Raw genomic sequence first — 72,089 nt, forward strand, 5'->3', positions numbered from 1 at the left:
CGCTCATTTCCAGAGTAGATGGCTGACCATCGCTGTTTCAGTCTTGACTCCAGGCCAGACAACCTCGCCATGCAGCTCCACGATTCTGCTTATTCTTGTTGCAACACAGTTTTCCCTTCCTGTTTCATGTGTTCTGGCTTCATGATACCGTTGTCCAGCTTCTATATAATTGCAGCTTCACCTGCATCCTATTCACTACGTATAGCCAGCTTCTATGATGACTTAGTTTTCTTTGCGTTTCATCATCTGTACAATTATTGAATGGTTGCTTTTTTTCAGCACTTTGTGCACGTATAATCTTCTTCGTATTTAAAAGTTAACTTGATTCTTTACTACGTCATTAGTTTCTTTAGGATCTATACATCCTCTTCAGCCAGTATCTCAGGACGTCGTACATACTTTTTGTGACATCACTAGCTTATTTTCTTTGCTCTTTCTCATATTCCTTCAGGGAGTTCTTCCCTTAGGTTGGCATCACTTCGGGGATACATTTGGTAGGGTTGTCTCAACCAACGGGTATCTGCTTTCGAACACACACTGCGGCATTGGCACAACGGCTGGTGTCAAACACGGCACGGTCTTATGTTTGTTTGTTTGTTTATTTATTGGTTGTGCGCGCTGGACCCACGAGTAGCAGGGCGCGTGAGACAAGGAAGTTTACAACTTGGATGCAGAAAGGTTACAGTTACAACATATGACAGAAAACAGGAAATTCTTGGCTCCACAGGGTGAGGCATGTGCAATACAGGAAAAACACAGCCACACATTCAATATATAGCTAACATTGCCTAGTAACAGGTCAGTCTATGACAGGTGAAATGAATGGAGTGGTGGGTGGGAGAGTACCCGTTATATGGCATTTTCGGTAAGCCATTTTATAGTGTTTCTTCTGAATTTGTTGAATGTTAGGTCAGATCTGAGTGCCTGGGGTAGGGAGTTTCACAATAGAGCTGCCTTGACAGGGAAGCTGGAACCTCTGATAGTGGTTAGCTTAAATCTGGGCACTAAAAGGGAGTTGGGGCTGACTGTTCTAGTGAGTCTAGTAGGGTTTTTTCTAGTAAATCGTTCTATGAGGTAATGGGGGGCTTTGTTGTTAAGGCACTTATGGATGAGGGATCCAGCTTTAAGGTTGATTTTTTCTTTGGTAGAGAGCCATTTGTGTTTGCGTCTTATTTCAGAAATATGTGCTCTTCTCGGGATGCTTAGGGCCGCTCTAAGTGCATTGTTTTGGAGCACTTGTATTCTGTTGATTATTTGTTTGGAAGTCCCTATAAGAGGGAGTTGCAATAGTCTAATTTTGATAAGATGAGGGCTCTAGCTAGGATAACACAGCTGTCTTCTGATAGGAATTGTTTGCCGGCTCGTATTAATTTGCATGTATAGGGCGTGTATGAGGCCAGTGAATTCACCTGTTTGGTAAAGGAGAGAGTCGAGTCAAGGTAAAAACCTACCGTTTTTACTTCTTTAGTGACCTTAATAGTGTTCCCATCGATGATGAATTCAGAATAGTTTCGGTTGAGTTTAGAGATGCGGGCTGCAGAGCCCAGGATGATAAGCTCTGTTTTGTCATCGTTCAAGCAGAGGCCGTGGTTGGCCATCCATGCTTGAACGATGCTATAGACTCTATTCACCAAGGCCAGATCTTCCCCATAATCCCCGGTAAGTGGTAGGAGAATCTGGGTATCAGCCGCATAGTTAGTGTAGGTGATACCCAGATTGTCAAGATCGTCAAAGAGTGGCTTGGTGAAGATGTTGTAAAGTGTTTTGGCGAGATGCAGGATCCCTGGGGCACTCAGCAGGTGATGGGTATCGGGTCTGCTGCCGCTGAAGGGGAGAACACCCTCATGGTCCTGCCACTGAGGAATGATTGTATCCAGACTATGGTCTCCCCTGAGAAGTGGGCCGCCGAGTCCAGGTGATTTCACAGGACTTTGTGGTCCACCAGGTCGAAAGCGGCTGAGAGGTCTAGTAAGAGGAGGAGAGCTACTTTTCCCTCGTCTCTGAGTGAGTCTATTTGGGCCTTCAAATCAATAAGGGCAGTCTCTGTGCCATGTAAAGGTCGGACGCCAGATTGACAGACGCCAAGGAGCTGGTTCACCTCAAGGAAATTCTGAATTTGGGTGTAAGCTACCTTGCCTAGTATTTTTAGTAAGAAGGGCACCGTGGTGATGGGCCTGTAGTTTGTGGGAATGTTGGGGTCCAGTGTTTGTTTTTTCAATAGAGGGAGTACCCAGGATTCCTTTAGGTTACGTGGAATGATGCCTGAGGTAAAGGAGGCATTGATGAGTTTTGTGATAAAGGGAGCTAGATCTCTAGCAGCGTCCTTGATCAATTGTGCTGGGCATTGGTCTCCTTTGCAATTGGATGGTTTGAGAGCCAGAATAGTTTTCTCTACTTCAGTTACTGAGACCTTAGAGAAGCTGAATTGGGTACATTCATTGGGTTTGGGTGTAAGGATTTTGTCCCTGGGGGGTTGGGTTTTGGCTGGTAATGAGGCTTTCTTTACGGGAATTTTGGATTGGAGGTTGGATACTTTAGTGGTGAGAGCCAGCTGTATGTCTGTGCACCAGGTTTTGTCTTTGATAGAGTCATCCTGTACAGCGATAGGCGTTTCCAGTTCTTTTGGGATGGAGAAGAGCTCCTTCATGCTGGAATTGGCTTGGGGTAATCCTGTTGTTATATGTTTCTTGTTTGGCCAAGATGATGTCCTTTTTGTATTACTTAGAGATGTTTGTTAGATTGGATTTGTTTTCAGCGGTAGGATGCAAGTTCCATATTGTTTGGCATTTTCTTTTTTGTAGTCTTAGGTTTTTTAGGTGAGGAGTAAACCAGACGTTTAGGTGCTTTCTAGGTTTACTATTCCTAAGTTTAAGCGGAGCAATGCTGTCAAGAGCGATGGTCATGGCATTATTGAATTCCTCCACTAGAAGGTTTGGATCAGTGTATTCTGGTAAAGAGTTGAGTTTAGGTAGGATATGGGGCAAGATATTCTCTGCAGTGATATTTTTCTTATTTCTCATTAGAATGGGTATGGCTGGGGGGGGGTGTAGGAGCTATGGGTCTTTTAGTGTTGATAGTGAAAGAGATTAGATGGTGGTCCGTCCATATTTGGGGGGTAATGGCTATTATGGAGGAGTTACAATTGTGACTGGCGATCCAATCAAGAGTTCTCCCTTTGGCATGGGTGGGAGTATTCACCTTCTGTGTGAAACCTAGTTCAGCTAAGGTGTTGGCTACGGCGGTGGCCTGGTGATCATTGATATTGTAACCTAGATTGATGTCTCCTAGCACTAACGTTTGTGAGGAGTTTTTTAGCTTCTCAGAGATAACAGTTGTGATATCTTCGTTAAAAGAGCTGATAGGGCCTCGGGGTCTGTAGAGGAGATGGATGTTTAATGTTTGCGAATTGGCAATGCGTAATTTGATGGAAAGAAACTCACAAGATTTAAGGTTGGGTGTGGAGGTGATTCTCATGGATAGATTAGTTTTGGCGATAATCGCTATTCCTCCACCACGTGCATCTGGTCTGTCAGCTCTGAGGATCGTATAATTGTCTGGGACTGCTAGAGTAAGTGCAGGACCTGCTGCATCGTGGAGCCACGATTCCGTAATGGCGATGAAGTCAAGGTCATTTTCCTGGATAACGTCTGCTATATCTGTAGCATGAGCGACTAATGATCTCGCATTAATTAGAGCAGCTTTTAGGTCGGGTACTGGTGGAACTATAGGCAGCAGTTTGGCATTAGGCTTATTTCTTTTAGGATGAGGTTTATGGCTGGGGGGGCCAGTAGTTTCTAGAGGTAGTGGTAGTTTCGGACGAAGGTGGTCCAGGTTGATGTTGTATTTCTTAAAAGGTTCAAATATTTTAGGAAGTCGAGCCCGGAGTCTATGGTTCCTCTGTGCTAAGATGCAAGGGGTTGTGAGTATTGACTGTATGTGGACTCCTGGATCCTCGAAAGGCTGGAAGGTTAGCATGGTGATGTAGGCAGTGGTAATGAGTATAATTATCAGATTTGAGAGTGATACTCGGAGGGCTAGGTTAGGCATGTAAGAGTACATAGTGTTACTCCTGGTTAGGCTGGGGCCTGTTGTTCCCTGCATTGATTGAGTATTAGCAATGGCAGGGTAGACTATGTGTAGGGAGGATGGACTGGATGCAGCAATTAGATGCTAGGCAAAGTAGGCTAGGAACAACCATCAAGTAGTAAGCTCAGATAATAGGGTAGGCGCACCCGTGGAAGCCCCGGCAAGTCCCGCTTAACCGTGGTATCCTGCTCCTGCTCCTCTGGATTTGTGGAATTACTTAACGTACGAGGATTGAACTACCTATCCCACAAGGTGAACCATTTTGAAAACAAGACAGAGTCTACAAAGAACTGATAGACATTACGCTTATTAGAAGCTAATAATTTGTTATTTCCTTTGCCTAGTCTTTGTGGTGCCCCGGCAAGTCCCGCTTAACCGCTTTGCCGCGCTTGTCGCGGTTTCGCGGCTGCATTCTGTCCACACTTGCTTGTCACCTTACATTATTCACAGTTTTGTACACCAGTGAATCTAAAACTGAACCTCAGTACATTTAAAATGAAACGAGGTATCAGCACCCTGAGAACTGGCATGCCAATGGTTACGTCTGCTCATCGTACCAACATTGATGGCTCCTTATTTAGCTCACCGCAATGCCTTGTAAAGAGATCCCGATTCAGTTCTAATCCCTCCTCGTGCAAAGCCAACTTGAAATCTAAAACAGAGATTCCCCTGAATATCGACATTCGATCCTTTTGTCGGGAAGTCCGGCACCCAGATTATCAGCCTGCGGAACACACAAACCCCCCATTTGAGGGAAGCAAGCTGCAATCTGGAGTTATTGGTATGGATAGTCACCCACAAAAGGGTTCTGCGCAAGGGCAGCATGATGCTTATGATGTTGTGTGTGACACGATTCTACCTGTATACCCTATTGTGAGCCCTAAGACATTTAAAGCACAAACAGAGTCTGTGACCGCTGGTGCTCCGACTGTCACCTTTGCTGATGAAAATGTTTCTTTAACAGATAGCATCCTATTGAATAATGCATTAACCAGTACTGCTGCTAAATCTGTTATTGATCTAGACATGCTTGATACATCTCATGACTCAACTTACAATTGCAAGTCTGACAAATCAGCGATATCTAGTGACATGGCTGTAATTGACTTAGACACGAATGCATCTTGCTTTCCCACACAGACGTTGTCTGATAATTTATCAAAATCACCTATTTTGTTCACGAACATTAGCGCAGACTCAGTTGAGAAGTTATTGTTCATTGCGCCTACTCCACGCAAAATGGCAGTTAATCACCTCCCTTTATTGGGAGTCCCTGATAAACAAACTGGTTTGACTGAGACTGCTTTAACTTCCATGAATATGGCTATTCAGTCTCTTGCTAAACTGTTTGAAGCTTTAGTTAACAAGGCCGATGTGCACTCACAGCAATTGAATCAGTTATTGGCCGCTCATCTTGACATTATGAACAAATTGGAAATTTTAAATGACAAAAACATTTCGGTCACCAAGCTAAAAAAGACGGTGAGCTCTCAAACTGACGCTCTGCCTTCAGTTCCTCCTAAATCATTCCATGCAATACCATTTATTTCGAATCCCATTATTGATTTGCCTCCAAATTCAAACAATTGTGCAGCACAGTGTGAGCAAGGAAAAAAAGGTAGAAAATCTAACTATCCATTATTTGATGCTACTCATACAAATGTATCTGATATGTTTACGAAGCCAATTCAATTAAAGCAAGGTGTATCTAAGAAGTCGAAAAATATCAAGTCTGTAGCTAAGCACAGCTCCAACATTAAAACTTTTGTTAACAAACTTTCAATACCTTCTAATGCCACCAAAATTGCATCTAGTGCTATTACTAAAAAATATCTGAAGCAATTACAGATTAGGAAGACCACAAACTCTTTAGAGAAGAGTAAACTTGTGGAATCGTATAGTCCTCTGAATTCCTTGGTAAATGTAGCCATAGCTGATGAAAATGCTTGCTCATCCAACCAACCTAATACATTGTCATGCCTGCAATCTAAGGCAGCACTAGAAGATCCACTCCTGTCTGACCGTCGCAGAGAATTAAGGCAGGCAGTGGATAACTATATGGCCTCACAATTGCCGCCACAGAAGTTGCTTCTTCCAGACTCTCTATCCACGACTCATACACCTGAGTCATCCGATATTGACGTGAATACTGGCACAAAACACTCTGTCTCGGTGGCCGTGCCGAAAATACAATCCGCTGATTACTTAATGAAAACTGGCTCCTCATCTTCTTCTAATAATACCAAGGTTGCACAGCAAGTGATGGTTCCTTGCGCAAACATTGAAGAATTGATTAAAATCACGCTATCCAAAATCTTGGCTTCCCAAACTGAACCGAATGGAAATGAAGTTAAATCTGCCTCTAAGCTAAATGCTAAAATACCAGCCCCTTGTAAAGTCGATACCCAGAAAAATGTTGCCCGTTCCTCCAAACGCCCGGCTGTGCACTCGCTATCTTTTAGATGTCGACTAGCACCGGCTCGGCAATATCACTTGAATCGAGCAGCTGTTCTATCTATATTTAGTGAGTTGCCGGAACTTGATGATATTGGATCTATTGACATCGTACAGGTGGAATTCACGGATCGAATAAATTGGGCAGTTGTGAATTTATGGATAAATTCTAGAGTGGTGGTTAATGCCATTTGGGCCGCAAAGACCCAGCTTTTCGATCTGGGATTTATAGTTTCAACAGGTTTGGAACCTATAGACTGCAACGCGTTGGAAATCACTAAACCAAATATATATCAGCAATCGAATAGAAAGCAAAATGCTCTTATAGCTGAATGTCATTGCAACCACAAAGATTTGCAACGTTAGCGTTTAAATGGACATGACACCACTTTCTCCTTGATTAGCTGGAATTCTAGAGGATTCAAGCACTTAATGAACAACCAAGATATCTCATTACTAAATCACGATATTATTTTAATACAAGAATCCTGGTTGCTACGTGCTCCAACATGGGATAATCATAATATCGTACACTCTCCAGCTGTTAAGGGGAAATTAGGTCGTCCTACCTCTGGCTTACTAACAGCTGTTAGGCTGAGTTCTGCCTTAAAAATCCAATCATGGTTTTCTCCAAATTCCCATTTACAAATGACCAGATTGACTGGACACCGTATGCATTGCGCACTTATAAACGTATACTGGAATCCTCTGAGTATCTCAGGCAATGACTTTTTGGATTCTATGCATAAGGCGCTTGATCTTATTATACTTGATTGCCAAGTGGACACCATCATCATAGCTGGAGATTTTAATCTCCATTGTCTGGGTCCTAAGTATAAATCTGACATGGGTCGTCTTGACAAATGGTTGAATCTTGCGAATTCCAGAAATGTATTCATGTTAAATGGCTCAACTACAATGGATATTCCACCCAGACCAACATGGCACTGTGCAACTATTGAGGCGATAATTGATTACATCTATGTCAATCCCATCATGTTAAGTAAAGTAAAAACATTTAAAGTTATCGACATGGACGCTAGCGACCATAACATGCTTAAAAAGACCTGGGTCTGCCATCAAAATGAGACTCAAGAAACTTTGCAATATCTAAGAGGTTCTATTTTTGTAAACACAGCCAGGAATAGGTTAACCTGGTCGCAAGAATCCTTAGAAGCATTTAGATCTTGTTATGAGGCTCAATTAAAGTGCCAGAATTATAGCGAAAGATGCTCACCTGTACTTTATCATGATCTAATGCAGTTGTTCCAGCACAACTCCACCTTACATAATCGAAAACAAACTCCACATCTACATATATTCGATCACGAATTGAAAGCGATGAAATCGAGATTTCGTGTTGAAAAAAGAGAGGCCTATAAACTCCCTCGTGACGAGAGAGCAACGACACTCACTCAAATCAAAACAAGATATATGAATTGGGTGAGAGGCAGGCAGGCTAAATTGTACCAAAATGGCGGGAGCACCATGTTAAGGACTCTAGCCACTAAGAATTCGGCAGAATCATGGAGACTAATTAATCAAGCCACAGCGGGATTCAGACAAACGATGTGAATGAAGACACATGGGTTCAGTTTTATTCTAACCTTTATGCGCCATCTCCTGACACTGCAAAGACTGTTAAACCTTTGCATCATCTGATGTTTGATCTTAAATTTGATAAGGAGGACATATTATTTTTCATTAACCAAGCTCCAGGTCCAGACGGGTTGTCAAATATGCATCTTAAACAACATTCGACAATCTGGGCTGATATATTACATGCAATGTTTATTAATATTATTGACACGCAGCAAATACCTCACACTTGGAAGCAAGCCATTGTTGTACCCATTTATAAGAAAGGTGATCGGTCTAATCCGGCCAGCTATAGACCGATCTCACTATTAGATGCGCCTGGGAAAATCTTCTGCCGCCTAATATTGAGAGATTTGAATATTTGGTCTAAGATCAACTTCAAAAGGGATCCCTTTCAATCAGGATTCATTAGTGGGTTGGGCACACTTCCCAATATTATAACCATTAACATGTTAAAGGATCAGTATGCAGAGCGGAAGCAATCATTATACTGCGCTTTTATTGACTTCCGTTCTGCTTTTGACTCAGTAAATCGTGACTTTTTGTTTCAAAAACTAGATCTGCTGGGTTGCCCTACATCATTATTAGCCTTGATAATTCATCGCCACACCGACACTACTATGCGCATTAGATTAACTATGGAAGGTCTTTTGTCCTCACTGTTTAATACATATATGGGTCTTAAGAAGGCTGTATATTGGCATCCTTCTTGTTTAATTTATTTATTTTAGACATGGGTAAATCTTTTAGGCAAGTCATATCTGATGCTCCTGAGCTGGGGGGACAGCGCATAGCGTGGCTTTTGTACGCGGACGACCTGGTTTTAATTTCCCAGACCCCTAGTGGTCTCCAAAATTTACTGGGTGCCTTTACGACCTATGTGAAGAATAATCATTTAATTGTGAACTTTGACAAATCACAAATTATGATTTGTAAACCACATCGCAAAAACAAAACATTTAATTACCCATGGTCGATTTGTAATGTGCTATTGAAAACTGTAACGGAGTATAAATATTTGGGGCTTATGGTGCCGAACACAAGAATTGATTATCTGTATCAGACTAACTTGAGGGTCAAACTCTCAAAGTTGATCTCGCAAGCTAAAATTTTGCATTATAAATATGGTAAATTTACGCTGAAGCACATCCTACTTTTTTATGAACAAAAGGTAGTACCAATGTTGATCTATGCGGCGGAATCGAAGTTGCACCCAAGTGATGAAATGTGGAACAAACTAGAAGCCTGTTACTGGAGAAAAGTATTACATCTTCCAAATTGTACAACCATGCCTATATTACGGGTTGAGTTAGGATTGAACTCGCTAGCATCTAGAGTCAAGTGGCGAATGTGTGCTTTTTTTCGCAAATGTTTATTGGGGTTGGAAAGTAATAACATTTTGAGTACAGTGGCTCACCACCTAACTAAATCGAAACATCCCTTCCCACTCAGATGGCGAAACCAGGTATTGACTATTTTGTCTGATGCGGACATAACTATGACGCTTTTGCTTGAAAGTCCAGCACAGGCCAAAATCAAGTTTAATCGTTATGCCTGGATACTAAATTCTGAAATCTGCCTGAAATTTAAAGACTTCACTAGAGATAACTTTGGTCATAAAAAGCTCGGCCAAGTGGCGAACTATTTGTTGAAATGTCCTGCACCGGCTATAAGAAATAACTTTCTACGCTTTAGATTAAATTTGTATTTAACTAGAGAAGTGCTTACTAGGCGGCATATGATTCCTCAGAATTTGAATTATTGTCGCTTCTGCGAGCTATCTACAGAAAAGGAGACCTTGCAACATCTAATTATCTCCTGTATCAATCTGCAAGAGTTACGAACCAAACATTTTGCCCATGTACTAAATCTGTATAAACAATATGATGAAAATCAGATTTGGAACTTACTTTTAGCTGGAACTAAGTTCTCTATTATCAAAGCAATAGTTCAATTCCTTGATGCAATTTTACCCTCTGAAATCAACATGTAATCATTTATTGTTACCAATTTTAAAGCGAACAGAACTAATTGTACATCTGAGAAATGAGATTGTATAGTTAACTTTCTTAATTTATTTGTATTGTTGGTTCCCTTTTATTACTCATTTTAATGATTTTCTTTTGTATTTTTATTTCATTTGTTACTATTACTTGTTTTTGAAAAGTTGATTAAACTCAGCTGTATCAAAAAAAAAAAGATAATAGGGTAGATGCAGCAATCAAATATTAGGCTAAATGCAGCAATCAAATATTAGGCTAAGTACAATCATCAAAATACTGGGCTAAATGCAGCAATCAAATATTAGGCTAAATGCAGCAATCAAATATTAGGCTAAATGCAGCAAACAAATACTGGGCTAAATGAGGCAATCAAATACTGGGCTAAATGTAGCAATCAAATATTGGGCTAAATGCAGCAACCAAATACTGGGCTAAGTGCAGCAATCAAATACTGGGCTAAGTGCAGCAATCAAATACTGGGCTAAATGCAGCAATCAAATATTGGGCTGACTACAGTAATCAGGAGTATGGCTGTGTTAGTGGGGTGCTAGTGTGGGAGACTAGGGCCCTTCAGAGGGCGAGATTTATCATCGTGGGAAGTTAGAAGAAGGTCAGCAAATATACTGGGCTAGCAACCAGTGTAGACTGGGCAAGTGGGGAGTGGGCGTCCTGAGTAAGGCTCAGTACAGGAGGGTTGGAAGCCGCAGGATGCATGTAACATAGCACGTGTGGTCATGCCATGGCTAAGTGATACGCAGACATTAAGCGCAATTGTGCAGTGATGGCAGGGCTGAGAACAAGAGCCGGAGGAGGTCAGACAGAATCTGGGCACAGTTGGAGATAAAATGTAGTACGGGAGTAAAAGGAGCAAGCATAGATCGGGAAAAAGGAGGGGCCGTGCAAGGCCAGTAAGGACCTTTAGTGCAGAAAATGCAAATCTACTTGTGACACGGGATAAGTAGTTAGTGTTATTATAGTCCCTACATTGCCAGTGCAGTGGTAGGGTAATAGTTAATTGTTCAAATTAAATTTCAACAACTGAGAGGATATCTGTGAGGGTACTTTCATATCCAGGAGTGCCTTGACTGACAGACGGCAGCCTCGGCGGAAACAGGCTGTAAACAGACTTGTGCGTCGTGATGGCGAACACTCACCACCGGCGTCAGGGCCTCAGAGAGGAATGGCCTTTCTCACAGCGGGCGACTCCTTGTTGTTTTGTGGTGCTGCTAGCATCGGTGCGGCAGCTGTGCAGGTCGGATCACACGGCGGATCCGATGTGAGCAGCGATCAGAGCTGCTGGATGGTGGGGGCTCCTGCCCTCCACACGCGGCGTCGGGGACAAAAGTGCGCTGGGAGAGGCGCTGGCCTATTGTCTCCAACATATAAGAGAGAGGGGGGCTGGGTCTCCTGCTGAGGTATAAAGTTGCTCCTCTATACGGGCCATACAAACTGTAAAAGGCGCTCTATAAATGACTACTACTACTACCACAATGCATAAGATCTAAGACGACATTGACTCTATACTTCGGTTCGCAATGAAGCTCCACCAGGGAAGGAGGGTATGACCTCAAATTTCAAACAAGCCCATCACAATTGATAACCAATAAGGCCAAATATCTGAAGATGGTCAGTATGGGGAGGGATGAAAACACTGAGACAGACCCCTAAAAGGGAAAGAATTTAGCAGAAGTGCAAGGTCAGGAAGACCAAAGTGAGCAGAAGCATGGTGAGCTTTTTTGAGGTGTAATAGGCTAAGATAAGTCAGGTGTGAGAGTAGAAGGAGGATAGTAGTGGGCTGGATTGTAAGGGAGGAGATGACTTGGAAGAGAGGGAAGTAGGTAACTTGAAGGCAGAGGAGTTGACGTGAGAAACAGCAGGTAAAGTAGGAGGTGGAGACAAAGGAGGAAGAGGTGAAGAAAAATAAGGAGGAGTTTGTAAGACATCAGGAGGAGGTAGTGAGAGCGGAGGAGGAGGTGGAAGAGACATCACAGGGATGTGAAGATATATCAGGAGAAGGTACTGAGTCAAGAGGAGGTGGGGTTTAGATCACAGGAGGTGGTGACATGAGATAAGGAATAGGAGGCATAAATAAACAACAACAACATGAAGAGGTGCTCGCAGACCAGAATGAGGGCCTCCAGGGCGGGAGACACTGGAGGTACAAAGAGAGAGGAGAAATAGCTTGTGAAGGTGAAAAAAAGATGGAAGGAACCTGCTGAAGGGGTGGGCGGGAGGAGGTAAAAGCAGGTGGCATGATGGCGAGTAAGTGATAGAAGTTAGCCATGTGTCCAAGTATAGCAGACAGGAGTAGGGGAATAGAGGTGGATGCCCAAGACACAACATCAAGGTGGAGGCACATGGAGGGTAGACAGAAGGGGAAATTAATTAAGAGTTGGTAAGAGACTCCTAGATCAGAGATAGTAAACCTCTCTCCAGCCCAGAATACAAGATAAAACGCAGTAAGAAGCCTTTGGGCAAAAACTGGGTGAACCAGAGGGCTCTTCCCATTGCTCACACAGATTTAGGCAGTAGTGGCATGCAACCAGTGGAGCCATACTCTAAGAGAAATGTGATAAAAGAGGATAAATGGTTATCAGACACCACGAAAGAAGTGTCAGACCCATTAAAATCCTAAAGCTCTGTGTGTCCCACCCTACCCAAGGATTACAAAAGGGTGTCTGGATTTTTAAGATGGTTGAAAAACTCTGGAACTTTCTTTTTGTTTTCTTGTTTTTAGTTCCAAAGAGAAGATGCTCTGTGATTTTGAGCCCCTTGGTTGGTTGGTTTTGGGGACAAGGAAACAAGAAGGAACCATTCAACAGCATTTCCTCTCTCACTGACAAAAGCTCTCAAAAATGTTCACTGAGTGGAAATGGGAGAAGAGGCGAGGAAAGAAAAAACAGGAGGCATGACAAAAGAGAGTTTTGAAACTAGTAATTTGATGCATACATATACTGGCCTTTGGAGAACAAAAACTTTGATCAGAACCTTAAAAACATCTTTGTGTGATGATTCTGCTCACCTTCCTGACAGCACCTAACTGAATGGAGATGGGAAGCAGACCACTGTTGACAGCACAGCATTTACTGCATGTGAGTGTCGGCAGCGCTAGCATGTAGCTGGTCTTGCTCTCTCTTTGGGGAGTGCTAACTCCCTAAGGTTCAGGTTCTTTTGTTCAAACTCTGTGCCTGGCTGATTGGTGACACTTGTCTGGAGCCATAAAAGTGGTGTGGTGGAACTGGGCAATAATGGGGCAGTTTGGCACACAGATGATGATGATGTGATGGGGACTTAGTTCTTGAAGTCCATGCCATTGTCATTCAGGAGGGTTTGTTGCACCAGCAAGCAGACAGGATGGGATTCTCACTCTGGTGCCTCCATCACCAGGTATCTTGGCCGGTAACCTTCACTGAAACAAGCTCTGCTGGGGGGGACCATCACGGTTTTGTACAGGGATGATAATCTGCCCAAACTGGGTGGTGCATAGACAATGGGCTGGTATACCATGGTCCGAGGGTGTTGAACATGGAGGAGCTTGTGCTGATGACCACAGTTGTTGTGGATCAGGATCAGGGTTTGGATAGGTGCACTGAACCCTGTTACCATGTGGAAGCTGTAGAATGATGCAGATGCACCCAAGATATTTGAAGCTGGTATTTCCCACATCAAGGAGGTCCAACCCACTTAAGGTAATGGCAGTTTCTGTGCCAGGTCCTTCTGGTAAAATGACTCATAGATGATTGTGACCTGGGAGCTGCTATAAAGAAGTGCTTGCGTTTGCTTTCCAGAGTTGGTATCACTACCAGTAGCTGGTGGTCCAATGAGCTTGTCTGGTATCTCCCATGATCTCTGGCAACTGCCCTTGGTTCTATTGAGAATACAGGTTGCCATTGTGGGTGAATCAGAGGTGATCATCCCAAAAGCCCTGACTTAGACCCCTTCTCGGGAGGCCAGGGAAAGGCAGCCGCTACCTGATCCTGACCCTGGATGGTATTATGCAGGAGGATCACTTGGGAGGAAGCCCGGGTCAGAAGGACCGGGAGAACCCTTTGAAAAATTTCCCTAATGACCATACAGTCTTAATGGTCTATTGTAAAATTGATCATTCTTATCTTAAAACAAACAAGAGCATTATGGACTGAGACGAGGAAGAGGGATCCAAAAGTTCCAAACTGTGATGAGCGGTCGAGCTGTTGTAATGACCCACACCTGAGCGAGACCTTTAAACATTTAAAGGCCTTTCAGGTGAGGGCCATGAGAGAGCAGCAGGAAGAAGCCGAAGTTGGAGTCGCCGCAGTGCTGACAACAGGAGGCTGTGCAGAGAACGTGGTGGAGGACAGGATTCCTGTTACATGCAGAGGACGCGCAGTGGGAAGTGGTATTGAGGCCAGCGACCCTGAGGGAGAGAGAAACTCTCTACATCCAGTGATCCGCCCCAGTGTAGGCTTTTCACTGGTGAGTATATGGGGCTGTACAAGCTCCACTGACGGTCAGCACAAGCAGTGGCAGGCTGACAGGATCTGTCAAATGCTGCAGGAGTCCCGACGAATGAAGAAGAAGAAGCGGCAAGTCAGAACCAGACGCCAGGACATACCCTTGAACTGGATGATGCAGATGACGCCGGGGCGCTCTGAAGGAGACCTCTGTTTAATTTTGAATACCAAACATTTGAATGTAAGCAAACTGGGTGCAACTCTCCTATTAAGAGGTGTCGAATAGAGGAATATTGTAACACGCATTGCCAAAGTCAAAAAGGGGAATATCCAATAAGGGAATTTTTTAACCCGAATTGTCAAAGCCAAAGAGGGGCAATAGTAAAGCCAAGGGAACACAACTTTCCTGAAGGGGAATATCCAATAAGCGGACATTATAACCTGCAATGCCAAAGCCAAAGATGGCTGAGGGTGACACCAAGGCAATTTGAATATAATAGTCCCAGAACAAGATACCTCGAGGGAGGAAGTTGGAAACTACATTACCAACAGCCCAAAGGTTGTGTAAATAGAAATCAGAGACTGCAGGAGAAATGTCCTCCTTGTAAAGAGGATGAAGGGGGAGATAACTTTAACCTGCATTGCCTATGGCAAACAGATCAATGTGAGAATGATTGTCCTTTTGTGCAGTATACTTGTGGAAGAAGCTCTATGTCAATTGTGTTGAAAGTCAAAAGATTAAACCAAGAAGCCGTTGTTGATTCAAATTTCCCAATTGAGGATTTAAGTGTGGCAATTTTGGAACAAGCCTTACCACAGAGTACAAGTTATAGTAGTAGTAGTTTCATCCTTTCAGGGGAGTAAACCAGGAAAGGGACAAATAGTGGTAAATCCTAGAAGGCGACTGGACCATGAAGATGATAACGTGAAGTTCTGTGAATGTGGTAAACAGTTGTGGTGGAAAAAAAATGGCAATTGCACTACCATGTTTTGATGAACTGTATAACCATCCTGACTTTATGAAGGAGAAATACAATGTGATAAAAAGTGATTGATCCTCAGAGAAAATGACATGCACCTTGACTTCTGACTTCGGGTGTGAAGAGAAAGTCTTTTTGGTTTTCAAAGCACGAGGTTGTGGAAACCTTAACAATTGTCTTTGAGTGTGAAAAACCTTTTGGAACTACGATAGTCACTTTGCCAAGTGAAGGACATATTGAATGAAAATACCTTTATATTCTAACTGGAGTGGAACTTGGATAGTGAAAACAACTTTTCTGAAATTGAACTGTGATTTGAAACATCCTGAATGTATCCAAGGGGAGGAGATCCAACCCTAGTCACAAGGATTCCTGTTTATAACATTTTTGTTTGAATTTATATGTTATTTTGTCAAGTGTAAACAGTCAAATAATTTCTGTATGATTTTGTTGTATGTATTCGTGTGAGGGACAGTTACTTTTGAAAACTAGGTCATTTTCCTTTAGCCTTAGTTTGTCAGGTAGGGAAATCGTTGTTAGGCTAGGGAAGGATAGGCATTTGTCTCACCTCTTTTCATCTAATAAAATGGCGATTTATGAGAAAACTATACCTATGTGTCCGTCTCACATTTCTGGCCCCTCACACCATCCTCTGGTGTTGGTTAGCCAATCCAATTGGTGTTGGTCTTGTAATCTGGGGCTCATTGCAGGGTGGTGGCTTGGGGTGGCTTTGGGTGGTCTGTCTTCTCATAGGTGTACCTCAGTAGTACAGAGGGTCCTGGTGATTTGCTTCCTGGGTATTGGTAACATTACCTCCATAGCTTTTTTGGGGTCAGCGAGCATTAAACCAGTCTGCCACCTTGGTGTAAACCGTGGGTTGGTACGCACACGGAATGTATGCCCTTCCAGTCCACACTGATGACAACATTGTCTGGAATGGAGTGGTACTGGCCACTGGGTGTATTCACTGGCCTCTGGTGTGCTCAAGAGCTTAGGGTTCATAAGCACAGCTGAAGATTTGGTTTTCATGCTCTCAGCGCAGAGCCTCTTTTGCGGTCTAGTTGACTTTGTGTGGCAAATGGAGCCTTATGGAGCTGCATGGCCTGAATACTTGGTATAAATCTTCAACTTGAGGTCTTGTGTCACACTTTGTAATTGGGGTCACCAGCTGACTGGGATGACTGTAGGCTGTGTCCTCCAACAGTCTCTCCAGGGTGTGTGCCTTTTTCATGAGATCCCAAAAAGATGGTGCGATCAGGGTCCTCTCTCTGGTGAGCAGGTCTAGAAATATCTATGGCATTGATCTCACACCCCACAGGACTTTCTGCAGCTTTTCCAGGTTCATACTGCGAGGCTAAAAACCCTTCCTCTGGTAGGCCAGCTGCAAAATTAACTCGATCCTGCTGAGATACTCTGATATTTGCTCACAAGGTTCTCAATGGGTGGCATAGAACTTGACCATTAACTCTGCGCGCAATTTGATCCTACCAAATATTTCATCCAAAGTTTACATGACCTCTGCAGATGTTGGCTCTAAATACATGGCACAGAGCGACTGGAACAACCTCAAAGCAGGATCGCTCATTCTCTTTAGCACTGTATGTCATTTCTCCCAGTCTGAGGATAGGCAAATGTGAAGCATCTGATTGGTCTGGCCCACCCAGTTCTGGTATTCATCTTCACCTTTCGAGGTGGTTCTCTCCACAGAGAAAGGCCTCAGGGGGACTTAAGGATTATGCTCTGATTGTGTTGAGACGCCCTCCTGCATCTTGACATTGAAGGTGTCGGCTTTAGCAGATACAATCAGTTAAACTTTTCTCTCAGGTGTGATGGTGGCCACACTGGGTGCTGCAGTGGATGTGGTTGCAGTACTGGATACAGCAGTGATCGTAGTGGCAGCACTGGCCATTTCAGGGCACAGTCGCAGGCTGGGTGATGTTGGATTAGCAGGCCACCCTGGCTTGTGATTAAAGGCCCAAATTGGAGAGTCCTCTATCAGTATTACCATCTCTAGGACCATAACAACACAGGATGCAGTTGCATGCATGGCCTTGGTTTAGGTTTGACCCTTGGCCGGTCAGAGGTTCTAGGGGTTGGGTCAAGACCAACACCTGGTTAGTTACTGTCTTCCAGGGTACCTCTCCAGTAATGAGGCAGGTCTCAGAATTCACACCCTCGTCCACAGTCCAATATATGACCTGCCATCTATCCATAGCAATGGTATATGTTACAATCAGTGTTAGTGTCAAATCTTGTAATGGGGACAAGTTGGGTATAAATGTCAAATCCAGTGAGTGAATACATGTTAATGACCAAATAACGCTGTAACTATATAGTTCTCTCAGAAAACGTGCACAAAGTAATGCATCACAATAAACCAAAAGAAACGTATCCCACTAGTAAGCCGTGTTATTATAAGTGATTGGAATGGTTAACTTGAGGAAAGGGGTAAGGCTAAACTGGGGCATAAGGAAGGCGTGCAACCCACTGAGCTATCTCAGCAGTGACTTCAAGAAATGTAGCGGTTTATGGGACTGCCAAGCAAGGGCACGCGTGACTGGGTGGAGACAGACATAGGCGGCAAGCCTGTGCTGTGCTGGCACCACTCAGAACTGACTCACTGTGCAATAAAGAAAATTACCTATGGAACACCTTGTGGTGCCTCTTACTCGTCTCACCCAGATACCGCCACTCCCTTGGTTCAGGAATAGCTGCGGGGGGGGGGGGGGGTTGATGTTTAATAGGAGAGAACATAAGGAAGTCTGGATGATCAGTGAAAAGAGGGTGAGCCTCAAATCCCCCTAAACATAGAAAAAGAGCAGTCTGAACACAGCCTGCCAATTCAAAAGAAAAAATATAAAATGCATACTAAATAAATAAAGAAACAAAAAACTGCCTTACTTTTTAACTTTTGTGACGATTCGTGGGGTCCAGTCACTTCTCCCCAGAGGGCAGCCTTTGCTTTTGAGGCTAGGGAGGTGAGCCCGCTACGCAACATTTCCCTTAGGGGTGCCGGCAAGCAGGACCTCATAGGGAGAGACTCCCCTCTGGGGACAATGACTCCTGTCCTGTAGAGGGACTGCCTAAAACCCTCTCCTTCAAACCAAGCCATCATGTATTATTATTATTATTATTATTATTATTATTATTATTATTATTATTATTATTCTATTTATTGAGTGCAGGCCTAGCTTCAAGAAGCAATGGAGTGCTTTGCAAAGGTATACACCAAAACAAATACATAACGGAGCGCTTTACAGAGATGTACAACAATAGAGATGCATAACAGAGTGCTTTTCAGTGGAAACAACAGAACAGATATACAACAGGGGGTAGGATACAGAGGGCGACAGAGGAGGGGTACAGCTGTATTGGGTCAAGGGGAGGAGAGGCGCTGGTGGTCTCTAGCCAGTCAGGTGGCGTGAGGGGCCACATGATGGCCTAGGCATTGAGGAGGAGAGACTCCTTGAAGAGGTGGGTCTTGAGTTTTTTCTGAATTGTAGGAGCGTGGGGGTGAGTCTGATGCCTATGGGAGGAGGTTCCATAGTCTTGGGGCGTAAGCAGAGAAGGCTTGTTTTCTGGTCCTTTCCTTTTTTGCAGCAGCAGATTCCAAGTCTATAAGTGTCTTGGCTTCTGGTGGTGCGCTGTCTGCCGGAGATGCAGAGTTTCTCCGCAAGGTAGTTGGGTGACTTGAGGGCGACGGCCTTGTAGATGATGCAGCAAAACTTGAAGGTGATTTGTGTGTGCAGTGGGAGCCAGTTAAGGTTGATGAGGGCCGGGGTGATGTGGTTGCATCTGCATAGACCCTTGATGAGGAGTGCAGCTGTGTGTAGGACATTTCTCAGGGGCACAAGCGATGATGACAGGAGGCCTTCAAGGAGTGCATTGCCCCCATCCAGGATAGGACCAGTGCTTGAAAGGTGGATCTAAAGCTATCCAGAGGGAGGAAGGGCTTGACTTTTTGCAAGAGGAAGAGCTGTTAAGACCTGTTAAGATGGATTTCTGAACTCGGTCCTGGAGGGGCAGAGGTTCAGAAGGCCAGCCTAGTTTCTTCGGAACAGGGTAACCTCTGGACAAGCCAAACCAATCAAAGTAGCGATCGTGGCGGTCAAGACTAGGTCTCAAGAGGGGCGAGGGTGACTGAAAGCCCGCAATGAGCACACATAGCAAGGACACTTACAAATTACTCCAAACAAGTGTTATATTAAAAATATAGACACATTTATTACAAGGCCTTTGTAATATTGACTATAGCAAAGAACCACGATAAAACTCAAGTAAACCAACACATCACAATCAAATACAATATATATACAATTACTGAAGGGTCTAAAGAGTTAGAAGCACGAAATATGCAGACCACCTAGATGGGGAGGAAAACAGGCAGTGCAAGTAATCGTTTAGACCCAGTTCACCTTCAGAGGACGCCTAACTAGAAGGAAGTCCGAGCCCTATGAAGAGTGGAGCCTTGTGCTCAAAAGTACCTGCACACGCTGGTGCCGATGGGCCAAGGGGAGTCTCTTCAAGGAAGTTAGGCAGTTCAGAGTGGTGAACAAAGGAGGGAGAACAGATCTCTGCTACTCAAGCGCGGCCTCCACTTGTGAGCAGAAACAGAGCACGAGTGCGAAAAAGGTGTGCTGTTTAACACAGCGAGGAAAAGCTACGGGCTACTGCAGGAGGGTGACCGGTTCCTAGCGTTGCTACTCACCGGTCCCCGATGCAGGCAGACGCAGGCTTCTCCGCATCAGTTTCAGTTTCAGTGCTGGCAGGTTCAGATACGAGCAGGGGACGTCTCGGCGTCGTGTAGATTCCGCGGCAGCAGAAGTTAGAGTTGAGGATGTCCCAAACGCAGCGAACCCGCACAGATTGCTACCACAGCAGGGCAACGAAGCGACCGTGTGTATTTCAGCCCACTGTACACTTCTCACTTCAGACCTGGCAATGCCAAGTGTACGAATCGTGTAAGAGTGTCAAGGACTCGGAATACAGCAGCAACCTGACGGCGGTTACAGAGCAAGACTCCTGGGTAAGCTGGTCAGTCCACTGGATGGCCCAGAGACGCTTCCGAAGGCTTACGTGCAGGAGATGATGAAGATGCCGAGAATAGTTGTTCCCACTATTCCAAAGGGTCGAAGTACCAGTACAGGCCTTCTCGTTCGATCAGAGGCAGAATGGTTTCACAGAGCGACAGCAGTGCAGAGGAGCAGTCCTTCAGCGGGTCACCAGCGATTCCTCAGTTCAGCCTCATAGTTGCAGGATACTTGGCTCCTGTATCCGTCGTTCGTGAGAACTCAGGAGATCGACATGGTAGTGGTGTTTCCAGCCTCCTATTATCCAGAGTTCCCTTCGCGCCAAAACGGAGAGGGCCCGATGGGAGATCGGCTCACAAAACACTTGCACCATACGTGGACCTATCACGGACCACGGTGGTCCCAGGCATTCAAGACACACTAGACTCTCTGGCACCCAGGATGTGTATTGGGACCAGACATCCCAGCCCACATCCTGGAGGCACACACAAGGCCTGTAGAAGCCCGCGAAAGCATCTGTGTTTCGCGGGAAAGTACATGCCCAAATAAGGAAGGCCCCGGGTCGGCTCGACCTGGGGAAGGTGAAGGGGGCAAGACGGTCAGCGGGCAGGACAAAGAGCCTCGTGGTCTGGCCATTTTGGAAGCCAGGCCACCATTTTGGGCTAAGCGCGAGAAACGCGCTTAAACAGCCAAAAGGAGCTCAAAACACAAAGAAACGATCGCTGTCACCAGTCCCGTCCGTGATTCACTTGCACCGTTCGTTAACAATCCAAAGAGAGTGTCTAGGGCCTGTAGAGTGACTAGAGACCCAAGAGAGCGGTAACTTAGCTTACAGTGAAGTCTTGTGTCATGTTGCACGAAAGCTGCAACATGATAAAAGAACTACGGAAAACAACGTTTCCCGGTACTGACTGTCTTAAGGGCATGTCAGTTTCCCCGTAAGAATGGAGCGAAAGCCCAGAGGAGTGCGGCAGAAGGCTGCGCTTCTCTGGCAAAGTCTAGATCATGGTGAAAAACAACAGCAAAAAGTTTAGGGGTTGCCACATGGAAGGAAAATTACCCACAATTAAGAAATCTTTCCTAACACTCGCCCGTCCCAGACTATGGACAGGGGGAACTAATCCACCCCTGGATGAGTCTCTTGTTCAGGTCGGTTAAACATTCTGGACAACCCATCAGCATTGCTATGTTGGACACCTGGCCTATGCTCAATAGTGAAGTCAAAGCCTTGTAGACTTATGGACCACCTAAGCAACTTTGGATTCTCTCCCTTCATGTTCATCAGCCACTTTAAGGGCTTATGGTCAGTTTGCACAGTGAAGTGGGTCCCATAGAGGTAGGGCCTCAGCTTCCATAGGGCCCACACAACAGAGAAACATTCTTTCTCCACTGTGGACCATCTGAGCTCTCTGTCCTTAAACTGGCGACTAATGAAACCAATAGGGTGTTCCTTACCCTTCTCATCTACTTGCGATAGTACAGCTCCTATCCCAGTGTCAGAGGCGTCTGTCTGCACAATAAAAGGTCTTTGATAATCAGGGGCCCTGAGGACAGGGGCCTGGCACAAGGAGTCTTTTAAGCCGTTGAAGGCCTTCTCACACTCGTCGGTCCAAGTTACCTTCTTGGGTTTCTTCGGAGTTGTGAGGGCAGTCAAAGGGGCAGCTATGGTGCCATAGTCTGCCATGAAGTTGCGGTAATACCCTGTGAGTCCTAAGAAGGCTCTCACTTGGGTCTGTGTAGTGGGGGTAGGCCACTCTTGTACTGCTTGTACTTTACTGGGAAGAGGCTGTATCCTCCCTCCACCTACTTCATGTCCAAGGTAAACCACTGAGCCTTGTCCAATCTGGCATTTACTAGCCTTTATGGTCAAGTGTGCTTTCTGAAGAGCCTGGAGCACAATCCCGAGGTGTTTCACATGGTCTTCCCAGGTGGCACTGAAAACTGCTATATCATCCAGATATGCAAGACAGAATTCATCCAACCCATTCAACACATGATTCACAAGCCTCTGGAAAGTGGAAGGTGCATTGTTCAACCCGAACGGCATTACCCTGAATTGGTAAAGACCGTCTGGAGTGGAAAACGCAGTCTTCTCCTTGGCATGTTCTGCTAAGGTAATTTGCCAATAGCCAGCAGTGAGGTCAAACGTGCTGAGGTACTTGGAGGCACCCAAGGTATCCACCAGCTCATCTGTTCGAGGCAAGGGGTGTGCATCTGTCTTGGTGACAGCATTCAGAGCCCTGTAATCCATGCAGAACCTCAATTCAGAAGTGCCTGCTTTTGGAACCAAAACTACAGGGCTGGACCAAGGACTACTAGAGGGTTCAATAACCCCAAGATCAAACATTTTGTTGACCTCTGTCTTAATGTAAGACCGTACTTTGTCTGACATCCTGTATCCTCTACTTTTGGTAGGAACGCTGTCTCCTGTGTCTATGTTATATGTGCACCAAGGTGTCAAACCAGGGACTGCGAAAACAGGGGGGAAAATTGCCTAAGCAAACTTTTCACCTCAGCCTGCTGATCAGAAGTCAGATGAGGGGCCACTAGGATACCCTCAAAGGAGCTATCTGAAGGACCGCTTTGGAACAGGTCGGGGAGAGGTTCAGACTCCTCTTCCTCAACATCTGAAGCCAGTAGCAGTGCTGCGATTTCGACTCTTGGGACGAAAACCTTCAGCCTATTTACGTGGAACACTTTTGGAGCCTGTCCAGGCCTTCCAAGGTCCACTAAACAGTTAACCTCACCCAGGGGCTCCACCACTGTGTAAGGGCCTGACCATTTGTCCTGTAAAGCTCTAAGCCTTATGGGATTCATGATCAGGACTTGCTGACCAGGTGTAAAGTTGATGAGGGAAGCTTTCTGGCCGTACCAATGTTTCACCAGCGCTTGTCCTGTCTTCAACTTGTCACTAGCCAGACCCATCAGAAGTACCATCAGTTTTCTGGGCCCTAACACATAGTCGACTACGTTGGTAGTAATCGGGGGAGTGGGCATCTCCCATCCCTCCTTGACTATGGCTAAAGTTCCCCGCACGGGGTGACCAAACAGAAGTTCGAAGGGGCTGAAGCCAACACCCTCCTGTGGTACCTCTCGGTAGGCAAACAGTAAGCATGGTAAAAGAAGATCCCATTTTCTTCTCTGAGGTTCTTCCAGAGCCCCAATCATGCTCTTTAACGTTCTGTTGAAACGTTCCACCAGACCATTGGTCTGGGGGTGGTATGCAGAAGAGAACTTGTAGGTGACCCCACATTCTTTCCACATAGCCTGCATATACTTTGATATAAAGTTCCTGCCTCTGTCAGACACAACTTCTTTAGGGAAGCCTACCCTAGTAAATATGCCAAGTAACGCTTTTGTAACTGACTTGGCATTTACAGTTTTCAATGGGATAGCCTCAGGATATCTGGTAGCATAGTCGACTAGCACCAAGATAAACCTATTGCCTGAGGATGTCTGCGGGTCAAGGGGACCAACGATGTCGATCCCTACCCTTTCGAATGGTATTCCACAACTGGGAGTGGTACCAATGGAGCTTGGATTGTTGAGCCACTCTTACCAGATAACTGGCAGGAGGCACAACTCCTACAGTGACTTTCTACTTGCACCCCCATTTTGGGCCAGTAGAAGTGCATGGATAATCTTTGCTTGGTCCTCTTAATAACAAGGTGACCAGGAAGGGGCACTTCATGCACCAGTTGCAGGAGGAAGGGTCTTACAGCAAAGGGAACCACCAACCTCCTATTGTCTCCTTCTGTAGACTCTGTGGGCTCACTATACAGGAATACACCTTCCCATTAAATCCGATGCTTCCCAGGAGGTTCATCCTCAAGCTGGGAGCAGGCTTGTCTCCTTAGGCCTTCCAGAGATGGGCACTCACGTTGGCCTCTACTGAATTCCTCCCGGTCAGGACCACCTTCTACTAACAAGTCTTTTAGTTCAGGATGGTCATTGGGGTTAAATACTTCAGGCATCGCCACCTCCTCGTCAGGCCCAGGCGATTGACCAACTTCCTCCACGGAAGTGGTAGGCGAGTTCGGGGGAATATTCTCTTTCCCTCGTTTTCGTTTTCGGACTCCTTTAGCCTTGGGTTTCCCCTTTGGCTGGGGCAGCGCATTGGTCTTGGCCAATGCTGCCCATGTTTGAGACCGTGTGCATGATCTGTCAGCAGTGTCTCCTACGAGCCCTAAAGCTCTGAGATCATTGCCCAACAAGACCTTTCCTGGGATGTTTCTCTGAATGCTCAGTGGAATCCTGACTGCTGTACCATTTAAAGTAAGATTTACAGGTATTACTGGAAACATGCGAGGTGGGTCGTCAGCCAAGTTAGTGGGCATCAGAGTAGCTCTGGCAACTTCCTCTGAGTCTACCAAGGTAGAATCCACTACAGTTCGACTGCACCCACTATCCCTAAGAGCTGGAGTATCTACTCCATTGATCAGCACAGTCTTTAAAGTAGTGCTTGGTATTATCTGGAATCCTAGCATAAGCCTCTGTGACTCTAGGCTCCCAGGAACCCAGGGAAACTAAAACTACCTCAGCTTCTATCCCATTGGGGAAGGAGTCTGAGGAGAAGGATGCTCCTGTAATCTCTTCTTCCTCGTAGGAGGAGAAGGCCAGATTAGCGGAGTGGACTCCCAAAGGTTTAACCTTACACCGGGGATCCCCCTTAACGTGGTCAGTTGCTCCACAAGCAAAACAAGATCTATTGGGTCTGTTTACATAGGGAGGCTTATTGTAACCAGAGTTCTTTTTCGGAGCCTGACCTCCACTACCCTGTGAGTTCTCTTGTGTCTTACCCTTATTTTTCTTTTTGTGGCCCTTTTGAGAAGAAGATTTATCAGATTCTCCACCCTCCTTATCTTTGGACTTTTTCCCTTCCTCCTGCTTACCAGGATGAGTTTTGTCCTTATGGGACACTCGATGTGACACCCATAAATCTGCTGCAATGGCAAGCGTCTTAGGATCTATCTCCTATGAATCTGCCAAATGCTGCTTAAGCTCCAGGGAAGAAGATGCACAAATATGTTCCAGCATGACAAGACTTATCATGCCTTCAAAGGTAGAAACCTTATAACCTTCGACCCAGCCAGTCAAGTTTTTTAAGGATTCGGTTACATAAGATACCCAAGTACCACCTTCTTTTTTCTTATACTCTCGGAATCATTTTAAATATTGGGCAGGAGTCTTTCCAAACTTTAAAATGAGAGTTTGCTACAACATTGCAAAATTTGCTCGCTCAGCCTTCGACATTTCCATAATGGCACTACAGCCAGAATGGGGCAGTCTGCTGAGTAACCAGGCAATCTTATCAGCATTGTCAACTTGTTGAACTTCACATGCATACTCGAACGTATTCAGCCAGTCCATAATGTCATTCTTTTACTCATATCCATACAATAGGGCTGAACAACTTCCAACCCTGGGTGAGCTCGCTCTCACTCCCCTCAACGGGTTTCAATTCATTCTCATTAGTAATTTGTATTTCTTCATTAAGTAATCCACCATTTTTGTTATAATATTTCCAATATTTCAATTGTTTATTTATTCCTAACCAATCAGCGCGTATCTAGCGCGTATCCTCTCTACTCTCCTACTCTCCGTACGCGACTGCTATTTGAATAGCAGTCGCGTACGGAGAGTAGGAGAGTAGAGAGGATACGCGCTAGATAAGGATACCGGCAACAGAGGAGAATACATACTCTGGGGACGAAAAGCCAAACAGTGTTGATAGCCCTGATGATGGACGGATGTCCGAAATGCATTGGCAATAATTTTGGAACACTGATTGGTTAGGAATAAATAAACAATTGAAATATTGGAAATATTATAACAAAAATGGTGGATTACTTAATGAAGAAATACAAATTACTAATGAGAATGAATTGAAACCCGTTGAGGGGAGTGAGAGCGAGCTCACCCAGGGTTGGAAGTTGTTCAGCCCTATTGTATGGATATTGTTTCAGAACCTAGTGCCTAGGCTCAAGGGTGAGTCCCCACAATTGACTGCAGAAAAGTGAATAAGTAGAAACAAGCAGTGCCTACCCCATTTCCTAATTGTATATTCTTTTCCTCATACACACTGAGCAGATCTTTTGGAAACCGTGGATGAGAGGAGGCCCCTAGACCCATGTCCAGGGCCCTTGGATCCATTTGCAACCTGAAGCTTGGCCAGTTCCAACTGGTGATCCCTGTCTTTCTGTTTTTCTGCCTGTTCGATTTTTAGCTTGGCCATGTTGAAATCAAGCTTCTTCTGCCTAAACAGCAGTTCTTGCTTCTTGAATTCAAGCATGGCCTCCCCATCGACACTGGCAGAGGAAACATTAGACATCTCATCCTCCCTGTCCTCGTGGTCACTGTGGACCAGTGCAGCGGCAGAACCGTCGGTTCTACCAGTGAGAGCAGCCCCACCTCCTTCTGCACTGTTCTCGGAAGTTATAGCGTCAAGCTGCGCTTCTTGCCACGCCACGATTCTTTGGATCATATCCAATTTGGTGCCTTGAGAGGAGACACCTCTCTCCGCACACATCTTTTTCAATGTTTCGGATTTAGAAGCATTTAAAGTTAACAAGGTATTTATTTGCATACTGTTAGATAGGACTATGGCCTTTTAAAGGTTATACTACAACAATTCACTACGTGCCCTGGTAGGAATAACTTGAAATGCCTTTGCTGGAGGGGCAGAGGTTCAGAAGGCCAGCCTAGTTTCTTGGAACAGGGTTACCTCTGGACAAGCCAGACCAATCAAGGTAGCGATCGTGGCGGTCAAGACTAGGTCTCAAGAGGGGTGAGGGTGACTGAAAGCCCGCAATGAGCACACAAAGCAAGGACACTTACAAATTACTCCAAACAGGTGTTATATTAAAAATATAGACACATTTATTACAAGGCCTTTGTAATATTGACCATAGCAAAGAATCACGATAAAACTCAAGTAAACCAACACATCACAATCAAATACAATATATATACAATTACCGAAGGGTCTAAAGAGTTAGAAGCACGAAATATGCAGACCACCTAGATAGGGAGGAAAACAGGCAGTGCAAGTAATCGTTTAGACCCAGTTAGCCTTCAGAAGCCACCTAACTAGAAGGAGGTCTGAGCCCTATGAAGAGTGGAGCCTTGTGCTCAAAAGTACTTGCACACGCTGGCGCCGATGGGCCAAGGGGAGTCTCTTCAAGGAAGTCAGGCAGTTCAGAGTGGTGAACAAAGGAGGGCGAACAGATCTCTGCTACTCAAGCGCGGCCTCCACTTGCGGGCAGAAACAGAGCGCGAGTGCGAAAAAGGTGTGCTGTTTAACACAGCGAGGAAAAGCTACGGGCTACTGCAGGAGGGCGACCAGTTCCTGGCGTTGCTACTCACCGGTCCCCGATGCAGGCAGACCCAGGCTTCTCCGCGTCAGTTTCAGTGCTGGCAGGTTCAGATACGAGCAGGGGACGTCTCGGCGTCGTGTAGATTCCGTGGCAGCAGAAGTTAGAGTTGAGGATGTCCCAAACGCAGTGAACCCGCACAGATTGTTACCACAGCAGGGCAACGAAGTGGCCGTGTGTATTTCAGCCCACTGTACACTTCTCACTTCAGACCTGGGAATGCCAAGTGTACGAATCGTGTGAGAGTGTCAAGGACTCGGAATACAGCAGCAACCTGACGGCGGTTACAGAGCAAGACTCCTGGGTAAGCTGGTCAGGCCACTGGATGACCCAGAGACGCTTCCGAAGACTTACGTGCAGGAGATGATGAAGATGCCGAGAATAGTTGTTCCCACTCTTCCAAAGGGTCAAAGTATCCGTACAGGCCTTCTCGTTCGATCAGAGGCAAAATGGTTTCACAGAGCGACAGCAGTGCAGAGGAGCAGTCCTTCAGCGGGTCACCAGCGATTCCTCGGTTCAGCCTTGTAGTTACAGGATACTTGGCTCCTGTATCCGTCGTTCGTGAGAACTCAGGAGATCGACATGGTAGTGGTGTTTCCAGCCTCCTCTTATCCAGAGTTCCCTTCGTGCCAAAATGGAGAGGGCCCAATGGGAGATCTGCTCCCAAAACACTCACACCATATGTGGACCTATCACGGACCACGGCGGTCCCAGGCATTCAAGACACACTAGACTCTCTGGCACCCAGGATGTGTATTGGGACCAGACATCCCAGCCCACATCCTGGAAGCACACACAAGGCCTGTAGAAGCCCGCAAAAGTATCTGTGTTTCGCAGGAAAGTACATGCCCAAATAAGGAAGGCCCCGGGTCGGCTCGACCTGGGGAAGGTGAAGGGGGCAAGACGGTCAGCGGGCAGGACAAAGAGCCTCGTGGTCTGGCCATTTTGGAAGCCAGGACACCATTTTGGGCTAAGCGCGAGAAACACGCTTTAACAGCCAAAAGGAGCTCAAAACACAAAGAAACGATTGCTGCCACCAGTCCCATCTGTGATTCACTTGCACCGTTCGTTAACAATCCAAAGAGAGTGTCTAGGGCCTGTAGAGTGACTAGAGACCCAAGAGAGCGGTAGCTTAGCTTACAGTGCCCACTTGTGTCATGTTGCGCAAAAGCTGCGACATGATAAAAGAACTACGGAAAACAAAGTTTCCCGGTACTGACTGTCTTAAGGGCATGTCAGTTTCCCCGTAAGAATGGAGCGAAAGCCCAGAGCAGTGTGGCAGAAGGCTGCGCTTCTCTGGCAAAGTCTAGATCATGGTGAAAAACAACAGCAAAAAGTTTAGGGGTTGCCACATCGAAGGAAAATTACCCACAATTAAGAAATCTTTCCTAACACTACCAAGCTGTCTGGGTTTTCTTAGCTATGTGTGTCTTGAAGGACAGGTGTTTGTCGATATGGAACCTAAGGGACTTGGCGCAGGAAGTGAGCTGGAGTGTGAAGCCCTCAGAGTTCATGGTTGATAGCCAGGCCTGTATGTCTGGGTTTTCGGTGTTGTTGGTGAAAAGTAGGAATTCTGTCTTGGAGGTGCTGAGCTTTTATCATGCACTGGACATCCAAGACTGCATTAGCCAGATGCAGGTTTTGAGCCTATGGATGTCGTTGATGGAATGGATCTTGAGGTATAGCTCTGTGTCATCGGTGTATTGGTGGATGTTGTGTGTAACTAGGAGGGCTCCCATTGGCTCCATGTCTAGATTGAAGATCACTGGGGAGAGGATGGAACCCTGCAGGACTCCACATGTGACGGGTAGCATTGGCGATCTAGAGGAGTGCATCTGAACAAACTACTTGCGGTTGGAGAGGTAGGACTTGAACCAGCATAGGAAAAGGTTGCTAATACCCATTAACCAATGTAGGGTATCTGTAAGCGCCTGGTGGTCTACTATGTTGAAAGTGGCTAATAGGTCGAGTACAACCAGGAGGCAGGAGTGACCGTCGTTAAGGATGTTGACAGCGTTGTCGACCATCTGAATGGTTGCTGTCTCCATGCTGCATCTGGGTCTGAATCCAGATTGATAGGTTTGAAGGAGATTGTTTGTGCCGATATGTTGCTGCAGTTGGGGGGCTACCACTTTCTCTGTGATCTTGCCTATGAATGGAACATGGGTGATGGGGCAAAAGTTACATAGGTTCTTGGGATCCAGAGTGGGTTTCTTTAGTAAAGGGAGGATTTGTCCTGTTTTTAGGGTTGTTGGCAAGATGCCTTGAGTTAGGGAGCTGTTGAATATCTCCAGGTAGGGAAGGAGAGCTTCTGTGGGAAGGGTCTTGAGGAAGGATGATGGAAGAGTGTCATCTGTATCTGATGTGGCTTTGAGGGCATCCAGGGTTTCTACCAGGTCCTCTGTCGAGAATGTTGTTCAGGGTGTGGAGATATTGTGAGGAGGGACGTGAGGTGGGTCAGTGGAAGCAGAGCTGGAATCTAGGTACTGGCAAATCTTGCTGATTTTGTTGATGAAGAAGGTGTTGATTGCAGTGGATTTCTCGATGAGTGTGGTATGGCAGGGTTGGGTAGCGGGTTGATGCACTGCTTGACCGCTTTGAAGAGTGCTCTGCTTCCGGTGTTGGCTTCTGCTATGTTATTCTGATAGTAGGAGGCAGTGATTGTGTTGATTAGTTGTCGGCGGGTTGCTCTGAGTTCCTTGAGGAGAGCCAGGTTAGATGCATTCCTGGAGCGGTGCCAGGTATTCTCTTTTTTCCTGATGACTCTTTTGCTGAGGTTACATTCTTGCATGTACCAGGGTGCTGAAGGTTTTGGTTTGCCAGTGCTTTGGTTAATGGAGGCTGAGAAGGTGGTGTTGAGCACTTCCAGTAGAGAGTCACAGTTTGTTTGGGGGTGTTTGAAAAATTTATGGTGTAGGTTGGCGAGTTCTTCTGTGAGGGCTTCCACTAAGAAGTTCATAAAGGAACTGAAGGTTTGTCTACTGGGTTTCTGTTGGGAGTGCTTGACTGATGTGGTGTCTAGGAAGTTGGAAGGCACAGCTAGGTGGTCAGACCAGTCAAGTGGGAGAGGAGAGCTGTAGTGGAAGGAAGACTGTGCAGTTATGATTAGGTTGAGGATGTTACCTTTCTAGTGTGTTGGGTCTTTCATGTGGAGTGTGAGGCAACGGGTGTCAAGAAGGCTGAGGAGAGCTTCCTTAATTTGTTTGTGTTATTGTGACATAAAACCTAAGGCCCAAGTTGAAGGACAATATAACAAAACTACTGGGAAGAAGAATGAGGAGCGAGTATTATAAATTACTCAATGTTTTAAAATCAACAAAACTGTAACAAAGAAGATTGAACCGAGGATGAAGAGTGTTCAACAAACAGAGAAGATAGACTACAATCCTCTGATAGAGAGGATAGCAACCACTCATAAAAAGGAAGGAAGGACTGCTGTTAGAGCAAAGTGAAGCCCGGGAGCTTCAAAGTAGCCAAGCGAAACGAGAGAGATCCTATGTCAGAAGGAAGCAACAAGCTGTTGCGTGCCAGAAGCATTGCAGAAGCCGAAGGCTGAAGCCCATGGTAGAGAACCCCAGAAGAAAGAACCTCGTGAGGTGGTGGCATGACCCAGGATAGGTGGATTTCTCAGTCCGACAACATCGCAGAGACCGCTGAGGAAGTTATGTTGCGGAGCTGCAGAGAAGAAGGAGAAGAAGCCAGAATGAAAACCAAAGACATCCTGACCAGAAGGAAACCGGTATCCTGTGAATAGGCCCGGTATGCACACCCGTATAAAAGGAGATAATGAAGATGGTGGGAGACACAGGAAGGGACACAGGGAGAAGGAATATCCTCAGCCTACTTGTCCCAGTGAGGGGACCAAATCTAAGAAGAGTGAAAGATACTCTGGGACTCAGCCTATTCGTCCCAGTGAGTGGTTCGAAAGTAAGAAGAGTGACATACACTCTGTGGCTCAACCTATTTGTTCCAGTGAGTGGTCTGAAAATAAGAAGAGTGAAAGACACTCTGGGGCTCATCTCATTGTCCCTGTGAGTGGCCTGAAGTGCTGAAGAGTCAGACACAATACTCTACTCATCATAGTGGAATAAAAGCTGAACAAGAGAATAAGAATAACTATTGGATCTATAACAATTGTCCCAAGGAAAAAGACAGTAACTATATCCAAGGTTTTGTTCCTAAGAAGTTAATAAAAGAGATGCATTCAGAGAGGGATTCAGTATATCCAGTAACCTTGAGAAAAGAGAGACTTTCAGAGACACTAAAGAGAGGCATTGCAAAGTTGATAATACTGAGGAGAAGGAAAACATCAAGAGAGTGAATAGTGGAACCAAAGACTTGGGAAAACCCCAAAGAACTACATAGATTAGCTAAAGAGATAGCAATAAAGTATCTCAGGATTGCTCATTAGGGCTGAGGACGCCATACAGGAGAAGGGAGTCATTCTCCTCGCTCTTTGTTACATTTGTCTTAGTGGTAGGGACAGAACAGCTTAGCTTTAGACAGAGGGCAGACGATTTCCTTTGGACTTTACACCAGACAATGAGCCCCTTAGCTAGTTTTGGTTAGGCAGGGAAACCCATAAATCAACGATAGAGAGGTCTTTTCACGTATTTTTTAAACAAAAGAACTTAAAATGCCCAAAAACGGGTCTGCCTCCTCCTTCTGACCTGCCATATATGGTGTCAGAGGTTGGATGGCGACAACCTGATAAAGAGTTGGCTCACATAATAGTGTCCTCTGGTCCAATGTCCCCAGTAAAAATAAGAAAAGACCTAGTCCACTTTTCAGTGGATGTAGGACCTCAACATCATGATGGGCTTGAAACCTATAATCACCCCAACATTACTGGAATTAGTTTGGGACTCACATTCTTCCCCATAACTTCCAACTCTATTTTCCCAGTAAGGAAAAATGTAAAGGGGAATAATAATCATATCTTTAGTCCCTGTGACTACTGGATTATTGGTAGAGAAAAGGCTATAATTGCCCTAGATCTTCGGGTAGCCGCCCCTACTGGTGCGGTCACCTTTATTACCCTGCCGGGAAAATCTTGGCGGAAGAATGGTCTAAGGGTGTTGCCCCTTTTGTCCTGTGGGGTAGAGTTGAAGTTTATCCTTTTAAATTAGTTTTCTAACTCCATTAAGATTCAGAGGAGAGTCTTGGTTGGGTATCTAATATATGAGATCGTCATGAAAAGTCCATCAAACCGAGAAAACAAAGAGGGAGGTGAGAAAAAAAGAGGGAAGTGAGAGCAAACTAGAGAAACAACCTCTTCGGGGAAAAACCCTGGGAATTGTTTTTAGCTTGCACTAAGTTGGAGAGTGAGCTAGACCCTAACCTTGTTAAAATCAATAGAGAAAAAGAAATGTTGATATCCGAAGCGTGTGCCTTTTTTCTGTTTTTATTGGCAAAGTTGCTGTTTACAAATGTAGAACAGATTTTCTTTATTCAGTTGCTTTCTTCATATCCAATTCATAGTTTTTATATTGACATATATTCTGTTTATCTGTTTGACTTATCAAATTACATTCATTCAATGGTACACAGATTGTTGTTATTGCCTCTTTTACTTTGCTGCTGAATTATCTTTGCTTTGCTGCTGAATTTGATTCATTCAGTTGTATTTCGGTACCTCATTCAAATTGTTGATACCCCTATCTTTATAACTGTCGGACCTAGAGACCCAAGCTACTCCTCACTGATGAGGCCCAACAAGGCCGAAACATGTTTGAGGATGCTTGTGGTCTCGTGCAGAAGGGATGTGACCAAGCAGTTTGGGATGGACTGCTCCTTTTGGGGTGAGGCCAAGCCTGATTTGCATATGGTCTTTCCCCCTCTGTAATGGCTTAGCAGGCAAAGAACGGTGGTCTGGAGGGTTGCCCAGAGCAATGCCAGTGATTAAGATTCATTCTAAACCTTCCAGCCATCACCTCTTTGTTTTTGCTTTGTCACCTTGAGTGGGGCAGGTATGCCCAGACGTGGGCCCCGTGCCTGCTGGGCCTAGAGACCCAAGCTGCTCCTCACTGATGATGACCAACAAGGCAGAAAAATGTTTGGGGATGTGTGTGGTCTTGTGCAAAAGGGATATGACCTAGCAGTTTGGGATGGACTGACCCTTTTGGAGTGGGACCAAGCCTGATTTGCATATGGTCTTTCCTCCTCTGTAATGGCTTGGCAGATGAAGAACGATGGTCTGGAGGGTTGCCCAGAGCAATGCCAGTGATTAAGATTCATTCTAAACCTTCCAACCATCACCACTTTGTTTTTGCTTTGTCACCCCGAGTGGGATGGGTATGCCCAGACGTGGGTCCCGTGTCTGCTGGGCCTAGAGACCCAAGCTACTCCTCACTGATGAGGCCCAACAAGGCCAAAACATGTTTGGGGATGCTTGTGGTCCCGTGCAGAAGGGATTTGACCTAGCAGTTCGGGATGGACTGCCCCTTTTGAGGTCGGACCAAGCTTGATTTGCATATGGTCTTTCCCCATCTGTAAGGGCTTGGCAGGCGAAGAACGATGGTCTGGAGGGTTGCCCAGAGCAATGCCAGTGGTTAAGATTTATTCTGAACCTTCCAGCCAACACCTCTTTATTTTTTTTTTAATTTGGGCAAGACACTATTCTGCACCAGCACAAAACCCAGATATTGGGCCTCATTAGGAGTCCGGCGGTAGCTGTGCCCTTATTAAGGGCACGGCTGCCGTCGATAATAATTTTTTACCGGGCCCATGGAATGGGCAATTCCCGGGTCATGCCGACCTTGGCGGACCCGGTAATTGCCCATTCCATGGGCCCAGTAAAAATTGATCCCCATTCCCATTAGGCCCACAGGGCTCAATGGGAATGGGGAGGGACATAACAACGGGCCTGTTAATAACGGGCCCGTTGTTAGCTCCCTGGTCCTCTCAGGGGACCCGGAAGGGACGTGTGGTTTTACCAGACGTCCTTTCCGAGTCCCGCGAGGGAACCTCGTAATAGGGCGGAGTGGGTTTAACGCCACCGGCTCCATTACCGGTGCCGTTAAACCCATTCTGCCTACCTCGTAATGAGGCCCATTCATTTTACATTCAGCACCCCTCTGCTTTAAGACAGGGTCTGAAGAATGGTGAACAGTCGGGAATTTCGTTTTTTATACACCCTTCCCTTTAGGGAATTTTGGGGTTGCCAATGAGAAATAGGAGTCCCCAATTACCTATGTTTTTTATTCACTCTGGAAGCGATATTGTTGATTTCGAATTTCCATAAAATCACCCAGTGTTAGTTGGCTATAGGGGAGTTAATAACATTATTATATGGTAAAAATACTAAGGGTCTCCTTATTCTGCCCACCCAATTAATAATGGGAAGATTTTCCATCAAACAGATCCCCACAAGACTTGGTTTGATTGGACAAGTTTACTTACATAGAATCTCTGGGTTTGTTTGCGCTCAGGGATAAAGACACCACCTCAGAGTACCTGGATATCTCATAGGGAAAGGACAAGAATTTGGTCAGATCACCTCTGTCATGGGTAGCCTCCAGCATCAATCCCCTTGATTTGTCTCTCCTTATATGGGCCCAGCCAGCTTTTAGTATTTCCCTGGTTTCCGCCAGCAATTTGGACAGCAGTTCCAACTCAGATCATATCATGCAGCTCTCCCTGATTTCCATTGTGCGAGACCTTATAACATCTAAACCACACCCCAAATGATTACATTTAGAATGTACCAGTTTATTGTCTCTTGATCTGGATTAGACATCAGCTGTTCTCCCCTAGCATGATTGGTTCCTGAAGTTAATGGGTATCATCCCTATGGACTTGGGAAATTGGGAAATTGCATTTTTTTCTTCTGTTATGTCTTTAAAAACTATGTGACAATGTTCTCTAATTTCTAAATAAACATAACAATACACATATTTTTGAATTCTTTTCATCATGCCGGGCCTAATGAAAGGAGTCCCATGACTGCACAAGGTTGCAGGTTCGAGTGCCAATTTTTCGTGAATTACTCTGAAATTGTAACAGTTATCAACCTGAAATGTTTTATACAGATATCTAATTTAATAAGCTATCATCTCCCCGAATCTCTGCTTCGTGACTTTTCTGGGGAGCTAGAAACACTTTTTAGGTTGCAACTCCTGTTCCCAAAATCGCATTGTTATCGACAGATATGCTTTTTATAAGCTTTTTAATGATACTTGAACCTTTACTGTGCAACCTATGGTTCCTGAGAGAATGAACAAAATATGATTGTTCATCTAAACCTATAGCAATCTCCAGATTTATATGCATATTTTGACTTTAATTGCGCATTACATTTCGTTTCCCCACTTAACATGGGATCTGGACCCCCTGCTTCTTTGTTGATTCTGCCTCTAATTAAACCATTAACATTCCTTCTCCCAGGACTAATGGATCATTTGTTGCTTATCTTTGAGAGCAGAGAGGCATTTATATTCTCTCTATTGCCCCAATAAGAAACAAGATTCATTTTTCCTTGAGATGTTACCCATAATTAGGGACTTTTGTGATAGTGACTTAATTATAGGGCTAGTAATACAATTGTGCACCCAAACCTGGACAATACTCGAGAAGCAACACATGTTGAGATTGTGGATTTTGAAGGGCGTGTGCAAGCAGTGAGGAGTGTTGACGTGGGGTGTCCATTTGCAGTTCACCATAGGAGAGATTGTCCGAATGGACCTGTTTGCTAGGCCCTGGAGACCCTCCACATATGGAGACAAGGAAAAATCACCATATACTTAATGATACCACAGACACAAGGTTCGATTTTCCAAGTACTATGGTTTATTGCAGAAAAAATAATTTTTCTCAGTCGGCCGACTGGGTCTAACGTCTCGCAACATGTGTCACCCAGACCTCGTGAGACACAAGAGAGCGAACATCATACAAACAGTCACATATATACAAAACAACAGCCTTCACAGTGCATCAGAACCGCCCAGAATGTATCTTTCTGGAGCACCAAAATCCTCATGGAGCGGCGATACAATTTCCAAGGGCATGTACTGTCATGTCTGGTCTCGGGGGTGTTGTAGGTGGGAAACTCCAGTGTGTGTTTTTTCATTTCTGCGTGTTTGTTCTCAGATTAAGTCTAGACTACTTTTGCATCTTATCGTAAGGGGGTTGCATGGTGATGGATCCTGTGAAATTGAGTGTCTTTTTTGTATGTGTTTGCAGATTCGATTTCTTGACAGGGGTGAGTGAATTGGGTATTACTTCTGATTGATGGTGGTGGGTGGGATCTGGTTTCGGGACCTTTCAGCATTTTGTTATTTTGACACAAGGTTTGGGTGTGCGAGTTAGTTGGTATTTATGTTTTGTTTGCAACAGTGAGATTGGAATTTCTACCGGGTCCTCCTTGTGGGCCACTAGAAGTGGTGATGAAGCACGTGTGGAAGTCTTTGAACTAATTCAAGGTTTGGAATCACCCAGTTGATGTTTGATGTTGGTTTTCAGCGCACAATGAACATTTGGGGAGTTGATCTTGGAGTGGATGTAGTGACTGGTGCATATTGCTTATTGAGTTTTTGAACATCGGATGGGTTTGGAGGGGTGCTTTTATCAACACAAAGGCAAAAGGCAGCTCACTGGGGCAGCTCCCACTGCCCGTTTGCCTGTTCATCGTGGGGGACGTACAAAGCCATCTACTGCTATAAACAGGTAAGAATTAGGAGCACACCCTGTGTTGTTCTTCCTAACACCAACCACTATCTTACTACCTTATCACTACCATGCAATTCTTACCACTAGCTTGAACCCCGCTCACCCCAAAGCTAGCCAATATATTGCATCTAAAATACTTTTAATGAAGCCAATGTATTGCATCTAGATGAATTTAAGTGAAACCAATCTATTGCATCTAGATACATTTTGAGGGTGACCAATGTATTGCACTTAGATGAAATTGAGTGTAGCCAATGCATTGCACTCAGATTAATTTTGAGGGAACCAATATATTGCATCTAGATGAGATGAATTTTGAGGCGGGTAAAACATGTATTGCACTTAGATGAATTTGAGTAAAGCCAATGTATTACACTTAAATACATTTTTAGGGTAGCCAATGTATTGTATCTAGCTGAATCTTTAGGGTAGCCAATGTTTGCAAATAGATGCATTCTAGAAGGTAGCCAGGGTACTGAATGTAGGTGAACTTTAGAGTGTAGCCACTATATGACACTAGGTGCACTTCACCTCCCCTAACATCAGCTGCATCTACGCAACCAAAAATTCAGCCAGGACACATGGGAACATATCAAACCCTATGCCTAGGAAACTAGTCGAAGGCAGGGCCATCCTCCCACACTCATCTGCTATCTTGCACTACTCTAAGACACATTGCACAACACCTCTGCAATAAGAATGCAGCTATTCCCCACGATAAATTCGGTCTAGCTGCACAAGTAATGTCTCTCCTGCTCTCGCATACTCTTCAGACTACCGTTCAGCACCCATCCACTACCCGCACTACTCTAAAATACATAGCACAACACCTCTGCGATAAGAATGCCGCTATCCCCCACAATAAATTCAGTATAGCTGCACACATAAGAATTTCTCCGGCTCTCGCGTACTTTCCAGAATACCTCTCAGCACCCATCCACTACATGCACGTCTCTAAGATACATTGCACAACAGCACAGACAGACAGCTGCACACATACTGTCTCTCCTATGCTTGCATACTCTCCAGACTACCTCTCAGCACCCAACCACATGCCAGCTCGACATGGGTGGCTAGTAGGGACTTGGCCACCCCTATCTACCTTCATATTGGCTAAAATGCACACATGCATTCTAAACCTCTTTGACTAACTTAACATACATGGACTTCTGTCTCCAAGGGCTTTCATCCCACAGTGTGTTGGGACCGTACCAATGGTGAAAGGCGCTGTACAATTGACAATACAATTACATGTAGACACTGTGAATGCTGGACCCATGTTACTATCTCATGCCAGGATGAGTTGGCCGAGGCATAATTTTCTTGTCCCTGCATTCTTGCTGTGATGAGACAACATTGTTGGGCGCACTCCCTCTCTGGTACATCTTCCAACGCAGAGGACATCCATGCAACCTCTTTTTGCCCCACCCAACTCCTCTTCCCTATACTTCTCCTTGTGCGGGAGAAAAAGCCAAAACCCCATTTGCCCTGCAGCCCCCTGACCATTCTCTCCCACAACTCAAACCCTGCCTCCCAACATCCTCCTCCCTGCATCCACTGCCAAACTTTCTCCCCATCTCTCCTTACCTCCTTTGTCCTGCTACCCCCACTTCCTGGTCCTCTGAAACAAGTGTGAATTTGCAATGCGCTGATTCCTGATAGACCACAACTTGGGAAAGGCAGCCTGTCGGCAATCAGTTTGCGGCAATGGGAAGCAGAACAAAAATGCCTTCAAATGTACTGAAATATAGGGTATGAAAGACTGCAGAAGATATCTAGATCTGGAAGTAAAAGATTTCTTGTTAATTTCTCATGCACTCAGGGAGCTGTACAAAATTGATCTTCATGTCACCATGGTCTGAATGTGCCTCAGGTGCGACATGATGAAATTGGGAGTCACATCCTGTAGGACTGGTCCCCCATTCACCTCCGAGCTCCCTTAAGACCTGAATGGAAGATGATTGAAACAATTCTAAGGAAACCACTATGCTATATTGCTATATGATAGGTTATTTATAACACGCTTAATACCCAGATGTTTCTAAGCGTGGACCCGGGGTTCGAACCTGTGTTGCTCCGTGTCGCCTTGCTTCCAAGGTGAGCACGTTGCCCGTGAGCTATCCTCCCAAGACCATGGTAACGCTCGTGGTAACTCATGTTTCCTATCCCGCTAAAATGGTCTTCATGGAAACATATAAAGGGTTGCAATGAAGCACACTATGTGATGCAGGGCAACTTCCAATGAAGTCATCATCATTAATCAATATACTGCAAACATACAGTCACGGCGAGCATTGAGGCATCGGTTGTAGGCAGAGATGAGAACACTTGAAGGGCCTTCGGCACACAAAAACAGGATTGCTTTAAAAGCTTCACATGATGTCAATTTGTAAGGAATAGGCCAGAGACCACTTTTGCAGATAGGATGTCAGCAGCTATGCTACGACCACACCTGCTTTATGACATTAGATGGAATAAGCCAACATGCCTACTAGCTCTTAAGCTGTACTTGTCCAGGGCCAGATGCCACCTTATAAAGCTTAAATATGTAAATGGGGGACTTGTGAAGAAAACTTGGTAGTATTCCTGAAGAATATTACACTAAACCTTTCCTTGAACATTCAAGGAAGGAACCTTTGATTATAAGAAAAGGGAATCATTGTGGATCCCACATATTAAGATGGACAAGTGCCGGGAACTAGATTGCTTGACTATTATTGTGAGTAAACCGAATGAGCAACCTCCTTCCTTTCCATCAGAAGAGCTCCGGGTCTGGATTTTATTTGATAGAAAGCTTATGAACTCACTGAATGGTCCCTTATCCAAAACATGTAACTCTTTCCAGGAATCAAGTTGTTTCTTCCACCATGGCTGAATCAGTCACCACCTAGATCCTAGAACCATCTAGAGAAGCAACAGACTCGAGTTCCTATCGCCCAATTTCTCTTCTCCTAGATACTGTCACCAACAGGCCTTACCTCTTCTTTCTTTTTCCTGGAGGTGCGATGGAGGCAAGACCTATCCTTCCCAGAAGCCACCCCGACGGGAGCAAAGGGAAACACACACTCATGTCTAGGAATGTCCAGGTGGCAGAAAGGAAGTTGAGGAAAACAGGTCCCAGGAAAAAAAACTCCACTAGCAGACTTCAGTAACACAAGCAACAATGAATGAGGGCAAGAGCAGCTAGCGGCATGAAGAGGTAGGAAACGATGACACAGAGTCTCAAGGAAGACAGAGGAAAGGGACCAAGAAAACACAAGAGGCAAACTGAGGAGGAGCCCAGGATGGGACAGGATCAGCAGGAAGAGAAAGAGAAGAGCAAGGAACAAGCTAACAAGGGTGAGTCCAGTTGAAGCAGGAGAGCATTGCGATGCGAAGACTGCAAGGTTCGACAGTGTTTTAACTTCCTTGTCGTCGGAAAAAACATAGACGTCAAGCCGCCTGCAGCGGGAGGCAAGCAAATGGAGTTAATGAGGCAGCCATGATGGAATGGGCCAAAACACTTCCAGAGAGCATACTGCGTCCAGTGCAGGGGCGGCAGACCCCTGACAGATCCTAAGATCTATGGCATTATCCAGGAAAGAAGATAGATGAAGGTTCTCTGATACTGGATCTGTCTGGCTGAAGCTGGGTTTATATACAGCAAGAACATTCATGAGAATATACAGCCAGTATATTATTGAACTTTGTTGTGGAGAAAAAGGCAGTTCATCAATCTAATGCTACATACCTATAAAACATTCGATATGCTAGACTGGAATTCCATTAAAGCAATAACAGGATGATGTGATATTTGGATAGGTTCTATACCTAGGCACCAGCCAAGAGAACCTATCCAAACTCCAAACCACCCAGAACAATGCAATTCGAGCGGCCCTGAACATCCCTCGCAACCACCACATCTCAGAAGCCAGAACTAGCCTAAAGTGGTTACCTGTGAAGCAGAGAATTTCCCTTAAAACCCTTGCCCTCACGCACAAATGCCTAGCCAACAAGGCCCCGATCTATCTCTGCAGTCGGCTTTCGCGCCACTCCACTGCCCGACCACTAAGAACTGCACAGATTCATTGCCTAGCAATCCCTAGGTTTAAGCTTCAAAAAGCTGGAGGCACTAGCTTCCCTGTCCTGGCCTCTAAACTATGGAACACCCTCCGCTACTATCAGAGCCGTAGACTCCTTCAACACCTTCAAGACTAAAACCAAATCTTGGCTCTTTGACCAGCAATAGACATGTTCGACTTCTGTCCTACTTACTCAGCCCGCTTGTCCCCCAACACCATTTCCGGCCTGCTACCTATGCCAACTATTTTAGCTCACCCTGGGATACATCCTCTGCGGATCCTACGGGCACTGTAACCATGTAATATATATGTATAATAATATATATATTGTAATATATGTAATTAGTAAGGTTGTTATTATACTAGTATTGTTAAACCTCTGAATGTAATCTATTCACCTGTATGTATGTTCTTTTCTTGCAACCCTGTACAAATTGCGCCCTGATGCCCCCGGGCCTGATGGTTTGCGCGTTATAAATAAACAAATACAAATGTGGTTTTTGACAAGATGCATTATGTTATGTTATTTTTTAATAAAGATTACTGTACCGTGCACTGTTGCCACCTTTGTGGTCTCTTGACACTCTGACGGATCTGCAATGCAGGGAGGGTGGCAGGGTTTGTTAATAGGACTGAGAGGGAGAAGAGCAAGCAAGCTATGTTGTGCTGTTGGCAGCTTCAGTTCGGAGAAACCGGTCACTGAAAGTTGTGTTTTTAGGGTCGGTGGCCGTCATGTGGTGTTGAGATCTGGTTGTGTATGGTTTGGTTTCATGTTGGGTGTAGTGAAGTGCATGCGGTTTGTGCTGCAGTAGAGGTATTGTTGTGTTTAGTTCAGAGTTTGAGGGTGAGTTTGCAGAATGGTAAGTTTTTGGTACGGTTAGTTGGTAGCAATGCATTACCGACCCCCAGCAGTCAATCTAGTTGTGACACATTAATGCTCACAGCAGTCCATCTAAGTGTGGTGCATTTCCCACCCCCAGCAATCCATCTAAGTGTGACACATTAATGTTCCCAACAATCCATCTAAGTGTGGTACATTTCCTACCCCCAACCATCTAAGTTTGGTACATTTCCCACTCCCAACAATCCACCTCAGGGAGCAGAACCCAGCAAGATACAAATGTTGCACCATGCCTAACTTAGGGCGCCGCAGGGAGCATAAGGCTTGCCTATACAGTTAGACCAGATGCAGAATATGGCTAATCTGCACAAACAGGCTAAGTGCAAATATGGGCAACATGCAAGTTAAGGTTAACCTGCCAGTGGCTGGGGGCACATTGACAGGCTAAACAAATTTAAGTGCTTTGAAACACATTGGGTATAGGCGCTATATAAATAAACAATCAATCAATCAATCAATCAATCAATCAAATGGGCCAGATGTGAGGAAGGCAAACTTACTCTGCTGGCTGGTTGTGAGATGTGGGCACCTTATCTCATTAGGTCGGGTGCAACTGTGGCCACCTTATACCGTTAGGTTAAATGTCAACTGTTGCACCTTAACACAGTTAGGCTGATTTCAACTGTGGCTAACTCAAATTCTTAGGTTACATGCAAACTGGCTAATGAAAACACTTAGGCTAAATGCAAAGTATGGCTACCTTAAACAGTCAGGCTCAATGTAAGACACAGCTATCCTACACAAGTAGGCTAAATGCAAAATATGGCTGCCCAATGAAGTTGGGCTAAGTGCAAGGTATGGCTACTTTACACAATTAGGCCAAATGCATGTAGGTATATGATATTAGGTAGTAAGAGTGGTGGGATCCTCCATGCCCAGACCACACTTACCTTATCAGTCGCTGCTGATTGATTGCGACAGGCTTCTGTGAGAAACCTGAGGGTATTCTGACTCCTACTCCCCTTGGATCCTCGACACTGGTGGCCAGGGAAAGGCCATCACTTTTGGTTCCTGACCCTGGGGGTGGAGAGGCAAGGGAGGATCACCTGGGTGGAGGGTCCTTGAGGATTGGGAGTGGGATGCCCCTAGGTGAGACATGGTTTTCCCCTTTTCAACGTAACCCTCCCCAAACCTTTATAGGCTGTTACAAGCCAATTACCATCATGATCCAACACACAACCCCTGACTGAACTGAGATGAAGAAGAGGCAACTGAGAGTAATGGAGTGGAGCCCACAGCAGAAGCCGTCGGGAGTAGGAGCAGGCCACTTGTGAGTGTCAGACGGACACAGTAATACTTGCGAGCTCCAGGACGACCCGCAGGCAACAGGAGCAGACCGCGGGTGATTGTCCGGGAGACACAGAGGCACCAGGGATCTCCGAACAGGACCACGGGCCAGTGCCCATCCACATATTGAATGTTGTACTATATCAAAACTTAATTTTGCAAGAAACAAAGGTATTCTGAATACCGAACTACAGGAAACCTTAACATTGTAAAAAAGCAAGTTATGCTGAATACCGACTATATGAAAACGTAACATTACAATGAAATGCAGATATACTGAATACCAACCTGTATGAGACTTTGATTTTTGAACACTGCATTATAGGAAAACTTCTCATTGAAATAAACAAACACATTGAATTATGAACTCTGAAACACCTTTACCTTGAGACAATGCAAGTATGCCTTCAAACTCGAATTTGATCAAGAAACATAAGACTACTTTTGGAACTCTGAATTGAAACACATCATTGCAAAGCTGTGTTGCACAGTGAATTACATCTAACCTTACAATTGACTACAGTAAAGACTATAGAAAGCATAAACAACGAACTTTAATGGATGAATGCAAAGTGGCAAAACAACTGCTTGGCGAAGGGTGTGTGATATATGGTGGCAGGGCCACAAGGCAATCCAGGAAAAGCCAAAGCAGATAAGATTGCACTCTAAAAGCCAGGAGACCAGCAGAGTCAAGTAAGGGTGACATGGTGCGCAGGAACAAGTGCCCAGGAACTTGTATGTTAGGCTGAGAAGTTTAGGGACCATGGTTGTGTGACCTGTGATGGGTGGACTGTGTGGTCTGACAACTGAGCCCAGACCAGAGACTCCTAATAGGTGAGAATTAAAGACATTACAAAACTATCTCAACAAAACTACTGCAACAATTTTGAACTAGATCTGTTGTCCAGGGACAGAATCCCGAGACACCTCTTGTTCTGGATTTTTCTACTTAAAACTTGAGAAAGGGTATCCCCACAAGATTGGCCTTGAACTATATTGCCTTGAACTGAAGATGTTAACCTTTGAGACTTTTCTTTCATGGAAAATGTTTATACATGGGGAAGGGGAGCTGAGAGAAAGTTGCGAGCTGGAAGAAGCTCAGAACTTTGAGTTGTACACTGTTCCTTTTGAGTTTGACATCCCTGCAAATTGATTTAATATAGTTGTGAGGGCAATGACTTTTAAGTTGAACTCTTTGACACAGACTTTCCTTAGTTTTATTCCGGTAGGGAAATCCTATATTAGCATAGGGCAAGTTAGGCCTTCAACCATCCTGACATTTCAGTTAAATTAACATCTTTTGTTTGAACTTGAAGTCTGTTGTCTGTGTCGTACTTCATGATGCCTTCACACTTCCCAGGCGAACACGGGCAAAGAAGGAGTGGAGCTGCTTAGTGGGAAGATTCCCTTTGCCTTGTGCCCCTAAGCCTTGTGGCCCTTAGCCAGTGGCTGCACAGGCAGAGCCTGCCCTGGGCAGATCCATGAAGAGGAGAAATTTGGTCACCTGACCACAGCACAGGCCCAATATGCTGATGTTCCGGGCCTGCAGCACCCCAAAAGGAATCTTATTGAAATATATGGGGAAAGGGACTGGTTCTTTTTTCACCTAAATGGTAATATCGAGGGAGTTCTGTGGGGAAGAAGGCTTGCCACAGAAATAATCAAACTTCTAATATGGATTTTATTTATATGTGGGAAGCTATTTTTAATAGTTGTCTAAAATTGTGGGTAATTACTTCAAGTGAGTGACTATAATAAGTTGTGTGCAAAGTTCTGAAAATGTATATAAGGTTCCCAAATTTAGAGCGATTCCCAAAATTGAAATAGCTGGGAAGAGAAAAGGTATAATCGGGTACCTGAGAAATATTGAAAAAATGTAATCACTCAGTATTAACCATTCTTTACTGCAGCACATTTAAGTCCAAGTGCTGTATCTACTCCCGGGTCGATTTGCCACGATTTGTTAAGACTATTATTGAGGAGAACATGACCCATCGACCTCACCGAAAATGTGTCCTATCGACCTCACCTCTCAAGGAGGCCACATAGATTTAATGAGGTACGTGAAAACCATTAAATTGCAGGAGACAAACAACACTGGTTGAAAATGGTATGATTACTTACAAACAGAAACATGAATCTACGAAAGATTCGACAGAGGTATTAAAGACAGTGTTAAAGCCTTGCACTGGAAGATGTCACAAATTGAAGGGGAAACTATGTTGAATAAGATGCTCAGTAAATTGGACATGAATTTCTGGAAATTAGCTACTTATATAAATGTTTCTCAAAATCCAATTCTTCACTCTGCCTGGAGCGAATATTATACTGAGTTATATTTGCAAAAAGGTGATGTTGCGGTGTGGAGTTAGGAACATGGGGCGTAGGTGCTGGATTTTGATGTGGACATTTTGAGGATCATTAGTAAGTGTAGAAATTCTTGTGCACCAGGCCCTGTTGGTCTTTGCAATCATATTTTTAAGGATAAACAGAATGTATGGGGAAAAAATGTAAATGGACTTTCGTAAAATTTTAAGAAGTGAGCATACTCCACACTCTTGAAAAACTTCAATGATATTACCTAAATTTAAGAAAGGATGGAAATTGGATCCAATGAATTAAAGACTAGTAGCGCTCTTGGATGCTGATATGAAAGTATTTTCCGCCCTAATACACAAGGATCTAAAATTATTGGTCCACCTATGAGAAAATCCTCAACAGATGCCAAACTGGGTTTTGTTGTGGGGTTGGGACGCCTTCCACTGGCTACTTAATTGATGAAATCCAGAGATCTATATGGAACAACTCCGCCAGCCCGGTATATATGGCCAGTATTGGCCTTTCGATAAAGTAAACTGAAATAGGTTCTAGTCGAAATTAACACAATGGGGAGTGCCAAACCATCTTTTAAGTATCTTGGTACATGATCAATACTTTACATATTAGGTTGAATTTGCAGAGCCACATTTCAAAATATAGTCCTACAAGCAGAGGTCTTAGACAAGGATGCATACTTGCCCCAAGTCTATACAATTTGTATACAGCAGATATGGGAAAGGTGATAGCAAGGGCAGCCTTTATTTCCCCTAAAGTAAACAGCAGTGAACTATTGTACATCTCCTATGTGGATGTTAAATTATTGGACTTTACCCGAATTGGGCTCCAAAGATTGACAGTCTTTCAGGAATACACCAGGATCAAGTTGCAATTGGTGGCTGAACAACCAAACGTTAGACATCAGACATTAATTTCAATGTTTGGGCTTTACAGTGACAGTAAGCCCAAGTTGCAAAATTCTGGTGAATAGCTTGGAAAAGAAGGCAACCCAGTTGAGGGTTCAAATGAAATCTCAACAACAGTTGTGGGATATATTGTTTGGATCCTTTAATTAAATTCTATGAAGGTAAAGTTATGCCCTGTATTGATATATTACCTTGAAACCCACCACTGCTTGGCCGATTAGGATTTGTACAGAACCAAAGGTCTAATATGGAGAAATCTGTTAGGCCTTCCTACATGTGTTTCAGAAGAGGAGATCAGTTTCAAGTTGGGGCCATGTTCTTTAAACTGCCACATACTATGGAGAAGATAGACCCTAAAATCACAAAGGGCCATGTAAAAAGTGTTGGAAAAAGTGATTACAGAGAAAGGTATGTCATTTACTAACATCATAGAAAATTGGGGAAGCGTGAAAAAACTCTTCGCAGCAAGATTGGTATGAGACTTGTAATTCAATTAAGAGATTTAAACGTTTCCAATATACATAGTTAATATAAGAAATGAGGGGAGACAAGTGTTTTCCTTGTACAGTCGCCTTCGCCCCACCTGAGAAAGATGGTAAAGAAGTGTTTTAATCTGCTTAACACAAGAGAAATAACATGCATCCGAACCAAATGAGAAACTTGGGCTGCATATTGCAGGTTTTGTGGCCTCAAAATCGAAAACACCTGATTATGGAGTGTAATGTTTTAGCCAATGTGCACATTAGTTTTAGTCGTTTTATTCATGATCCGTTGTTTGTTTTAAAAGAGGTTTTGTCGACACAAACTATCCAAGGAAATTCTCCTGTTTAATTTATGCACTTCTGTGTTTTTTTGCAAAGGATCAATCTGTTGTCCAAACAGTTGTATCTATGGATTCAATTAATAATTATATGCTGTTTTGATTGAGAGGAGTTTTTAGTCACAAGTAATTAACTTAAGAATTTATTTAGAATTTATTTTTTTAAAAAGACAATGCTCATGATTAATTGTACATGTTTCCAGGTCTCTACACAGGACTGGTTTGAAATTTGTAAATATTGGAATATGTAATATTTTTACGATTGAAATATTTATATTCAGAGAATTGAATTTTTATATATTTGGATTGGTCAAATATTATATTGGAGTGTAAGGTTTGTTTCTAATTATAAACACTAATACAGATTTTCTAATCCCTCCAGGACATATATTTGCTGGAATTGTTATGGCACTCTTCAGAGAGTTCTACAGACTGTTTAGCAAGTAGCCTATATAGGATATAATTTATCCGGAGTCTGGTTACCTAAAATGTTCCTTCGGTGCAGCACATTACAGAGCTATGGTTCTAAGGATTCTGGGATTGCTAGTGCCCAATTCTCTGTGAGGGGACTAGTTTTGTTGAGATAGTACTAGTTACGACAGATTAGGTGTAATCGAAGTGTTGATCTAGCTAAGCGCTGGTTGCAAATCCAGAGAATTCAACCAGTTATGAGCAGGGGTCTGGATGAATTCCATGAGCAGTTATTAGGGCAACAAAGTTAGCTAAACTCTACGTGATTGATATGAAAATGGGTTAGGTGCATAGGCACAATTTAAAAGTAAACTAGTTATGTACTGGGAATGAAAGGCACCAGTAATAGATCTGCAGTTATTTTGGCAACCCAGACCGATTTAATCTCAATAAATGCTAGGAATGCAAACAATAGGCGCTAAGCAGCAGTTTGGCAGGTGGCAATATGAGTCAATCATCAGGATGTTATGAGGAAAGCCATAAGACACCAGCTTGTGATGTCTTCTGTATGTAGGGAAGTATATATAACGTCAATCTTTTTCTGTGCTAGGTATGTGGGTAAGTCAATTCAGTTACATGCTAGATATGCAGATTGAGTATAAAGAGCCATAAAAGCGTGGGGCGAAAGCAATCATTCAAACTAGCTCTGTTGTGTGCATCAATACACCAGTTGTGAGTATGTGCTTTGTATGAAGACGCACACAAGTCAATCCAGCGACGTGTTGGGAGTGCAGTGAGCATGCAGAGCTATAATAACCAACTCAGTGATTAACAGGTTAGGAGTTCAGTATGCATGCAACAAAATAGTTAACAGTACAAATAAGAGGTACTATATGAGAATATGAGAATCTTCTAAAAACGTATGCAATATCCCATGTATGTGGTAGAGAGTGTGCATAGGACACCCCCGCCTGAGTTTCCAGGGACAAAAGGCGGTGCATTCATTTTAAGGGGGGATCCAAAATAAGCATATTCCTCAACTTGTACAGATAAAAATCAAAGCAACTAAATATAAAAAGGGTACAGAAAATGAGCTTAGAGTAAAATGTACCATACCATAGCCCGCCACACTGGACTGCCACGCAGAAGGCACACCTCTCCATAATAGGCAATGGACTTCATAGACCAGATCCAATAGACCAGCAGTGCGGCAGACTACAAAGTGAGAAAAATCCCCTACCTGCTGATCCGTCTGTGGACCAGAAGAGGTTGCTGCCAACCCCTAACCGCAGCAGCTGAAGTTACGCTAGACCGACAGCGCAATTTGTGTTGGAAACATGGATATTTTGGATGCTCACAGGCAATGTCTGGGAGAGCAACAAGGGCATAGTTAGGATGAGACAGGCAGTAGTCACTACCCTTTACATCAGTATTTTCAGTAACATATGCAGATGAAGCAATAATGGTATGGGAGAAGGAGATTAAACCTTAGTATGCGTTATACCAAAAATGTGATAGGTGAAAGGTTTCCAATTTGGCACTGCACTGGGCAACCGCCCACACCATTTTCTAGCACAACTGTACCAATGCATGGATACTACCTAACTTTGCCCAACCAGTATCAAGATAAAGGGGAGGGAGCTAACCCCCAAAATTACACTTACTACGGGCAACCGCTAGAGCTTCCACACTTGAGCTTTGCATTCAGCATGGAACCTTTTGCACTAAATGCCAGCAACAATAACCAGATTCAGATTCGTAGGAACCCTCAAAGCCCCCACAAATTGCATCATATGGAGATGGTGCCTTTCTTATCCTTCTGAGAGCAATTGTATGTTATCACTGGATGAGACCTATACACTTGCTTTCCATTTTAAACAACAGCTTGGTCTCATTTGGTGTTAATAATTGATTGCTATCTGAGAACTTGACTCATGCTATACAACAAGAACTTATGTCAATTCATCCTTCCAGGGTAAGTTGTCACAACTACAGATCTATTACCAAATTACTCAAACGTGGGTCACTGAAGTGTGACAATAAATCATAGATGAGGCTAAAAATACATTGGGCCTGTGTTGTAACTGAGTAAATCTTGACCTTAACTCTAGGACTTGGCAAAACAGTAATAACACGTGTTTTGGGTAACACGTACTGAATATTAATTACTGACTCATAGGGACAGGACAAACAGTGTTAATTAGTTTTGAAAAAGGACTTCGGTATCCCAGCCTCATGAGTAGACGGCGAACTTGGGACAAAAAGTAAGTGGCAAAGTGTTATCAATTTGGCCAAATAAACAGTCAATTTCTTAGGTTAAAGTGCAGGTGTTATAAAATCTTTTAAAACACAATTAAAGCTTGCGATTTTCAGTGTAGAGGAACAGCTGTAAACCTCTGCAGGAGATCTTGCCCCCCTTCCTCCCATATGTTGGAGACATGAAACCGTGCCATTTTCGAAGCCTGCCGTTGTGCCAATACCACAGCGTGTGTTCGAAAGAAGATAGCCATTGAGACAACCGTACCGAATGTATCCCCGAAGTGATGGCAACCTAAGTGAGGAACTCCCTGAAGAAATATGAGAAGGAGCAATAAAAGGAAGTTAGTGACATCATCAAAGTATGGATGATGTCCCGAGATACTGACTGAAGGGAATGTATGGATCCTAAAGAAATTAATGACAAGTAAAGAATTAAGTGAGCTTTTAAATACAAAGATTACTCGTGCACAAAGTGCTGCAGAAAATGAACCGTTCAATAAATGTATAGATGCTGAAACGCAAGGTAGATTAAGTCATCGTAGAAGCTGGCTATATGTAGTGAATAGACGCAGGCGAAGCCGCCATTATTTAGAAGCTGGACATCGGTACTATGAATTTAGTAAGCCAGGACCCATGAAGCGGGAAGGGAAAACTGTGTCGTAGCAAGAATACACAGAATCGTGGAGCTGCAAGACGAGGTTGTCTGGCCTGGTATCAAGACTGAAGCAGCCACGGTCAATTATCTATTCTGGAAATGAGCAAACATTCAGAGGATGAATCATCCCTTGTAAAGGTGCAAAGAAAGACCACCAAGAGTGCCAAGTTGAATTCATTTAGAGCATTTAAAACCTGAAAAAGTGACCAAATCGTGGTCTTCTGTCACGTGAGCCAAGGATGGAAATAGAGTTCGAACTTGGAGTTCTAGACACAATAGTGAGTGCCCTCACTCCTGTGCATTCTCAAAGACAAGGATACTTTTGCAAGGCCAAGTACAAAGACAATCTTCAAGGCAGAAGTCATGGGCGATGAGAGATGCTGGACTAATTGGGTGGGGAGGTAGCCTCATGCCCCATCTCCTTGCACCTGGGTCTGTGCTTACTTGCTGCTAAGTGAACCAAATGTTCCAGACATGGCACAAGCTTGCCAAACAATTATATTAGTCCATATAATGAAGGACCTTATAGTTTGAAGACCAATGAGAAACTGTGTATCTAATGTTTCTGAAGATTACATGTTTTAGGGGTAGGCATATGTTATCCACCTGATAGTGGACAGCCAATCACAATCCTAGTTCCTATAGAAGGCATACTTATATGTTCCCCTTAGCCAGTTCCGACCCTTGATCAGTTTTTCATTATTGCCACATAGTATGACATCACTCCTGACTTATTTTGTGATAAATACAATGTTTTGTGTAAAGATTGCTGAGAGACTGAGCGTACTTCTGTTGATGTTCGTTGTAAACTCCCTGTTTTAGATAATTGTTAATAAAAGAATACTTTGCCATCTTCCTGAGTTGGTTTGGTTATTTGGACTCTTGGATTATTCTGTATGATCCCATCCATTGCATATGCACGTTCCAAAAGGGCCCTAAACTCATCAGTTTTAAAGAAACGACCACTGCTTGCATTGTTCTCATTGCCAACTTACTCATACCCATTTCATCTCTTTATGATAATCTGATTGTGATGTGAATGTATCATCAGCTACTGTAATTAGCAGTTCTTTTGCATCATCCTTGTTATATCAAAATGTGTGGCAATGGTAGATTTAAATACCCAACCAGCACTATTCTTTCAAAATCAGATAATAAACCTGCATGACCATTGCGAGGCATTCAAACTGCAGTTGACTATGAGAAGGACTGTACCACTACTAGTAGAAAGCACTTGCAAAGCCAATATGCCTTGTGATGAAGTCTCCTGTCTGTTTTGGGGTCCTGCAAGGGGGTGTTTTAGGGGAAAGGATTCCACACAGAGTCAGAGGATGCTGGGCCAGAGAGCATTATGGGGAGGATCTCCTGGTCACCCTCCTTTGACCCCATCACAGGGCATAGGAAAATCACATGGCTTCAGTGCAGGCCAGTCTTGGGAGCTTAAGCATTCACCAAAATCTTAGTGTGGTTGTATAGGGAAGTGATAGTGAGCCACCTCCTCAACCGAGAGAGCTTGACGTTCTCACTAGGCAGCCCCAAAACCATAGGGAAGAAAATCAAAAGGTTCATATTAACAGTTAAAAACCGAGTTCACAGCATTAACATTCATTCTGCTACTGTTTCCTTTACTGGTGGTCTCAGAGGACTGATTTCAACCCCCTAACAGGTCATTCCAGGAGCTCCAGAGAATAGTGCTTTATACAATATGTCAGGTACGTGGAACATTCTGTGAGCGCCAGAGTTCTGTGCCGGATACAAACTTGATAGTTCATGGTGCCCTGACCTCATGCTTCATCAAAGGCGAGACCAAGTTACCAATCAGTGTCCCTCGGCAGAACTTTCCCTCGCTGAGGATACGCTATTACAAATATATCATAGAACAAAGATGTCATTACATTCGGGAAGCTTAAGCTTACCCTGAGATTTTTGATCTTGCAGAACAATACTAGGAGACATGAGCCCTGCACAAGCAGCCCTACAGAGGGGCACAGTGGGAGGTTTAAACTCTAAAATGGCAGTTAGGGCAAATAAAAGCTTGGCCCAGCCCCCTAGGCCCAAAGTGAGGCCAGGTTAAGCCAATCCTATTTCGGTCCCAATTATCCGACACAGGCTCAACGACGCACCAAGAGCCCAGCCCAGGGTGCGCTCTACAACCCACAAGCCCGGTCAGCATGTTTGGGTTGGACTAACATGAGGCTCGAATTTGGTGGTAGCAACAGATTGGATAGAGTTGGAGAAAGTAGAGGCTGGAGAGATGTTGGAGAGGTGGTAGCAGAGTACAAGAGAAGGAGGTGGTGAGAGCTAAGGGACTGACAAAGCAAGAGCAGGTAATATCAAAAGAGGGATTGGAAGCCAGGGGTAGCTGTTAAGACCAGAGGGTGAGGTAGGACATGAAGAGGAGGTTCTAAGACCCAGGGTGCAGGATGAGGTAGCATCATCAGAAGGTGAGGTTTGAAGTAATGAAAAGCTGGTGACACAAATGGTGCAGGAAGGGGTGGCATCATCAGAAGAAGAGGTTGGAAGTTAGAAGAATGTAGTAAGACGTAGGATACACGAGGAAGTGCTAAACTACAAAGGCGAGAATGAGGCGCTAACATCAGGGGCTGGAAAAGACAGAGAAAGTAACAACTAGTAGTGACATTGATACAGAGGAAATGGAGGTAGAAATATCAGGTGGAAGAGTTAGTTGCAAAGGATCTAGAGAAGAGGCGGGATTGGTAACATCTAAAGGAAGATGTGATATCCTTGAGGAGAGAGTGCCAAAGCGGAAGGTGGTTTCGAGACAGTAATAGCAGCTGGTGAAGATGAGGGTGGCCATAGCGAAAAAGGAGAAGGAAGATGTATCATCAGTAGCTAAAATATATACAGTGGAGGTGGAGGCGAGAACTTCAGACAGTGAAGATGCTCTGAGGAGATGGCAGCGAGCAGTCCCTTGAAGATACAGAAGTCAGCCCTATGCAGAATCAGATGGTGGGAGGAGAAAGGAGAGGGGGTTCATGAGATTTATCATGAAATTAGGAAGGCAAGGAAATTAGATGCTTGAGGGAGCCCTGGTAAGGTCGGCACTGCACAGGACCAGATGGTGGGAGGAGGAATGAGAGGCAGGTATGGAAGTTATCATGAGATCAGGGAAGTAAGAAAATAGGAAGCATGAGGGTGCCTGGGTATGGCAGACCCTGAGGAGGATCACCACAGCTCTCCTTGGGAGCTACTCCCACTGACCCATTTGCTATCAACACTACACACTTGAGTGAGTCATTGGGAGTGTGACAACAAAAAGCCTGCAAGTAGATCATTCACAGAAGAAGGGTTCAGGAAATCCAAAAGTCCTTAATTTCCAGGAGTGGGGAGATGAATCCACCATTGGAACTGTAAAGTTTGGGACGGACAATCCAGAGGCTGGGAAGGCTTGAGAGCCACGGAAAACTGAAGAGAGCATAGTGGGGATCTCCCCGTGGGGTGTGTACCATTTTGTAAGAGTGCAAAAAATATGTACTACACCTGTTACAAGTGTGGATATATTTGATTATGCAAGGGTGTGTACTTTTTCTGGTCCAGTGCGAAGTGCCCGGGTTTAACACTGTTTACCAGCATTTTGCTGGTTTCTAAGCACTTTCAACTTAAAGCGATTTGCCCAGGATAATACAACTTAGCTAAATGTGAAAGATGGAAGATAGTGATTTAACCATGATCAACCATGATCAGACAATTCGGGCAGTTTGACAACTTACCAACTAGATCACACACAGTAGTGGCATGAGCAATGGACACGAGCCTTCCCAAGAATAGGTAATCCCAGTGTGATTGAGGTCCTGTTCAGTTTTTTGATAGGCCTTAATGACATTATATGGCCTGTTTCTAAGGACTCCTTCAATTTTAGGAGAAAATGGAACAGAGGTATTGCGAGAGAAGGTTTGGCCCTTTATCTCACAATTTGGCCAAGTGGAGAATACAGGAGACAATTATTTACCAAATAGCATACAATTTCGGGTTATAGCTCAAGTCAGTCCTGGTGGGATATTGGCCTGTAACCCGTAGGTTAAACAAATGTCCCTGCAGTAGGCATTCTAAGCTATCTTGCTGGTATTCTAATCTGTGATCCACAGTTGGTTACAGAGTTCTGGAGCAGGTATCCCAAATTACTGTGCTATTTCATGTGTACTGAGGCATGTCTTATACACCAAAACAAGTTAGATTGAACATTTAACATTATTCACAACTACTGGAAATTTTACTGGGAGCATTTTAATTCCACTATTTGCGTTCCTTTAAAGGAGGGCCTCAAGCATAATCAAATCAGTATTGGCGCTGGACCTAAAATAATCAGTCCAGGCTAAAGTGCCAGGTAGAGTTCCACTTGCACAGGAGAACAAGCGACTGGTCCTGCGAATAAGCAACCTCACACATATTTCCACAGGGGAATGCCTAGATGAGGGTCTCACATTACATGCTTGTCGGGATCCATTCTGGATCCCGACATCCTAGGTAACAATTGCCCCATCACCCATCCTCCCTTCCTAGGTAAGATCGTTGAGAAAGCAGTAGCCGCACAACTGCAGCAGCACATCGACACCAACAATCTTCTCCAAACCAACCAATCTGGAGTCAGACCCATATGCACCACAGAGACAGCAACCATACAGGTGGCCGGCAATGCCCTCAACATCTTTGATGATGGTCATCCCTGCTTCTTGGTTCTACTTGACCTCTGGGCCGCTTTCGTCACAGTTGACCACCAGCCATTTATGGACACCCTACATCAATGCATTGGGATCAGTAACCTTGTCCTACACTGGTTCAACTCCTAGCTCACCAACCGCAAGTAGTTTGTTCAGATGAACTACTCTAGATCGCCAATGCCACTGATCACTTGTGGAGTCTGGCAGGGTTCCATCCTCTCCCCAGTAACCTTCAATCTATAAATGGAGCCACTGGGACCCCTCCTATCCACCCACAACATCCACATCCACCAATATGCAGATGACACACAGCCATACCTCAAGATCAACTCAATCAAGGACATCCATAGGTTCAAAACCTGCCTATCGCTGATCCAGTCTTGGATGTCCAGTGCATACTTGAAGCTCAATCCCTCCAAGACCGAATTCCTATTCCTATCCAATCGACCATGAATTCTGATGGCTTCACACCAAAGCTCACCTACTGTGCCAAGTCCCTCTGGTTCCACATCGACAAACACCTGTCCTTCAAGACACACATGGCTAAGAAAACTCAGACCGCTTGGTATCTCCTCTCCCTCCTGCGAAAATTCAAGCCCTTCCTCCCTCCAAACAGCTTTAGATCCACCGCTCAAGCACTGGTCCTATCCCATCTGAATGGCGGCAATGGACTTGTCGAAGATTTCCCGTCTTCTTCCCATGTGCCTCTGATAAGTGTCCTACACAAGGCTGCACGCCTCATCAAGGGTCTACACAGATACAACCAAAACACCCTGGCCCTCCTCGACCTTCACTGGCTCCCACTGCACCCACATATCACCTTTAAGACTTGCTGCATCATCTATAAGGCAGTCGCCCTCACGTCACCCAGCTACCTCGCGGAGAAACTTAGTATTTCCGGCAGACAGTGCACCACCAGAAGTCAGATCACATACAGACTTGAAATCTGCCACTGCAAAAAAGAAAGGACCAGAAAACAAGCCTTCTCTGCATACGCCCCAAGACTATGGAACCTCCTACCTGCCATCATCAGACTCATCCCCACCCTCCTACAATTCAGAAAACAACAACCCTCCTCAACACCTAGGCCATCACGTCGCCCCTCGCACCACCTGACTCACTAGACACCGCCCGCCTCTCTCCTCCCCACCACCCGGTACAGCTGTACCCCTCCTCTGTGCCCCTGTGTATCTTACCCCCGCTGTGTATCTGTTTGTTGTTACCTCTGAAAAGCGCTCCATTATGCATCTGTAATGTTGTACACCTCTGTAAAGCACTCAGTCATGCATCTATATTTGTGTATACCTCTGTAATGCGGTAAATGGAGAATTAAGCAGCAACATATTGATGGAGGCCAGCGAACAAGTCAAAACCATGTCTAAAGTTCTTGTACATCGATGCAATGGGGACATAGCCATCTCAGAAGCCTGGCCGATCATGAGGGCTGCGTGGTGGGCTCTAGCTCAGAGACACCTGTCCGGCCCACACACGCTCCTGACCCTGACCTAATCCTAAAAAATGCACAAATAATGAGATACATTTCTTCGGCGGCCCCTGTTCTCCCTCACTGGAGGTTCAGTTTTTGCTCAGGGATGCGTACAGTGGCTAATGCTCTCACTTCAATCAGGGAAAATGCTGAGATTCAGTGGACCAATCAGATGGAATAATGCATTTGGGTTCTTCTGATGAGCAGATTCCATGTGAAATTGAGTTTTATTAGGTCCTCAAGAGAGCAAACTCTCTCTAGCGAGAATTAAAAATGCACTGCATCGACTCCAGAATAAGCATGTCAGGAATTGGAAATTGAATATTGTTTTGTGGCAGAACAGGCATGGTCATTGCCTTGAAAATCCATGTATAAAAAATGGTTATCATGGCAATTAACATTCTCATTGCCACATTGTTTTATTTGGTCAGTGGTTTAGCAGATTTTTTCCATTTGCCATATCTCCCAAAGGTAGACATGCAGCATGTAGTAATACCCAAGGTCTGTACATAATTAGTTATTAACAAGCAGGAGACTCATAAGTGCGAGTCAGCATAGAAGAGGAACACATGAGGACAGCCCGTAGTGGACATTTGGGGTTTTCAGTGGGGGGTGAGGAGATACTGAGGATCCTATCATTACCAAGCTATGTGTCTTTTGCAGAGCTCAGTAGCACCACAAGTGATGCACACATCATTGTTGCACATATGTGAACGTTCTCGGCAGCTTGTGGAAATTACAAATAGAAAAATTGAACTGGCAAGTGACTGTCACATATCTGTTTTTCAAACTGGCTAAAGAAGACTCTGAACTTACAAGTAACTACTTACCAGCCTTAAATTCGAGCCTTGTTCCAGGGATCCTCATATGTAACATTATTATCTGTGTGTCAAGGCCCATGCTACCACAGGAAGTGTATTAACCCAAACCCCCTCTTTATGTGGATCTACCCTGTTATTTCAACATGACTACAGGGAGAAATCACATTCTGGGGGGACAGGGGCGTGTAGGCGGGTATATAGATGGGGAAAGCGATGATAGAAGGAGAGAGGGAGAATATTTCACCACAGTCTTTAATGATTTGGGAATTTAACTTCAGCATTTTTTTCGGATTCGACAAGTTTCCTTCAGGGTTACCACTCAGTAGGATGTGTTGTGTTGTGTTGTCCTTTTTGCGTTTGTTTCATGGACTTCATTATTCCTGCAAATAAACAGCCAGACGTCTCCGATATTCATCTCCTTCAGAACCTAGACCTACGTCTAAAAAGGGTTTGATTAGTGCCTTGGCAAATACTGCTACATGATCTTCTTACTGTATTTCTTCATTAAGTGCTTGCATAACTCAAGAGGGACAAGACATTTCAAGTTTTCATCTCTATACATTACTAGTATCGTGTTCTCACACCCATTTCCCCTCACTTCCATTCATCTCTTTTCAGCCAGTTCTAGCCCCTTGCTGCACGTTTGCTTCTGAGCGCTTTGGTGGTGCTGCTGCATATGGAAGAGGTGTGATGTTGCCTCGCAAAATGAATAACCTTACCTGCAGGGCTCTGCTGACTGCTCTCCCAACGCAACTATTTTCTGCTTCCAATAAATATGTATCTTAAGCTTTTGATAATGCCAACTACTCCCTGTTTCTAACAAATCTTGTGCCATACTTTTACATATAATAAATACTTTATACTGTTTATGATGCCAAATAGTTCCTGTTTCTAAATGACACTCATTGTATGCTGATTAATGCCAAATACTGCCTTTTTCTAATAAATCTTACCTAACTATGCATTAATGCCAAAGAGTTCCTGTTTCTAACACATCTTTATCTCACGTTAGGTATAATGCCAAATACTTTGTTTCCAATAGATGTGTATTATTCTCTATACTCAATGCCAAATACTTCCTGTTTCGTACAAATGTGTAACTTACGGTACACATAACGTCGACATACGCTTCTATCTCACAACAGTATCTAAGATTATTGAAACTGTGCTCAAGAGTTAAGCTGTACGTTCTAAGCAGTAAACATAGCATGATAATTCTGAAGCAGAAGTGGACCCAATATTTGTATTCAGGAAGTCTGTTCCAGGCACCGACATGCAGTAACTTCGAAGGCTTTCTACAGTTATTGGGCCTCATTACGAAGTCGTTGGTAACCTGCCGGTGCTACCAGCAGGTTGCAGCCGACCTCGTAACACCATTCCACCGCCTGATATTCCGATGCCACTGGGATATTCCAGGTGGCGTCGGGCCATGATGTCAGGTGCTGGAAAGTGTAAGTCCCCATTCCTGTGGAGTCGAAAGGACTCCACGGGAATGGGGATACAGAAGCACTGGCACCATTGCTAGCGGTGCTGGTGCTTCCGAGAAAACCATGCCTGCAGAGGCCGGTGCTCCTGGGAGGTCAGACCTGCCGGGGGCACCGGCATCCAACATCCAACATCTGTGCCATTTCTTCCACACTGAACACAGATGCGAGCAATCTCAACACTAGCACTACACCCCGTCCTCAAACATAGCACAGCCCATATACCCCTCCATACACACCCCACAGAGACCCATCCACTTTTGAGCCCCCAAGTCCCTACCTCTCACGACACTCGCGCCAGCACATCATGACACCTTGCTAGATATTATTGGGACTTTGTAGCCTGTTTCGATGTCACTGCTCGCCCACGCCAGCTTCACTCCTATTACCCCGGTGGTGGCACTTAAAACTGCTGCGTGGTACGCATCCTCGTCCACAAAAACGAGCAAAAGAGTGTTTTTTTTTATGTGTAAAACGCAGAGGTCTGCCTTCTTGAAATCCATCCAAAAGGTTTTTTTGTTGTTGTTGCCTATTGCAGGTTGGTACTAACAAGGGCTTTGAAGTAATACAGCCAAGCTACGGTAAAAGCCATAGCTGGGATTCACAGGCCACCAGGTCATTTCCCAAGTCTGTTTCTTTGATGTCTTATCTTTTATTATTGGGCTGGGGCAGACACGTGTGAACTGGAGAGTGCTAATGGCCCCTTTCCCTGACAAGTCACAGCTCACTGGGAAGGGGCCATAAGAATTCAAAAGCACCTCATCCTGCATATTCTCCACAATAAATGGCTTCACGACATAAGCCTGAAACGGTGCAATGCATACACACTTGCACATCCTATTCAGAAGGTGCTTGTGTAAAACAATTATGTGATGTGAGGACAAGTAGGGCAATACACAGATGTCTGGTTGTCTTGTGCAGGTAAGACATGTTCACCCATCAGGGTGTTGTAAATGTTTGCAGACTCCTTGATTTCGAGAATGAGGGGTGTTTAAAATGAATGTTGAAAACAAGGAAAGGGGGTGTTTTAAAAAATGGAGATGAGGCTGGGTACAACATTAAACTGAGCGTGCCACCACCAGGCTTATTACATTGGGAAGGAAGCTTGGTGCAGAGCGGCCCTCTGTCTGCAACCTTTCATCCTCTCTCCCCAAACCCACACTTCCTCATCAATCTTCATACACGAAAGGCACCCATGTCATGTCCCGTTATCTTAACTTTCCCCACTGTACATCATTAACCCTGTGTATGCTGGATACTACACACCTCCCTCCCATCAATACAGTATTAATACAACATAACATTTGGGAATCTATCAGGCCTATTACCTGACTCAGCACAAACCATGGTTACTCGTGAAACTCTCTCTCCTCCACTCGCTCATTCACAATTTCACCTCTCTCTCTCTCTCTCTCTCTCTCTCTCTCTCTATCTCTTTCTCTCTCTCTCTCTCTCTCTCTCCCTCTCTCTCTCTATCTCTCTCTCTCTCCGCCTTCAATCCTTGTTAATTTTACCACTCTGTTCATGCTCCAAAATCTTCCATCATCTGTCTTCACTGAATTATGTAGACCCTTCAAAACCTTCAAAACTTTACATGGTGAGAACCATCTTATGGGACCCTGCCTCAATGAACCAGGTATTTTAATCTTGACATAATCACCTTGTTTTACCTCATTTCCTCTTACCAATTTCCCATCATCATACCTTCATTTGTTTCTCTCTCACCTGTTGCACACTCTCCCACATCCATTTTGCTTGCCCCATATTCGGGGGCCACAATTTATGCTTTGGGCTTTCTCCCCCTAGACAACTTAAATGGTGATACTCCAGTCGTAGTGTCGGGATAAATCTGTGTGACACCATCCTGCTAATTATCACCTTCTCCCAATCCTCTCCATTCACCGAGACCCATCTAATGCAATCTAAAGCGTTCAGGTACCCCATTGGTTTGGGGATGATACATTTCAGTCAGTTCATGTTGAATCCCATTCCTCGTTAGATATTCACTCATCTATTTTGATTTAAATTGGACACCATTGTCTGTCAACAGTTTCACCGGGTAACCTTCTCTCCTAAACACATCTTCCATAAAAATGATGACATCTCTTGTCGTAATGGACCTCGTAACTTTCACCTCCACCCATTCAAATAAAATGTCAATCAACACGATACAGTACTTGTCAACATAACTGCCATGAAGGGCTCCGACAATGTCCATGCCTAATCTTTCCCAAGGCATTTGGGGAACTCGTAACAGCGACATTTGACTTTCTCTTGGTATGAGATTTATTTCACTCAAACAGCTTGGAACACAGACCCTCACAATCGTCTCCACTTGCAAGTCACAGCTAGGACACCAGAATTCAGCTCTCACCGCTTGTTTAGTTTTTGTGATGGCTTGGTGTCCCTCATGCGCTGTTTCAATTATTCTTTTACTTACATTGTAAATTTCTTCTAAATTTGCACCACTAAGCAGTTCTTTCCTCAAAACTCCACTACTTTCCAGAATTTCCTTCACTCTACATCCTATTGCCCATGTCAATGATTCCTACCACTGTCTGCACTGAGCAAAGCTTCTTCTGAACACTGTGGCCTACACCTCCACACACTGCCTCAGCTCAGCCCTATTCTGCACTGAATAATATACCATCAGCATGGCCAGCATCCTAACTATCCTCACTTTCTGTACAGAACCATGCACCATCTGCAGTGTCTCCATCCTCATCCAGAATCCCTAGCACAGCCCAGTTCTGCACTGATTAATATACCATCAGCACTACCAGCATCCCATGCCAGGATCAGCATCCCATGCCTTCGTCTGCACTGACCAATGAACCATCTGCAATGCCTGCATCCTGACTATCCCTCACGTCCTGCATAGATGGCTGTTGCTTCCCAGTTTGGTTATGCTTTATTAATAGCACACATATATACAAAGCCTGGACATTATTGAGCTGGGCAGAGTGAAAAAACACTGATATAGGAGCGTCAGGAGCAATTTGGTGAAAGGTAATATTATTTTCTCTCTCTGCTATAGAGCCATTTGGTTAATCCTCATAGTGCTTAATACTGGAAGTTCGGGTTGGGAAGTAAAAGAAAAACTTGAAAAGATTTTCATGACGAAGGTGGTTGCATATGACTGTTGGTAGAGTAACGACACCTGACTGCATATTAAAGGGGGATCGAAACATGCATGACACGGCCGGTGTGTACTCTTCGTAGAAGAAATATACTTGGGTGGTATTTCCAGCTTCATCGGACAGTAAATTGTACATTTTGGAGGTCGAGACTACACACTGGCAGTTTTTAACATACAAACCAATCCTTCACGTGCCATACTACCAGATGACCCAAAGCCTGCCCTCCTCGTACTGTGCGCATCGGAAGGAGACTGAAGTCGCGAATCACACAGAGCAGGTTGTGCTCCCGGCGCTCCTCTTATGGGAGTCATTAAAAGACTATTACTGGACTCCATCGCTTGCACTTCCCTGCATTGTTTTCTTTCTGTAGTTCTTGGACATTTAAAGAACCATCACATTTTTGACAAGAACCATCACATTTTTGAACTGCTGAATGTTACTACAGCAATAAAGTTGTTAAATCCAACAAGCTGATCCCCTCCTTTTCTACAACATGTTTTTGGTGACGAGGATGAAGACTTGAACCCGTGCAGCATCATGCAAGGAGCAACGCCGCCCCTGCCGTTTCTGAAAACACCAGGTAGACCTGCAATTCCATGGCCGCAATGGCATCTCCTGTACACTACTTACCTGGAAGCACTAGGAGGTGTGGGGTACACAGCAGCAAGGCGCAGAACCATGTTATTAAATGCACTGGGTGCGGAAGGCCAAAGAGTGTTTGCAGGCCTTACGGCCATAGCAGGGGCCGATGAAAATGACGACGTATATAAATAGGCCGTCAGGAGAATAATTATGCACTTTGCCAGCAAAGAAAATACGGCGCTGCACAAGATACGTTTCTACAATCGCAAACAAGAAGCGTCTGAACCTGTAAATGACTACGTTAACAAGCTGCGCAAACTAGCTGCACTGTGCAACTTTGGCATAACACAGAAGGACTAATCTGCGACATGCTGACAGTCCACACCAACAGCAGAAAAGTGCAGGACAAATTTGATTTGGAGAAGGAACTCCAACTGGAAAAAGGCATAGAGATTGCGAGGGCAGTGAAAGAAACTGCGGGGCGACGAAAAGAAAATGCAGGAAGCTCCGGCCCGGCAGAAGTCCAAGCAATCACCTTTTGGGAATAAGAAGGAGAAACAAGTGACTGACGCAAGAGAAGGGAAGTGGGGAAAGAAGGAAACACTGAAGTTTCACAGGTTTGCCAGCACCAAACACTTGGACAACGACAGCGAATGTCCAGCAAGAGACAGGGAATGCTCAGTGTAAAGGAAAACTGGATGTTTCTCATTGGTATGCAGGTGGCGTAATAGAAATTTACGAACATTAACGCGGAACACAATGCAGGGGGAGACTCTTCATCTGAAGAAGAAGGGAGACCCACAGTGTTACTGTTAAATAGCCACAAGCCAGGAGGGAAAAGCCCCACTGTGCTATCAGAGTGAACGGCATGGAGACGAGAGTCATGGTTGATTCGGGCTCCAATCTGACCATGCTGCCCCTATGCACATACCAAGAAATGATGGGCACAGAAACAGTTGAAGTTCTTAGCACACCCCACAAATCCACAGTATTTGGAGGTGCATCAGTAGACCTATTAGGGTACATCAAAGGGAGGGTGGAGTCCAAGGGGACAGAGACCACCACAAGGATATACTTAATCGAGGAAGGGCCAGCAGTTCTAGGATGGGATGACCAAGCCAAGCTCAAGATCAAATTGGCTCCCAGCATGGAAGATCAAGTGTTAACAGTCAGTACAAGAAGAGTGCCAGTAGTTAAAAAGGACTTTTCCAAAATATTTTTGGAAAGGGCCAGGAAAGAATTAAGAACTCCATACACAAGATAATACTCAAAGCAAATGGAGTCCCCGTAAAGCCAAAGTAAGGCCGTTGCCAGTGTTAGGAAAGATTTCGTAATTGTGGGTAATTTTCCTTCCATGTGGCAACCCCTAAACTTTTTGCTGTTGTTTTCACCATGATCTAGACTTTGCCAGAGAAGTGCAGCCTTCTGCCGCACTCCTCTGGGCTTTCGCTCCATCCTTACGGGGAAACTGACATGCCCTTAAGACAGTCAGTACCGGGAAACATTGTTTTCCGTAGTTTCTTTATCATGTTGCAGCTTTTGTGCAACATGACACAAGAGGGCACTGTAAGCTAAGTTACTGCTCTCTTGGGTCTCTAGCCTTCTACAGGCCCTAGATACCCTTTTTGGATTGTAACTGATCGGTGCAAGTGAATCACGGACGGGAATGGTGGCAGCGATCGTTTCTTGTGTTTTGAGCTCTTTTTGGCGTTTTAAGTGCGTTTCTCGCGCTTAGCCCAAAATGGTGGCCTGGCTCCCAAAATGGCCAGACCACGAGGCTCCTTTGTCCTGACCGTCTTGCTCCCTTTACCTTCCCCAGGTCGAGCCGACTCGGGGCCTTCCTTATTTGGGCATGTACTTTCCCACGAAACACGGATGCTTTCGCAGGCTTCTACAGGCCTTGTGTGTGCCTCCAGGATGTGGGCTGGGATGTCTGGTCCCAATACACATCCTGGGTGCCAGAGAGTCTAGGGTGGTGTGAATGCCTGGGACCACCGTGGTCCGTGATAGGTCCACGTATGGTGTGAGTGTTGATGAGCTGATCTCCCATTGGGTCCCCTCCGTTTTGGCGCGAAGGGAACCGTGGATAAGAGGGGGCTGGAAACGCCACTACCATGTCGATCTCCTGAGTTCTCACGAACGAAGGAATACAGGAGCCAAGTATCCTGCAACCAAGAGGCTGAACCGAGGAATCGCTGGTGACCCGCTGAAGGACTGCTCCTCTGCACTGCTGTCGCCTTGTGAAACCCTTTCTACCTCTGATCGAACCAGAAGGGCTGTACTGGTACTTCGACCCTTGGAATAGCGGGGACAGCTATTCTCGGCATCTTCACCATCTCGTGCACGTAAGCCTTCGGATGTGTCTCTGGGCCATCCAGCAGACTGACCAGCCTACCCAGGAGTCTTGCTCTGTAACTGCCGCCAGGTTGTGTTGTATTTCGAGTCCTTGTCACTCTCACACGATTCGTACACTTGGCGTTCCCAGGTCTGAAGTGAGTAGTGTACATTTGGTTGAGATACACACGGCCGCTCCGTTGCCCTGCTGTGGTAACAAACTGTGCGGGTTCACTTCGTTTGGGACATCTTTAACTCAACTCTGCTGCTGCAGAGTCTACACGATGACGAGACGTCCCCTGCTCTCCTGAACCTGCCAGCACTGAAACTGACGCGGAGAAGCCTGGGTCTGCTTGCATCGGGGACCGGTGAGTAGCATAGCTAGGAACTGGTCGCCCTCCTGCAGGAGCCCATAGCTTTTCCCCGCTGTGTCAAAACAGCACGCCTTTCCGTACTCACGCTCTGCTTCTGCCCACAGTGGAGGTTGCGCTTGAGTCGCGGAACTCTGTTCTTCTTCATTTGTGCACTAAACTGAACTGCCTGATTCCCTCGAAGAGACTCCCCTTTTTGCCCGTTGGCACCAGCGTGTGCAGGTACCTTTGAGCACAAGACTCCACTCTTTGTAGGGCTTGGACTTCCTTTTAGTTAGGTGCCTCTGAAGGCAGACTGGGTCTAATCATTATTTTGCACTGCTTGTTTTCCTCCCCTTCTAGGTGGACTACACATTTTGTGCATCTAACGCTTTAGACTTGTTTGTATTTGTATATATATTGTATTGGTTTGGTATGTGTTGGTTTACTAGAGTTTTATTGTGATTTCTCGCTGCGGTCATTATTGCAAAGGCTTTGGAATAAATGTGTATATATTTTTAATATAACACCTGTTTGGAGTAGTTTGTAAGTGTCCTTGCTTTGTGTGCTTATTGCGGGCTTTCAGTCACCCTCACCCCTCTTGAGACCTAGTCTTGACCGCCGCGATCGCTACCCTGATTGGTCTGGCTTGTCCAGAGGTTACCCTGTTCCAAGTAATTAGGTTGGCCTTCTGAACTTCTGCGCCGCCAGGACAGAGTTCAGAAATCCGTCTTAACAAATTGGTGTACAGTGGTGGGATACGACTGAAGGTATCCAGTGTTGCGCACGAACTAAGGCATTTCAAGTTATTCCTACCAGGACACGTAGTGAATTGTTGTAGTATAACTTTAAAAAGGCCATAGTCCTATCTAACAGTATGGAAACAAATACCTTGTTAACTTTAAATGCTTCCAAATCAGAAACATTGAAAAAGATGTGTGCGGAGAGAGGTGTTTTCTCTCAAGGCACTAAATTGGATATGATCCAAAGAATCGTGGCGTGGCAAGAAGCGCAGCTTGACGCTATAACTTCTGAGGACAGTGCGGAAGGAGGTGGGGCTGCTCTCACTGGTAGAACAGACGGTTCTGCCGCTGCAATGATACACCGCGACCACGAGGACAGGGAGGATGTGATGTCTAATGTTTCCTCTGCCAGTGTCGATGGGGAGGCCATGCTTGAATTCAAGAAGCAAGAGCTGCTGTTTAGGCAGAAGGAGCTTGAGTTCAATATGGCCAAACTACAGGAAGAGCTTGAGTTCAATAGGGTCAAGCTAAAAATCGAACAGGCAGAAAAACAGAAAGACAGGGATCACCAGTTGGAACTGGCCAAGCTTCAGGTTGCAAATGGGTCCAAGGGTCCTGGACATGGGTCTGGGGCCTCCTCTCATCCACGGTTTCCGAAAGATCTGCTCAGTGTGTATGAGGAAAGGAATGACATTATGGACTGGCTGAATACGTTTGAATATGCAGGAAAGTTCAACAAGTTGACAATGCTGATAGGATTGCCTAGTTACTCAGCAGACTGCCCCATTCCGGCTGTAGTGCCATTATGGAAATGTCGAAGCTGAGCGAGCTGATTTCGCAATGTTAAAGCAAACTCTAATATTAAAGTTTGGAAAGACTCCGGCCCAATATTTAAAACGATTCCGAGAGTACAAGAAAAAAGAAGGTGGTACTTGGGTATCTTATGTAACCGAATCCTTAAAAAACTTGACTGGCTGGGTCGAAGGTTATAAGGTTTCTACCTTTGAAGGCATGATTAATCTTGTCATGCTGGAACACATTTTTGCATCTTCTTTTGCTTAAGCAGCATTTGGCCGATTCGAAGGAGATAGATCCTAAGAAGCTGGCCATTGCAGCAGACTTATGGGTGTCACATCGAGTGTCCCATAAGGACAAAACTCATCCTGGTAAGCAAGAGGAAGGGAAAAAGTCCAAAGATAAGGAGGGTGGAGAATCTGATAAATCTTCTTCTCAAAAGGGCGACAAAAAGAAAAATAAGGGTAAGACACAAGAGAACTGACAGGTTAGTGGAGGTCAGCCTCCGAAACAGAACTCTGGTTACAATAAGCCTCCCTATGTAAACAGACCCAATGGATCTTGTTTTGCTTGTGGAGCAACTGACCACGTGAAGGGGGATCCCCGGTGTAAGGTTAAACCTTTGGGGGTCCACTCCGCTAATCTGGCCTTCTCCTCCTACGAGGAAGAAGAGATTATAGGAGCATCCTTCTCCTCAGACTCATTCCCCAGCGGGATAGAAGCTGAGGTAGTTTTAGTTTCCCTGGGTTCCTGGGAGCCTAAAGTCGCAGAGACTTATGCTAGGATTCCAGATAATACCAAGCACTACTTTAAAGACAGTGTGCTGATCAATGGAGTAGATACTCCAGCTCTTAGGGATAGTGGGTGCAGTCGAACTGTAGTGGATTCTACCTTGGTAGACTCAGAGGAAGTTGCCAGAGCTACTCTGATGCCCACTAAGTTGGCTGACGGCCCACTCCGTATGTTCCCAGTATTGCCTGTAAATCTTACTTTAAATGGTACAGCAGTAAGGATTCCAGTGAGCATTCAGAGAAACGTCCCAGGAAAGGTCTTGTTAGGTAATGATCTCAGAGCTTTAGGGCTCGTAGGAGACACTGCCGACAGACCCTACACACGGTCTCAAGCACGGGCAGCATTGGCCAAGACCAATACGCCGCCCGAGCCGAAGGGGAAACCCAAGGCGAAAGGAGTAAACAAGTCAAGTCGAGGGAAAGAGAATATTCCCCCGAGCTCGCCTACCACTGCGGTGGAGGAAGTTGGTCAATCGCCCGGGCCTGACGAGGAGGTGGCGATGCCTGAAGTATTTGACCCCAACGACCATCCTGAACTAAAAGACTTGTTAGTAGAAGGTGGTCCTGATAGGGACGAATTCAGTAAAGGCCAACGTGAGTGCCCATCTCTGGAAGGCCTAAGGAGACAGGCCTGCTCCCAGCTTGAGGGTGAACCTCCTGGGACGCATCGAATTTATTGGGAAGGTGGACTCCTGTATAGTGAGCCCACAGAGTCTACAGAAGGAGACCATAGGAGGTTGGTGTTTCCCCTTGCTGTAAGACCCTTCCTCCTGCAGTTGGCGCATGAAGTGCCCCTTGCTGGTCACCTTGGTATTAAGAGGACCAAGCAAAGGTTATCCATGCACTTCTACTGGCCCAAGATGGGGGTGCAAGTAGAAAGTCACTGCAGGAGTTGTGCCTCCTGCCAGTTATCTGGTAAGGTTGGCTCGACAATCCAAGCTCCATTGGTACCACTCCCAGTTGTGGGAATACCATTCGAAAGGGTAGGGATTGACATCGTTGGTCCCCTTGACCCGCCAACATCCTCAGGCAATAGGTTTATCCTGGTGCTGGTCGACCATGCAACCAGATATCCTGAGGCCATCCCATTGAAAACTGTAACTGCCAAGTCAGTTGCAAAAGCGTTACTTGGCATATTTACTAGGGTTGGCTTCCCTAAAGAAGTTGTGTCGGATCATGGCACAAACTTTATGTCAAAGTATATGCATGCTATGTGGAAAGAATGTGGGGTCACCTACAAGTTCTCTTCTGCATAACACCCCCAGACCAATGGTCTGGTGGAACGTTTCAACAGAACGTTAAAGAGCATGATTGGGGCTCTGGAAGAACCTCGGAGAAGAAAATGGGATCTTCTTTTACCATGCTCATTGTTTGCCTACCGAGAGGTACCACAGGAGGGTGTTGGCTTCAGCCCCTTCGAACTTCTGTTCGGTCATCCTGTACGGGGACCCTTAGCCATAGTCAAAGAGGGATGGGAGATGCCCACTCCCCCTGTTACTACCAACATAGTAGATTATGGGCTGGGGCTCAGAAAACGGATGGTACTTCTGATGGGCTTGGCTAGTGATAAATTGAAGGCAGGACAAGCGCTGGTGAAACATTGGTACGACCAGAAAGCTTCCCTCATCAACTTTACACGTGGTCAGCAAGTCCTGATCATGAATACTATAAGGCCTCGAGCTTTACAGGACAAATGGTCAGGCCCTTACACAGTGGTGGAGCCCCTGGGTGAGGTTAACTATTTAGTGGACCTTGGAAGGCCTGGACAGGCTCCAAAAGTGTTTCACGTAAATAGGCTGAAGGCTTTCGTCCCAAGAGTCGAAATCGCAGCACTGCTACTGGCTTCAGATGTTGAGGAAGAGGAGTCTGAATCTCTCCCCGACCTGTTCCAAAGCGGTCCTTCAGATAGCTCCTTTGAGGGTGTCCGAGTGGCCCCTCACCTGACTTCTGATCAGCAGGCTTAGGTGAAAAGTTTGCTTAGGCAGTTTTCCCCCCTGTTTTCACAGTCGCCTGGTTTGACACCTTGGTGCAAATATAACATAGACACAGGAGACAGTGTACCTACCAAAAGTAGGGGATACAGGATGTCAGACAAAGTACGGTCTTATATTAAGACCGAGGTCAACAAGATGTTAGACCTTGGGGTGATTGAACCCTCTAGTAGTCCTTGGTCCAGCCCTGTGGTTTTGGTTCCAAAGGCAGGCTCTTCTGAATTGAGGTTCTGCGTGGATTACAGGGCTCTGAATGCTGTCACCAAGGCAGATGCACACCCCTTGCCTCAAACAGATGAGCTGGTGGATACTTTGGGTGCCTCCAAGTACCTCAGCACGTTTGACCTCAATGCTGGCTATTGGTAAATAGCTTTAGCAGAACATGCCAAGGAGAAGACAGCGTTTTCGACTCCAGACGGCCTTTACCAATTCAGGGTAATGCCGTTCGGGTTGAAAAATGCACCTGCCACTTTCCAGAGGCTTGTGAATCATGTGTTGAATGGGTTGGACGAATTCTGTCTTGCATATCTGGACGATATAGCAGTTTTCAGTGCCACCTGGGAAGACCATGTGAAACACCTCGGGATTGTGCTCCAGGCTCTTCAGAAAGCACACTTGACCATAAAGGCTAGTAAATGCCAGATTGGACAAGGCTCAATGGTTTACCTTGGACATGAAGTAGGTGGAGGGAGGATACAGGCTCTTCCCAGCAAAGTACAAGCAGTACAAGACTGGCCTACCCCCACTACACAGACCCAAGTGAGAGCCTTCTTAGGACTCACGGGGTATTACCGCAACTTCGTGGAAGACTATGGCACCATAGCTGCCCCTCTGACTGCCCTCACAACTCCGAAGAAACCCAAGAAGGTAACTTGGACCGACGAGTGTGAGAAGGCCTTCAACGGCTTAAAAGACTCCTTGTGCCCGGCCCCTGTCCTCAGGGCCCCTGGTTATCAAAGACCTTTTATTGTGCAGACGGACGCCTCTGACACTGGGATAGGAGCTGTACTATCGCAAGTAGATGAGAGGGGTAAGGAACACCCTATTGGTTTTATTAGTCGCCAGCTTAAGGACAGAGAGCTCAGATGGTCCACAGTGGAGAAAGAATGTTTCTCTGTTGTGTGGGCCCTACGGAAGCTGAGGCCCTACCTCTATGGGACCCACTTCACTGTGCAAACTGACCATAAGCCCTTAAAGTGGCTAATGAACATGAAGGGAGAGAATCCAAAGTTGCTTAGGTGGTCCATAAGTCTTCAAGGCTTCGACTTCACTATTGAGCATAGGCCAGGTGTCCAACATAGCAATGCTGATGGGTTGTCCATAATGTTTAACCGACCTGAACAAGAGACTCATCCAGGGGTGGATTAGTTCCCCCTGTCCATAGTCTGGGAAGGGCGAGTGTTAGGAAAGATTTCGTAATTGTGGGTAATTTTCCTTCCATGTGGCAACCCCTAAACTTTTTGCTGTTGTTTTCACCATGATCTAGACTTTGCCAGAGAAGTGCAGCCTTCTGCCGCACTCCTCTGGGCTTTCGCTCCATCCTTACGGGGAAACTGACATGCCCTTAAGACAGTCAGTACCGGGAAACGCTGTTTTCCGTAGTTTCTTTATCATGTTGTGGCTTTCGTGCAAC

Source organism: Ambystoma mexicanum, chromosome 8 (genome assembly GCF_040938575.1).
Source record: "Ambystoma mexicanum isolate Mex_15411 chromosome 8, UKY_AmexF1_1, whole genome shotgun sequence".
Taxonomy (NCBI): domain Eukaryota; kingdom Metazoa; phylum Chordata; class Amphibia; order Caudata; family Ambystomatidae; genus Ambystoma; species Ambystoma mexicanum.